The sequence below is a fragment of the Eublepharis macularius genome, chromosome 7 (assembly GCF_028583425.1).
Source record: "Eublepharis macularius isolate TG4126 chromosome 7, MPM_Emac_v1.0, whole genome shotgun sequence".
In the NCBI taxonomy this organism is placed as follows: domain Eukaryota; kingdom Metazoa; phylum Chordata; class Lepidosauria; order Squamata; family Eublepharidae; genus Eublepharis; species Eublepharis macularius.
In genome coordinates, this window is record NC_072796.1 from 15166469 (window position 1) to 15238557 (window position 72089).

The 72089-nt window shown below is 45.0% G+C and overlaps 1 protein-coding gene across 1 annotated transcript; it reads left to right on the forward strand.

The window, feature by feature from the left end:
* The first annotated feature begins 1351 nt into the window (after nt 1-1351).
* Nucleotides 1352-36746, forward strand: CLPTM1L (CLPTM1 like). Its single transcript, XM_054984876.1, has 17 exons — nt 1352-1630; nt 5953-6053; nt 9230-9419; nt 12618-12763; nt 14321-14399; nt 16245-16362; nt 17456-17550; nt 19388-19472; nt 20790-20893; nt 21804-21869; nt 25301-25351; nt 26225-26307; nt 26805-26839; nt 30225-30280; nt 30381-30425; nt 31555-31670; nt 33283-36746. The coding sequence occupies exons 1-17, from the start codon at nt 1448-1450 to the stop codon at nt 33365-33367; spliced, it is 1638 nt and encodes a 545-aa protein (XP_054840851.1). The 5' UTR covers nt 1352-1447; the 3' UTR covers nt 33368-36746.
* The last annotated feature ends 35343 nt before the right edge of the window (nt 36747-72089 follow it).

A 72089-nucleotide genomic window follows, 5' to 3' on the forward strand; every position in this document is an offset into this window, starting at 1 on the left:
AAAAATTTTCTGCTGCAGCTGCCCTCCTTTCTGCTTATTGATTTGTTCTGGGGACACCCTACTTTGACGCAGTTAACTGAAGAACTGGATTTTGTAAGATGACACAGTATAGATCCACTTAGAGGTCTAAGTCTGCTGAATCTGTAGGTGTATGATATGTGCCCCTACAAACTTCATTTTGGGGTGCAGAGCTTTTCAATTTCCCCGCAATATTTGTCTTTGCCTTTGCGAATAAGGAACTAGGAACTGCGAATAAGGAACTGGGAATCAACTTCAGTTTCATATTTTGGAAGGGAAAGGGTTAATAGAAGCACATCAGTTCAGTGTGTTCATTTTGGCATGCTTCGATGCTTCCCATTAATTTTTGTGGTATTGGCATTTCTTTAGTGCCCATTCCAGCCTGTCCCGTGCTTTTCCAGGAACATTTTGGCAGGGAAAGTGTGTTCATTTCTAAAACATTGATCTCTGGTTTCTTCAAAGCTTCTCACTGTATTTTGTGGTACCGGCATTTCTTTAACACTCGTTCCGGCTTGTTCCAGGAACATTTTGGCAAGGAAAGGGTTAATAAAAGCATCATATTTCCATGTTTTCATTTCTGAAATTTTGTTCTCCAACGTCTTTAAACCATCCCACTGTTTTTTCCAGTATGACTATTTGTTTAATGCCTGTTCTGGCTTTTACCTCTTCCAATATTTCACGAGGTATAATACATTCTGTGGCCGTAAGGACTAGAAAGTTGCATTTCAAAAAAAAAAGTTTCTCAAATTCTGCGGCCCAAATTCCACAAGCTCCCTATGGAAGCAGGGACCAGAGAGTTCCACGCCTCCAACGCTTCAGGTTTCCCCAATATAGCCCATTTCTCGCCCAGGAAAGGAAGACATAGGCCTTGTGGACAGGGTTGCCAACCTCCAGTGGGTGGCTAGAGACCTCCCGGAATTACAACTGATCTCCAGGCCATAGAGGGTGGAGAAAACGGTTGCTTTAGAGACGGACTCTGTGGCATTATATCCTGCTGAGGTCTCTCTCCTCCACAAATCCCACCCCCTCCAGTCTCCACCCCCCAATCTCCAGGAATTTTCCAGCCTGGACCTGGCAACCCTACCAGTGGAGGAGCTTTCCCTCCCCTCCCGTTCCCCTCGAGACAAAGGCACTTCTCGCCGCCTACGTTTCCCAGGAAGCTTCGCGGGGGCGCGGCGAAGGCTGGACTGCATTTCCCGGCATGCTTCTTCCGCTCCCCATCCCAGCCGAGAGAAAGGCGCCTCCCTCCGCCTACATTTCCCAGCAAGCCCCGCGGGGGCGGGGCGAAGGCCGGCCCGCGTTTCCCGGCGTGCTGCGCGGCGGCTGTTGCTGCTGGGCCGCTGAGGGGAGAGGCGGCGGCGCCGGGCCGGGCGAGGGGCGGCAGGCTGCGGGCGGCGCTCGGGGCGGCCGATGCCGGTGCGGGGGGGCGATGCTGCCGAGGCGCAGCTCGCTGACGGGGCTGGCGGTGGGGCTGTTCGCCGTCTACGTGGCGCACACCTGCTGGGTGATGTACGGCATCGTCCACACGCGGCCCTGCCTGCCCGCCGCCCGTGACGGAGAGGGCAGCGACGGCTGCATCCGGCCCTACCTGGCGCGGCGGCCCAAGCTGCAGGTGAGGCGGCGGGGCTCCTGTTCCGGCGGGCAGGTGCGCGCAGGCGAGGGCCAGAAGAGCCCCCGCCTCCCGGCGCTGTGGGGGGGGGGCTGGCTGAGGGGTCCTCTGGGGAGGGAAATTGCTGGAGATCGGGGGGCGAGCAGCGTTTGGAAAGGGGAGAGGCCTCAGCGCCGTGTAATGCCGTGGAGTCCACCTTCCGCAGCAGCCATTTTCTCCCGGGGAACTGATCTCTGTCCACTGGAGATCAGTTGTAGTTCCGGGAGATCTCCAGCCACCGCCTGGAGGCTGGCAACCCTAGTGGGGAGGCAGGAGTGAGCCCATCCTTGTTTTGGTAGCTTCAGTCTTTTGTAGCCTCCTTTTTTAAAAATCTAGTTCATTTTCTTTCCTCTTTTCCTCCAAAGAAGCTAGAGGTGGAATAGATTGTTCTCCCTTCCACCCCATTTTATTCTCACCACAACCCTGCAAGGTAGGTGAGGCTAAAAGAGAACAGACCGAGCCCACCCAGAGAGCTTCTTTTTAGAACCGGGGATTCGAACCTGCCTCTCCCTGACCCTCTACTCCTTTATTATTGTTCTCACATCCCCCTGTGGCCCACTAATGCTTTTTCAATTTACAAACCAAGAAGACCTCTAAAAGGCCACGTGTAGGGCTCTCATTTTATCCTCACAACAGCATCTGTTGGGGTTGGTGAAGGTGAAAGTGAGTTGTCACGCCGTGAGCTTCATTTCAGAGTTGGGGATTTGAACGGGGCTCTCCCTAACCCTGTGATAGCTCTGTACCACGCTAGCTCTTTTGTTCTCCTTGTCTGACATTTCAGATTTACAAAGCGACCCTCACTTTAAGAGGCATTCCCTCATTGAGGTTCTTTGATTTCTTGCTTCGTCAGGAGTTCTTTGCTGGAGAGGAGCAAAGGCCACCTCGACTGGCATTCTTTCGAGACATCTGTGCAACCTGCAGAGACTCTTTGGTCTACTGGCAATAGACAGCTGGATCAGCCTCCATTTCTGGCCAGTCTTCAAGTCATCCTTAGGCTAGAGAGAGAGCTGTGAACCAGAACGCCCACAAACTGAGATTGCCACGTCAGCTTACCAGGTGGCTTCAGGCAAGGGCCAGAGGCTGTTCTTTATTTACTTCCTTTATACCCCAAGCTTCTCCATAGTAGAGACCCAGAGTGCCTTATATAGTTCTGCTTCTCTCCATTTTATCCTCACAACAACCCTGGGAGGTAGGTTAGGCTGAGAGTGATGAGACTGGCCCAGGGTCACCCAGCAAGCTTCCATGGCAGTGGGAATTCAGACCTGGGTTTCCCAGATCCCAGTCTTTACACTGTAACCACTGCACTGCACTCTCTGATTATCCACCCCCTGCTGTCTGCAGTATAGGAGTGTTCATACAGACCTTCCAGGGGTTGGCAATTGGAGGTAGCTGGCCCATGTCAATCCTCTTCCAAGGTGCTCTTCCAGGTGATCAGATCCAGAGGCAGATGAACTCTCTGCAATAGTGTGGTTTGGCAGAAGACCGTTGGGGTGACCTGTTACCACCACACCACATGCATCTGTACACTCCCTTGTCAGCTGCTGTCTGGCAAAATGAGTGCTTGCCCATGGTTTTAAGGATTACTGAGACGAGGAATGTGTAGGGCTTTACACACTCTAGAAAGGCTGGGTAAACGCTGTGACATCACTGGTAATAAATGCATCCTTCCGTTGAAGACGGTACTGGACAAAACTTTAATTTTTGTATCTTTTTGTCGGGTTCGAGGTTAGATAAGATGACCTTTGTGCTCCTTTTGGCCTGGGAATCTTTTTTTTTTTTAAAAAAGGTATTGCATAACTTTTTTGGTGAGTGTGATCAGATTATGGACCCTGTGCAGGAAGGGAGTGCAGCATTTCATAGGAAGGTTCATCCACTTGTCCCGAAGAGCACCCTTTGATTCACACTGGCTTGGCAACATTGCTGGAGCAGAGGAGCAGTCATCACCTGTCTCTTGCACAGTAACAGGTTCCTTAAAGAGCAGAGAGAGAGGAACGTAATAACAACATTCGATTTATATACTGCACTTCAGGACAACTTAATGCCCACTCAGAGTGGTTTACAAAGTATGCCATTATTATCCCTGTAACAATCACCCTGTGAGGTAGGTGGGGCTGAGAGAGCTCTGGAAGAGCTGTGACTGATCCAAGGTCACCCAGCTGGTTTCAAGAGGAGGAGTGAGGAATCAAACCCGGTTCTCAGGGTCAACTTAACTAGTTTGACGTGGCTTGGTCCTCCTTGCTTCCCTGGCGTAGCGGAGTGCTGCTCCCTGTGCCCCGTCAAGCTGTGCCCCTGTTGTGTTACCCAGAGGAGGAGGGAATCAACGTCACTATTGCCAAGCAGAGATTAAGAGTAGGAGGGCATGAAGGAGCTGTGTTGGGTTTTGGAGCATAGCTTTGGAAGGGGGCAGAAGTCCATCTGGTCTAGCCCCTACCCTGGACTGGCTCAGTCTACCACAATATGGATGAGAAAGCATCCTTCAAGTGAAAAGCAGGAAGAGCCTCACGAAGGAATGATTCCAAGGGAAAGGAATGACGTGAGAAAGTAAACCAAGATGATACCCTTGCAGGAGAAGGCAATGGCCATCCAAAACATGAGGGAGAGTGATGTAGCTGTTAGTATCTGACCAGGCACTGGGAGACCCGAGTTCAAATCCCCTTGCTGCCATGGAAGCGTGCTGGGTGATGTTGGGTCAGCCGAATGTTAACTTATTTTAATTGTAATCTGCTTAAGCAGGACTCTGATGAAGTGGCATAGAAATAAATAACCTAGTTTACAGGGCTGTTGTGAGGATAACATGAAGAAGGTTGTAAGCCACTTTATGTCCCCATTGGGGTGAAAACTGGAGTCTAAATGAAGTTAAATAAATAAAATACAATGAGACAGTATTAGCTGGGTAGCCGTGTTGGTCTGCAGTAGAATAGCAGTATTTGAGTCCAGTGGCACCTTAAAGACCAACAAGATATTCAGGGTGTAAGCTTTTGAGAGTCAGAGCTCCCTTCTTCAGACACAAGTCTGAGACAGGGGAACATTTTTTTATTCTTCCTCAGCAGCATGTTTCTGATTTCTGCCTGGTCGTGTCCCATGATCCTTTGGTGAAATTTGTAATGTGGGGAAGACGTATGGCTCGATCACTTCCCATGCCTATGCTTTTAGTTGGGTCTTCCCCAGGCAGGGGTGGGCAGGATATATTATGCACGCGCGCCCAGATGCAATGATTTTTGCGTTTCAAATGTCACTAAAGCATTGTGGGAAGAAACTACAGAAGCCTTAACAGTGTTGCTCGGAAACTGAATAAGTGATCCTAAGTGAAGTGAAATCCATCTGCCAGTGATCATGAGGAAAATGAGTTGCATGCCTGATCCTACCGTCTGGCATCTTCTTTTATTGATTGTGGCAGGTCCTTCTCCGAATCCAGGCCAGAGAGAGAAAAGCTGTCCTGATCTGTTAGCCTGCAGTAAGCAACAGGCAAGGGCCTTAGGTGGCGCTCTTCTTTGTGGAATGGTCTGTCCTCCACCTCCCACGTGCCATATGCCCTTTGTCTCTCTCCTGGGTCTGTCAGAGCGGATGGGAAGACACCCTCAACTGGTGATCCGCCAAGCCGAATGTTATGCACTAGCCCCGTGCTGTAGGCTGCCAGGTGCTCTTTACCGCAGCCGGAAAGCAGCCAAACGGGGTGGCTTCTGATCAGCTGCCATGAATAACAACCTGCCTTCCAAGGGTCACGGGTTTTGCTGACCGCTTTCCTGGTGTGGGGTTGAGTGAGAAATAGAGGGGGGTGGTAACCATATTCCGTCCCTTCAAATTGTCAAAGTGTTGCAGAGGGGATGGAGGACATGCCAGCCTCCTCTCAGACCCGGGAAATACCTGAGGCTGCCCCTGAAAGCAGTTTGGAAACTTTAGTTGGTGTAGAGCACTGCCTTAGATTATTGACCAACTTACACCAGTGTGATTATATAACACAATGTTTTGGCAACTTCATTGTTCCGAGATGCAATCCAAGGTGCTGGATATTACCCTGGAAGCCCTTCATGGCCTGGGACCCACGTGTCTAATCGAATGCCTTTCCTCATGCGCCCGTGCACCAGCTGAGGTCATCAAGCGCCTCACTTCTGACAATCCCCCATATTTGGGAGGTTCGTTCAGCTACAGTCCATGTTCAAACAAAGGGATACATGGTAGTGATAACTGAGATGTGACCTATTCTTTTTCAAAGCTCAACAAAGTTCAAGTTGGATAGAAATGTGTCTTTCTGCAGGCACTGACTGCTTTCTTCTCTTCTGTTTCAGCTAAGCGTTTACACAACCACGCGATCCAACATAGGTACCGAGAATAATATTGATCTGGTTTTGAATGTGGAGAATTTTGACGTTGAGTCCAAATTTGAACGGTATTATGAATTTATTTATACATTCTGTAAAATTGCTCTCTTTATAAGCACAGATATAGCATCAGTAGAGCATGGCGCTGCTTTTGCGCAACCTAGTATGTAGTGTGCACCACCAGCCATGCCCTTTCCACCAGCAGCTAGTGATCTTGTATTTCTCTGTCTCTGTGCTTGTTCCCACATTCTGCATCTAAGCCCTGCCCCAAACTTCAGTGCCATCTCTCGGTGGTAGCTGAGTCAGTAGACGTGGGCATCCTCCTTGAAGGAACCAACATCCCTTTTTGTTTTGTTTCTTTGTAAGTCACAACCCAGCAGAACGCTTTCTGGTACACCATCAACCTAGCAAGTCACCTTATTCCCATGTTTGAAGGTACAGGTGTAATCTAGCCGACAATAGGCACTTTTAAGTCCCATTGAAGGCATCTGATTGGTGGGAAGGGCTTTACTTCCCAGACTAGATGGAGTCCAACTTCCTTTGACAACCCCTGTGAACAGCTTGGGAGTCCAGTTGGACCCACAGTCACCTGCTATGGCCAAAAATGCATTTTTTCCTTTTAAATAATAATAGTAATAGTAGTAGTCGTATCAGCTTAGCAAGGCCTGTCAATGATAACATGCGATCTTTATTTATTATTGATTGTGTTGTGTGTAATTTGAATAATAATAATAGCTACACTTATATACATCCCATCTTCTTCAAACTCCATGAGAGAGACAGTAGTAGTAAGAAATTTTAAGTTTCTCTCACCTCTATATTGAAATAAACACAATAACTATGTAGAGAAACCACTGTAGGGGTAAGAAAACACGCAACTGACTCTGTAAATGCAAGTTTCAAGTGTTGGATAATTACCTTTAGCACGGAGAAAGTCATTCAAGATGATACAAATGCAAACGTGGAAACATTACAGTTCATTGTTGGTGGCTACAGTCACTGGCCGTACCTGAACAGCAATACAGAGCAAACATTCCTTAGAAGGTACATCGAGAAATCCTAAATTCACATGGTGGAGTAATGTTTGCTGAACCAAGGCTGGGTATTAGAACTGGCAGAAAACGAGCCGCACGCAAATACATTTTTATACCAAATCCTTTGGGGGTGCTGCTTTTATATAAAGACAGTCCACTTTTTGAGTGCCAGACCAATAGAAGAGAACTGTGATTCTCGAAAGCTTATGCCACGGTAAAGTTGGTTAGTCTTAAAGGTGCTACTGGACTCTCTTCTATTTTTGCTACTACAGACTAACACGGCTAACTCCTCTGGATCTATAAGACCAATAGTTATTCCTAAGCAGAGTTGTTAACTACATTGGGCCTGTAAGATTCCTTCCTGTTTGGAGACTGTCCTTAAGTCATGTTGATCCATGTGACAGTAACCTGGAGGCTTGACTGTTGTAGCATGCTCTGCATGGGAATGCCCTTGAAGATGGTTCAGGAACTGCAGCTGGTGCAAAATGCTGCAGCCCATCTGCTGTTGGGGTAAACTCCAGGGAGTCAGATGCCGCCTATTTTGTGGTCTTTTCCTTTCCTTTAATCTGATTAAAGCGCCTTGACAAGAAGTCTTGAGCAGTCCAAACCCATCTGTTAAGTAGCATTATTGGGACATGGCGCTGTACCAGAGAAAAAAATCTCACACCTGCAAGGGTAAAATAGGAGATCTATCAGGTAAAAGGAGTAAACATATGGTAAGACAAAGATGAAAAATTACCTAAATACTGCGTTAAAAACCTATTTCTAAAGCTGATAAAAAGAGGACATTCCAACAGAATATGTGTTAACGTGCCTATTTTCCCTTGAGGGCGGTCTGGATAAGGAATTTTCTTAACCTTCCTTTCATGAAAGAGTGGGCTATGCATTCCGTCGGGTAATAAGGAGGCTCTAAAATAATTTGGGGTAGTTAAATAAAAGGCATAAGAAGGCAGTGATTTTGGTGGAGGAATACCTCATTGGTTGCAGATCCAAAGGAGTTAGCCATGCTAATCTGTAGTTGCAAAATAGTAAAGAGTCCAATAGCACCTTTAAGACTAACCAACTTATTTGCAGCATCAGCTTTCGAGAACCACAGCTCTGTTCGTCAGATGCATCTGTTGAAGAGAGCTGTGGTTCTCAAAAGCTTATGCTACAAATAAGTGGGTTAGTCTTAAAGGTGCTACTGGACTCTTTTCTCATTGGTTGCCTCTTTGTTACCAAATCCAATTCAAGGTGTTTGTGTTTAGAGCCCATCATGATCTGGGGCCCCTCATACTTGAAGAATCATCTCTACATTGCAAACGCATGTGTCAACTTCGCTTAACATAGCAGTACCTGTTGAGTATCCCAAACCCTACAGTGGTGCCTTACATTGCTGCTGTCCACTCACAGGCTTTATCTGTAGCTGCTCCAACCCTGTGGAACAACCTTGCCAAAGGCAAGGAAAAGAGCAAAAGGGGCCCTTTTAGGAAAAGAGCCTTTGAGGAGTCTCTAGATACCTTTAGCAGTCTGTTTAGTTCTTGGGTCTCTTATTCCTGTTCTAAGGTTTCTGCTTGCGCTTAAACTTTTGTGATTTTTGTAGATTTAATCATTTACTCTCCTTGAATGCAAGTTGTCTGCAGGAAGGGTGCGTGGACAATTTATGACTCTGCCATTGCAATAAATACTTAGCTAAGCAAATTCTTAAATCTGTCACATTGAAACTCCTGTCCTGGTCATTGGCTAGATTGTGCCCCATATTCTTCACAAAAACTCTTTCAAGCCCCAGTAATATGACTCACACTATGACTCACACCTCAGTACTAAACATGTTGATGGAGAAGCCTTAATTAGAATTGATGGGATTTACTTCCAGATATGTACTTAGGGTGCAATTCAAAGCATTTCATCTGGGCACAGTTTATACATGTTGTAGGTGAAGTCCTGATTTGGTTATAAAGAGCACTTTAAAAGTTTGACTGCTTGCTTCAAGCCAGGGACTTACTAGCATTATTAATTCTAAAATGTTTCAGTAAGAGAAATCAAAAGAATTGGAGTCAGTTGGAGTATGTCTTGAGGAGGAACACACATTATTTTGACATTGTCCATCTTCAGAGTCAATGGAAAAGAAGAAATTCTGAACTTTTTATTTTGGTACTTTTGCCAGTAATCCTGGTGGATGTGAAACTGAGACAATGGATACAATTCCAGAATATGTTTTTTTTCCTTAGAACCGTGAATGTGTCTGTACCAAAGAAAACACGGAATAATGGGACCTTATATGCCTACATCTTTCTTCACCATGCTGGGATCCTGCCTTGGCATGATGGCAAACAGGTGCATATAGTGAGCCCGCTGACTACCTACATGGTCCCTAAACCAGAAGAAATTAACCTGCTCACCGGAGAATCTGTCACCCAGGTGCGTTTGTTTTCCTTATCGGTAGATGTGTGGCGTTCTGCATTGTTTCCAGCAACAGTTTTTCACCCACCTTCCCCATGAAAACAGAGCTAGTTCCATGAATATGTGAAGAATTTACATGGGCTTAGACTGGCATCACTCTGCTTAAGATTGCACCTGTCTACCTGTGACTTAACTACAGTGATCCGGGCAACAGTCATCTCTAGGTTAGATTACTGTAACTCGCTCTACGCGGGCCTACCCTTGAGCCTGACCTGGAGTTTGCATCTGGTGTGAAATGCAGCGGTGCTTGTCATTATGAAAGCATCAAATAGGGTGCATATTACACCAATACTGCGTGAGCTGCATTGGTTGCCAGTGGAGTACTGGATCAGATTCATGGTTCTGATACTGACCTATGAAGCCTTGTGCGGACAGGGGCCAGCGTACTTGAGGGACCGTCTCTCCCCGTACACTCCCCAGAGGACCCTCCGATCAGGAGAAAAACAATTGTTCTCGGTCTCTGGCCCCAAGGAGGCCCACCTCGACTAGAGCCAGGGCTTTCTCAGTCCTGGCACCTACCTGGTAGAACTCCCTGTCTACTGAGATCAGGGCCTGGCAGGATTTACTATCTTTCCACTGAGCCTGTAAGACAGAGTTATTCCGCCAGGCTTAGGCTGAGGTTGGGCCTCCGCTGGCCAGAGGATGCAACATCTACCCCCCTCCTTGTGAAAGCTGCCCACCACTGTTTGTTTTTCAGCTGCTGTCACTGTGCTGCTATATCTAGTTGTACTGCTGTATTGTTCATTAATAGTTGTATTGCTGCCGCCAGGCAAAGAGTGCTGCTATTTTTACATGTTTTAATACGGAACGTTTTAAAATGATTTTAAGGTGGTTATCCACCCTGAGCCCGCTTGCAGGGAGGGCAGAATACAAATATGATATAAATAAATAATAAATAAATAGTCTTTAGTGTGTTAGTATGCACACCTTCAGCGCACGGAGACATAACTGTTGTTTACCCTATTAGTATCCTCACAAGTTGGGGACTCCTGATCAGAACGGCTTTCTCCACCATCCCCTTCTGCTGTCCTTCTGATTTTCAGTGGTCCTCGTCTTCTGGTGGACCTTGAGCACCTGACATCCTTTTGCAAGCGTTTCCCCCTTCTTAATTTGCAAACTAATACTGTTCTGTGTGCTTGGGAAGTCCCCCTGAACTTGCAGAAGCTCCTTTGCGTTGGGACCCGGGATCGTCAACTTTGCTGTTAGCAGTAGTAATAATGGATCTTTGAAGCAACTTGGTATTTCTGAGCCTCTGTTTCCGTGTCTCTTTAAATGTGCAGAGAAATCAACGTGTGAGTTACTCTCTCCTGCAAATGTTGAGGTTTCCTCTGAGGTGTTTTGCTTGGAGGCCTGGGAGAGAAGTGTGGGAGTTGTACAGATTAATAATAATATGTTTATTGCTTTTCCGGCCGAAGCCATAAGCCATACAAACACCAACAAAATATGAACTGTACACTTGAACATACCCAATTCACACAGACATAACTCGTCATTATCACTTTAAACTATCTAAGCTCATGAAGATTTTGTTTCTTTATCACCGTGGCTAAAAAGGAAGCCACTATAGCAGAGGTTTGATTGTCAGGAAAGTTATCAGACAATAACACTGAGATTGCCCAAGGAAGGAAGGGAAGCTTTTCTTTTAACATAATAGGAATAATAAATATCTCTCTTTCCTTACTCCACTTAGGGCAAAAAACTATTATATGATCCAAGGTCTCTAACTTTCCTTGTCCACAGTCACAAACTCGTTCAGAATAAGGGAGTCCAGAGAAACGACCAGAAAGCACTTTAGAGGGGAAGGAGTTAAGTCTAGCCAATGTGAAGGCTCTGCGTTGAGCTGGAATCTTTAAAGAATAGCAATAAAATGGAATAGCCTCTGGAGGTGAAAGTCCCAGGGATAAGCCCGAACATGTACGTCTGGCTCTCTGGAGAGTACTGCTGTAATCAAGATCCTTTAGTTTTAATTTTATAACTCTTAGGGCCTCATTTGTCTGTAAAGATGTTATATCAATATCCAGAATTTTTAGTTTCTGGTTAATTAAATTAGTTCAGCTACTCTTATAGGTATCCTGCGAGATCAAATGTGCAAAACCTACTTTCCCTGAATTGTCCTTGTAAATTTCCTTGTTCAAGAACAACTTAAAGGCTGTAATCCATGCTCTCTTCTCAACTGAGGGGTACAGATTAAGGCAGATTAGATCTCCTCATGCTGTATGTGAAAAGCAGCAAAGAAATGAACATAATAAGATGATGATAATAGTTGCACAGTAAAGATGGGAAGGCAGCAGCTGAGAGTCCACAAGCAGCCGTCTCAGGTGTTTGGAAGTGTTTCTTCTGAAACGGGATTTCTTTTTCACATTTTTTTAAATTGAAGCTTTATAAATACTAACATACAATAAGCATTAGTTACAGGTAATGATAAAACAAACAAGTAACAGTTATGTTTTCAGATATATATAAGCAGATAAATATCATAATTGAGTATACTATCAGCCAAGAAAGCAGAAATAAAGATGAGTTAAATTCCTTTTTACAAGTCCTATAGATTAAGAATGTCATGTGGAGGGTGCAGTTCTGTCCTGTCTATGCAATCACAGAAAGGCCGCCATTTTTCATAAAAATGTTTTAGAGATGTAGGTGTAGAATGCTAGTGTAGAGTGTCTGTTATTTTTTCGATAATAAATTGATCCCACACTTTGGAAAGCCAATAATTTATAGTAGGGGAAATTTGTTTATTCCAAAATAAGGCCAGTAGTGATTTTGCTACTGTTAATAGGCTATTGATTAGATCCCGTCTTAATGGTGGTATGTTTTTATCTTGCCATAAGTTTAAAAATATTACATGAGGTTCTAGTGGTATGCCATAGTTTATTTGTTTTATTTGTTCCAGAATATCTTCCCAAAATGTATTGATTTTGGGACACTGCCACCATACGTGTGCATATGTTCCCATATTACCACACTTCTTCCAGCACATGGGTGAATTCATTGAGGTGATGATAGATAGTTTCTTTGGTGTTAGGTACCAACGTGTCATGCTCTTAAAAGACTGAAGTTTTATATTTATTGCTTGTGAATTATGTGTGGATGATGACCAATTTTTTTTCCATTGGTCCTATTGAATCTTATTTTGTCTTTCTTGTTACTGAAAAGCAAATTGAAGCAGAAAAAAAGCAAACTTATGCACTGGATGAGCCCGTCTCACACTGGAGGTCCAGATTAACCTTAAATGTCATGGTGGAAGACTTTGTGTTTGATGGCTCTTCTCTGCCAGCTGATGTGCACCGATACATGAAAATGTAAGTTAATAGTAATGTGGTTTTTGCCGTTTGTCTAACCACATGCACCCAACACACACACACACATGCATAGCCTGAGTCAAGGGCAGCCCTTTGACAACGGCAACATTGCAAATGCTGTCAAAGGGAAGGCGATTGGTTGAGAGCCACTGAAGTTACAGTGCCCCTATTTTAGGAGCACTTTTAGCAAATGACTCCGTCTTCAAAAACATGATTTAATGGGCTTAGGGCTCTGCAATCTATTGTACCACTCGCTGCTTAAGATTTCTTTAGCTCCCGAAAAGCGTCGGCCTTGAACTGATCTGTGCTAGATTTGTGGTGCAGTGGAGGGATTGACAGTGAAATGTCATGGCTAGAGTGCTGGACTGTAATGGGGGGGGGGGTCCCTGGTTCAATTCTCTCCTAACCCCAACACTGCCCCTTTCCTCAGCCTCACCTGACTCATGGGTTGTGAGAATAAAAGGGGGATATGCAGCCTTCTGCATTCTGCAGAGGAAGAGTGGGATAAAAATAATTTATTAGTTATTGAGCATGTACTAGGAACACCTGATTTCAAATTCCTGGTTGGCCCTGAGGCTTGATAGCACTGGGCAAAGACACCATCTCTTGGTAGGGTATGAGCTTTCGTGAGCCACAGCTCACTTCTGAAGAACTACCCCTAATTTTGTTAGTCTTATAGGTGCTCCTGGACTCTTGCTCTTCTCCACTGCTACAGACAGACTAAAACGGCTACTCATCTTGATCTATCTCTTGGTCTAATCTACCTCTGGGTTTGGGGTGGTGTGATACAGGGGATAATCCCGTATTTTCTGTCCTGAACTCCTTGGGATACACGTGCAATAAATAAAAAGCTGCTGGCATTGCTTTATTTAACTTTGGAAGTTGATTTGGGGAGTTATTTTCCTGGGGAGCGGGGATGGGGCAAGCTGCCGCTGGCCCCACAAGATCCGATGTGTTCATTCATGTTGCCTAAGTGTAGTGGAGAAGTGTGGTTGTGCTTATCTGACCTTTAACCTCCTGGGCAGGGACTTTAAAAGTCAAATGATGTCACAGAGAATCAGCATTCTTACCTATTAAGCCATATAATACTAAGCTATATAATCCATTGTCAGTAGTGCAAGTTTTTAAATATGCTGTGTTATCACACCGGGGCAGGTGGTGTTACAAGAGGAGGACCCCCGGACTATGTTTTGCTTTGGGTTTCCTGTCCATGGGGCTGTTAGAGCCAGTTTAACTGTATAGGATCCTAGTCGGCAGTTTTTTACAAGAGGACTTCTTCAACAAGGGAATTGGAGGAGGAAGCCCCTGTGCCAATGCACAGAGGTTGTTGCAGTGTTAAGTGACCTTTTCCCCCTCCATCAGAACACTAAAGCTCTAAACTGTTGTCCCTTCCGCCTTAAAAAAAGGGTGGGGGTTACGGAGAAACACTTGAGTTGATTACAGATTTGGTTTGTATCCTGAAATATGCATACATTAAAAAAAGTTTTGTTTTGGAGTGACAATAGAAATACGTTTCAGGCCTAGTATGCTCACAGTGAAATCCATTTTGAAACCTAGGGTTCAGCTGGGCAAGACAGTACATTATCTTCCGATTCTATTTATCGATCAGCTGAGCAACAGAGTGAAAGATCTGATGGTGAGTAGCGGAATGTCACCTGGATCCATGCTATGGTAACATCAAAACTTGACTGTTGTAATGCACTATATATTGGTCTTCCATCTAAGTTAACTCGGCTGTTAGCAGGTGCAAGCAGGAGCATGAACGTCACTCCCATCCTGCAGTCTCTCCATTGGCTGCCTATCAGCTACTGTGCTCAATTCAAGGTACTGGTTATTACATACAGAGCTCTTCATGGCCTTGACCCGACATACCTACAGGACTGCCTCCCTCCCTATGTCCCTCCACGGCAGCTTCGCTCATCCGAACAGGGTCTCTTGCAGGTGCCAGCCTGCACATGGGCAAAATCAACTGCAGCCCGTACACTGGCCTTCTCTATGGTGGCCCCTGCACTATGGAACAGCCTGCCTGAGGAGGTCAGGAGAGCTCCCACGCTCTTGGCTTTCCTCAAACAATGCAAAACTGAATTATTCAAAAAGGCTTTTTTACTCAGATAGGTCGGTGTTGTAGGGAGGGGGTCTCGGATGTTTGCCAATGAGTTGGGGGCTCCACCATTATGTTGCTTTACATATTATCTGTTGCTTTGAATATGTACTCGTATATACTGCTTGTGCTTCACGTTGTCTAATGTCAATCCTAACATGGATTATGTTCTGTTTCAGCAATCCTTCAACCCTGTATTGGATCTTTGCTAATGCTATGTCTCTGTAAACTTGTATTCATCTACCCTGTGACATTGTTTATGGAAATGTCCTTGACACTGTATGGAAATGCCTGCCCTTGTCCTTGCTACTGATTGTACTAATCTCACACTATGTAGTCCACCTTGAGTCTCATAGTTTCTGCTGTAGCAGCTTACCTTGAAAGAACTTATTTGGAAACAGAACTGGGGAAGCTCCGTCCCTTTTTAGGCATGCAGCTTTACACAAGTCAGAAAGAAAATATAACAGGAGTCTGCAGCCTTGCTAAGCCTGGGGGCATTTTTTTGAATTTCCAGAAATGTTACTAGATACCATCACAAAATGACTGTTGCAGGGGGCTAGGACAATAGGATAATGGCTGCCATGTAGGTCAGGACCAGCCCTACGCTATGGGCAAGAGATACTGTTGGGCTTTGCTTTCAGAAGAAAGGGCTCGTTCCCCATGCAGCCACATCCCCGAGGCATAAGGCGGAATGTGTCTTCAGCCTACCCAAGGAAGCCATGCTGTGATATACCTGCCTGGGATGACTCCCGTTTTTTACTAATCGTTCAGCTGACAGGGAGCAACTCAAATGCACTGTCTCCTTTTCTCCTCTTCCATTCAAGACCCATTTATTTTATCCCAGACTCAGAAAGTCAATAGGTGCTAGGAAACTCACCGGTGGACACCACAAGGGAGATTGCTGCCCTGTATGAATGAAGGCTTTTTGCTTGCTCCCAGTTGTGCTCATGCAGTACCAAGCACAATACAGTTCACCCAGATCTTCCCTGGGATGCTGAGCTCTCGTCCTAGGAAAAGGATGAAGCCCAGTGGGAGGAAAGTATGGGCCTTTCATCTTATGCAAGAGCTGGGCGTGTTCCTGGAACTACTTCAACCTGGCTGGGGATAGGCAGGGGATGGGAAGTTAAAAGTGCTCCATTGAGCCTTATAGGATCCTGTCCCACATGCACAGCTGTAGGCCTGGTAAGGGATCTCTTGTATCACTACTAGTCATTTATAAAACAAGGTTTTCCCACTGTTTAAGGCAACGATCGCATGAATAAACTGTAATGTAGTCCTGTAACACATAATTTGAAGCAGGTAAATCAGTGTAACCTTTTACTGGTTTGGAGATTTCAGCATTAATCTTGTAAACGATTTTTATTTTTAAAACCAATACAGATCATAAACCGTTCAACAACAGAGCTGCCGCTTACAGTGTCATATGATAAAATATCCCTGGGAAAGCTCCGGTTCTGGATCCATATGCAAGATGCTGTGTATTCTCTGCAACAGTTTGGTAAGGCTTTGACCCTGTCGGCATAAAAGGGGGACGGGGCACTTGGGAATGTTGGCAAGATCAAAAAGCATCCGTGCTTCTGATTTTGAATGTTTCATTTTTCTCCCGTTAAAGATGTGCACCTTTTTAAAAAAGTGTCAAGGCTATACATAACTATGTTCACACGCACAGCAAATGTGGGATTGAAACTGTTCAGATGCAAAGGCTGGCATGTCAGGATGTTATTCCGTAGCAAAATAGTTCCTTGTACATAGGAAAGATGGTTGGGAGATGAGTTTTGGTTTTGCTTCTGCCCTTAGATCTTAGTTCTCTTTATGCAGGGAGTTTTTCACCAATAGCATTCAGCCATGTAGTCTCCCCGTCCCGTTCCCCCCCCCCCCCCGCGCATTTTGACGTGTCCACAATGCATGCAGTCCAAAGGCAATGGAGATCTATCCCAGTTTCTTCCACAGGAATTTGACAGAGCCCAGCATATGTCTTAACCAACTTTTAATGCATGTAATAATTCAGAATTTTATATGGCATTTTTCTGATTTCTTTTAAAGTTAAGAATATATTACTAAGAAAAGTTATGGTTTGCTGCTATTAAGCTTTCATATATAAAATGGAGGAGAACAGAACAAAGTAAGCCATTTTGGATCCCTATTGGGGAGAGAGGTGGGATATAAAGGAAGCAAATGAAATAAAGATGTGAAGCGCCAGAGACTTTCTACATGCAGAGCATAGGCTGTGCCACTGATAGTCCCTCCCCTAACTTATTAGCATCATTCTAATGATTAACAAATACTGGCTCTTCATTACTATTCCATTCCTCCATGATGCAATTAACTAGGTGATATGAGATGTCAGTTGTAATATTCCATTAATACTTAATTTGCCTGAAAACAAAAAGGAAGAAGGCATTTATTTTCATAATTTCAGATCTGAGCTGCTTAGAATTCTGACAGTGAAATCCTAAGCAAAGTTACTCCGGTCTAAGCCCATTAATTTCAATGGGCTTAGACTGGAGTAACTCTGCTTAGGATTTCACTGCAAGAAACCCACTTTAGCTTTCTGGTAAGCAAGTCCCATGCTGTCTTCTTCTTTATTTTAGGCTTTTCGGAAAAGGATGCCGACGAAGTAAAGGGGATTTTTGTGGACACAAATCTCTACCTTCTTGCTCTGACGTTCTTTGTGGCGGCGTTCCATGTAAGTGGATTCTATATATTTAGGTATTTGGAATTGCATTGGGCTGCCTCTGAGCTCCTGCTGAAAATACTACCAGTTGTGTTTGCGTGAAAGCAAGAGTAAAGAGGGATGTGGTAAAGAAGTGGCTCTTGGGATGGACTGGATGGAGGGAAACCTAGGCCATGTCCTTGCTTTGCCATGAACTTCAGTCAGACTGCCTTAAGTGCACCATTATCTCTGTTCTCATCCTGCCTCACAGATTAATTGTGAAATCAAAATTTTGCTCTTGAGTTCCTTGAAGAAATCTCCCACAGTTGTGGTGGTGGTACTAGTAATAATTACTGCTTTATTCCTCTAGACAGATTAGTGCCCCACTTAGAGTGGTGAACAAAGGCAGTGTTGTTATTATCCCCGCAATACAGCTGGGGCTGAGAGGAGTGGCTTACGCAAGGCGCCCTACTGAGCTCATGGCGGTAGTGGGATTTAAAGCAGAGAGCTGGTTTGCAGCCCAGCCACTTAACCACTGTGCTGGAGTGGCTGGAAGGGAACTTTCACAAGTGAGAAAAATAAACAGGAATTCTAGAACACCATAAAGTCCCCAGGTTTTGCTGAGAATTAATACAGAGATATAGTCATTATAGTGTCAACTGAGGATCTGGGAGACCCAGGTTTGAATCTGCTCTCTACAATGGAAGCTTGTTGGGTGACTTTGGGCCAGTTGCTCATTCTTAACTTAACCTACCTCACAGGGCTGTTGTGTGGATAAAATGGAGGAGAGGAGAACTGACAGAGTCCCCACGGGAGGGGGGGGGGAGAAGCTGTAAATGAAGCAAATAATATAAAAATCCCAAGTCAGCAGCTTCCCACTGGAGTCTCCCTTTAAGACTCCCTTTGCCATTTTTTTTAATGTCAGATCTGTCTCTATTTCTCTTACCATGTAGGAGAACAAGCTAGACAAGCCCAAAGTGACATAACTGATATTATCAGGGTCTGTAATAGTATTGCCAAATGCATATGGTGCTGAGGTTGGCATCTTGGTTTCCTGGAAAGTCTGGGCCCTTGGGTTTGTGTCTCCGTTAGGTGGCCCATCGTTGGTAAGAGACTGTTTCAGTTTAGGCAGGCTGTCTGTGAGCAAGGCAACCCCCCCCCCCCCCATCCATGGCTTGTAGAAGAGAAGCATCATTATCCAGGATCAGCTGTAGATCGTCAGTGATGCACTGAACTGGTTTGATCTGGGAGGCGTAAATGACAATCAGTTAGTGTTTCGTTGTTGCCTCTTGGGGGCCATAGTCTTATAGCAGGCAGTTTCTGGCTTTGTTGCTCTGTTTCTTCACTTCATGAGTTGGGTCTTGTAATCCCAAGAGTGCCTGTTGTCAAACTTTCAGGTGTAAATCCCTGTGAACTGAAACCAGAGTGAATGCAGTTCTGACACAGCGCTTAGTTGTGACAGTGAGATGTGGGCTTGATGCGGATATCTGCAGTGAGCAGAAATGTTTTGTGGCTGTTTTTAACTGCAGCTGCTTTCAAGGAAGGGGACCTAGATTCTCTTAACCTATTCCTGTGTGTAAGCATGACTGATGCGTATCAATTATAAATCAGGTGTGAAAATAGCAATTTGACTGTGAAAACTAAGAATCACTGAAAGGCGGTGAGATGAGGCACGCTTGTAAAGCGGTAATCTTTGGGACATTTGATAAGCCTTAAATGTAGATCTGGTCAGGTAAGCTAGTAAAAATGTTGTGGGCAAGTAACTTTTGTAGCTCTTATCGCAAGGCTGTTCTCATTGTAATTATTGTGGTACTGCCACCATTTGATACCAACCGTCAGCTAATGCTGTGGCTGTGTTTGATGTTTGTAGCTTCTCTTTGATTTCCTTGCATTCAAAAACGACATCAGCTTCTGGACAAAAAAGAAAAGTATGATTGGCATGTCTACAAAAGCAGGTATGATACATATTTACCTTTTTTGCAATATCTTTTTGTTATTGGCACCCAAGACAGCATGCAATGATAAAATGCAACCATGATGTCTTGTAAATATTGGGTTGGATTCAGAATACCATATTCAGAAAGTCGGGAGACCTTGACAAGCAGTATGAGGGTGAGAATTTGTGGAGCAAGGGAATGGGTGAAAATCCATGCACATGTGCTCCTCTACCAATAGAAACAGTTACGCTAGTGGAAAAGCACCTTTGTATCGTACCTATTGTTTCTAAAATCAAAGCACCCTTAAAACTGACAACAGCAACTTAAAGATACCGAATCCCCAATAAAATGTTTAGATTAAAACTCTTGCAGGTTTAAAAACTGGCATAGAACTGCTGGTTTAATTTGGTCTGCACAATATGTGAAGGTATCACTTAGTGAAACTAACTCTGGAGGAAGGTACAAAGAGGCAGTGCAACACTGAAAAAAGTTCCTGCCCTGGGCCTCTGCCCTTCAAACTTCCCAAGGGCACAGAACCCAAAGCCAGAGTTTCCCTGTGATCTTAATCCCCTCTCTGGGATGCTACCCAAAAGAGCCTGCTTGCAGATGCAGGCACGTCACTTGATTTCCCAATACCAGACGACTTTGCCACCAAACGTGTTCACTGACTTCAGTGAAATGTATGATGAGAAGATTCTAAAGCTGTGGCTTTGGTTTAATTCGTGGTGGCTCATTCCACACAAACAAATACTACTTGGTGGTGCGAGACACTGTCCATAAGGAAGGATTGTTGGCAGGCTCCCATTCATTGAGAGACCTTTTTGGTAGATTGTACCCTCCCTGTTCTGTTACCCTTTCGGGCGGTGAAGAGTTCTGGCATATCCTTACCGCATGGGTGCTTGTATCATTTCCTGATGCAGTGGGAAGTATCCAGGGTGTTACGTCTCTGTATGAATCACTGTTCCAGTCAGGTTATATGGCCAGAATATTTGAAACTCTCTCTGACAAACAGAGAATGGGCTCCCCTCCCTGCAGGAAGAGCAAAGCATGCCAGATTTCTAACTTGGGGGAGGTGGCTGGGGAGTATGCATTTGGCTATAAGAATTTCAGCAAATTCTGCTTTCTGTGAACAAATCCTAAATGCCAGTTACTATTCAGCTTCAAAGGGTGGACAGTATTTTCTCAAATCAAGTGTCTTACTTTTCCTATACTCCGGCTTGGAAGAGAGGGGTTTCCATTGTGAGTACAACACTGTAGAGTTCTCCAAATAGAAGCGCCGTCCTTTAACACCTTCCATGTACTAACTCTGGTGTGTTTTTTTCCCCCTATGTGCAGTGCTTTGGCGGTGTTTCAGCACCGTGGTCATTTTTCTTTTCCTCTTGGACGAGCAAACAAGCTTGTTGGTACTGATTCCAGCAGGGATTGGGGCGGTGATTGAGGTGAGTTGTCACACATCCCTGCGTATGGCTTGCCTCGTGGACATGTAGGCTACCTTGTTCTCAAAGCAGCTTACAACGAGTGATTCCGCACACGTTGGATAATGCACTTCCAATCCTCTTTATAGATCATTTGGAACAGATTTTTTTGTGTGCGGAACAAAAAACCCACCTCAAACGATTGATAATGTGCCTTGAAAGTGCATTATCCAACGTGTGCGGAATCAGCCAAAGAATACTTGGATTTAAGGCGACAATCGCCCAGTTGTTTGTAATGGGTCAAAATGGGCTTGGATGCAATTTTTCTTTTCTTTTGCACCCGTGTGTAAGCTGAACATCTTAGTCTGGTGTCTCAGCTTTGACGGTTCTGCCTAGAGTGACTCTTCCGGAAATTCAGGCTCCGGACCAAGCCTGTGCTCCTGGCGGTGTTGCTCTCAGCTTCACTGACACACTCAAACCCCCTCACCGCGTTAAGGTGTGTACCATCTAGAGGTCAAGATATTTTACTAATTGCAACTTCCAGGCAGTGATTTCATCCCAAAGTCATGGCTCTAAGCTTGCAATAACTATTTTTCAACAGCTTAGGTGACCTAGGGGAAAATAATGATTAAAAGTAGCTTATCCCAGAGAAAATGGAGCAAGAACATAGCTTATTAAGCTGTTAATATTATATTAAGCTATTAAGATTATAAGCTTATTAACGTAGCTTATAAAGTAGCTTATTCCATAGTACATCATTCCTGATGAACATAAATAGTCCAATGTATTGTCGAAGGCTTTCACGGCCGGAGAACGATGGACCCACAACAACCATAAATAGTCCAGTCATGGTTGTGAGTCTCATAATAAGGTTAAAGGTAAAAAGGACTTTACTATTCACCCGGATATGAATGCAGTGATTTTCCTTTTCCAGCTTTGGAAAGTGAAGAAAGCATTGAAAATGACCATTGAATGGAGAGGCCTGAGGCCCGCAGTTAAGGTAGGGTAATGTTCTAAAGACGTGTGTGTGTGTTGCCTTTCCCCTCAAATTAGCCATCATCACAGTAGGCAGGAAGGGTGGGCCAAACTGTACTTTGCATGGGGCTGCAAATGGATTTGGAGCGAAAGGAGTGAGGAAGGGAAGGCAGAAGGAAAGTTCTGTGCTGCTGATGGAAATGCCTTCCGTTTATGGAAAGTGTTGCCTGGACTCAACCCAGTGGCGGTGGAAGATGGAGCCTTTAACACTTTCCCCCACCAAAGCACTTGTATTCTTTCCACTGGGAAACCAGCAGCCGCTTTGGTGGGTGGGGGACGGGGGTGCGGCACTCAGGGGAACGCGCCCCCCCTTCCTCCCAGATTCCCTGCTTCCATCTCGTCCAGAATGCTTCATTCATTGGTGCTTCTAAATGACAGCGGATCTACTCGAGGATTTCCTGTGTCATGTTTAGTTTGGCCCCCTGTGAAGGGGCCAGTTGAGAATGAGGTCAGCATGAAACCTGCAAGCAGGGGGATGATTACTTGTATCAAAGTTCTGGCGAGGGCAGAGATGACAGGTAACGGCTAAAGCAGGTTTGTTGCTTTGATTTTAGTTTGATGGCAGCCGGGAAAAAATGCCTTAATGAGTGGTGGCTAGGTGACTTCAGAGATTCTGAATGAATCGGGTCATTTTTGGATCTGTTCCAGTCTGGTTTCAGGCCTGGTCATGGGACTGAAACAGCCTTTGGCCGCCCTGGTAGATGACCTACGCCAGGAGTCGAGCAGGGAGGTGCGGCCCTGTCAATTCTCCTGGAATTGGCTTTTGATGCCATCGATCATGGTATCAATGTATTGTCGAAGGCTTTCACGGCCGGAGAACGATGGTTGTTGTGGGTTTTCCGGGCTGTATTGCCGTGGTCTTGGCATTGTAGTTCCTGATGTTTTGCCGGCAGCTGTGGCTGGCATCTTCAGAGGTGTAGCACCAAAAGACAGAGATCTCTCAGTGTCACAGTGTCACAGATCTCTCAGTGTCCACACTGTGACACTGAGAGATCTCTGTCTTTTGGTGCTACACCTCTGAAGATGCCAGCCACAGCTGCCGGCGAAACGTCAGGAACTACAATGCCAAGACCACGGCCATACAGCCCGGAAAACCCACAACAACGATCATGGTATCCTTCTGGTGTGGCTTTTGAGGTTGGGACTGAGAGGCACTGTTTTGCAGTGGTTCGGGTCCTACCTTGAAGGTAGGTAGGTTTCAGAGCACAGTGCTGGGGGACTGCTGTTCTGTCCCTTGGCCTCTTACCTGTGCGATTCCACAAAGTTCTCTCTTGTCCCCCATGCTTTTCGATGTCTAAAGCCGTTGAGAGAGGCAGTCTGGAGATTTGGGCTGAGTTGCAACCAATATGTAGATGACACTTGGCTCTATCTCATGCTTCCAGTAGACCCCAGGAAGGCTGTGGAAACTGTGAACAGGTGCCTGGAGGCATTTGGGGGGTGATTGAAGGATAACAAGTTGAAACTCAATCCCAACAAAACAGAGGTTCTACAGGTGGAGAAAAGGTTTGACCCGGAAATAGCAATATCTCCTGTTCTGGATGGGGTTTCGCTTCCCCTAAAGGAACAGGTCCAACATTTGGGGGTGCTCCTGTACCTGGGCCTCCTGTTGGATAACAGGTGGCAGCAGTGGCCAGGAGAAACTTTCAACAGCTCTGGACTTTCCTGGGTAGGAAAGATATTGCCACTGTGGTGCATACTCTGGCAACATCCAGATTAGATTACTGCGATGCGCTGTATTTGGGGCTGCGCTTGAAGGCAGAAGCTGCAGTTCGTGAAGAACGCTGTGGTCAGAGTGCTGACTGGAATGGGCAGAGGGACCTTATCACACAGTCTTGTCCCATTAGCACTGGCTCCCAGTTTGCTTCTGGGCCCAATTCAAAGTGCTGGCACGGACCCTTGAAACCTTTGGTAGCTTGAAGCCAGCATGCTTTAAGGACCGTCTTCTCCCATACGAAGCTACCCGTCAGCTCCAGGCATGTTTGCTGGAGGCGCCAGAAGCAAGACCTCCGTCTAAAGCTAGATGGGTGGCAGCCCGAGAAAGAGTCTTCTTGGTTATGACACCAAAACCTTCGCCTGCCTCTCTGACATTGTCTTCTTCTAGCGGGTGAAGACTTTTCTGTTTTGTTTGGCGTACTCGCAGTTACCTCTCATTGGTCCTCACTGGTTGTGCGTGTGTTTAGGACAATTTTTTTTACTGCATTTGTATATATAAATGTGATTTTAGTGTTAATCTGCTGTTCACTGCCTTGGTAACCCAATTTTGAGTAAAAAGGCAGCTTATACATATTTTAAATAATTAAACAAATAAATAATTAAAATTCTGGCTTTGATCCTTCATATTGTTTCTGCAGGCACAATGTCTTATGCCCATAGAGCTTGAATTTCTCTCCTCCGTTCTCGGTCAGGAACCAAAAAAGTTGAGTTCTATGGACAGGTGTCGTGCCTGTGGAAACTCTGCCATGATCCAGCCCTCTACTCTGGATGTAGTAGGATTCTTTAAAAGAATCTCAAACTGGAAACCTTCTCTTTTTTCCCCAACTCTTCTAAGTATGTTGTTCTTGGCAGCTTGTTCATTTCTGTATTTACTGTCGTTTGCAAGAACTCTTCCTCCGTCTAATCAGAACAGTAGGACACCCAGTCTCCTGTCATTGTGTGTTTGCAGCTTGGCTACAAAGTGCATGTTGGTGTTTTAGGCTTCCTTGTTTTACATATAAATGCTGTACTTTTTAGAATTTCAGCTTTATTTTAAATCTGTTCTCTGGTAATGTATTTGAACGGTAAGCAGATAAGTTTCCAGGCTAGAACCATTTCAAAGGAAGCTTGTATTTCACTTATTATATATAACAAATAATGCTAGTTTCTGATGTATGAAATCATCTTTAGCTCCCTCAAGTCTTCAGCCAGTTGTGATGCACCGAAAAGATGTTTTTCCTTATATTCTTTGCTTGCCAAATATGCCAATGCACAGCAAGCTGCATTGTTATACTTAATGGAGTTTTTTGGGGCGGCTAGATACCCCTCGGAAGTATCTGTTACCTTATGTTCTATAGATGGCAACACAACCACAAAGACTTCTAAGCCTTTGCAGTTTCATTGCCCCAGATCAGCCGCTAGTTCTCCTTGAAGTCCGCTTGGAGAAATCAGTCTAAAGTTCTGTGGGTATTCATGCCAGCTTCCCCATTTCTCTCGTGCCTCTGAATTGGCAACAGGACAGACATCTGCCTGGAGGTGGGGTGTCAAATTTGGGAAAAACCATCCAGTTGCTGATCCCAACTTTAATTAAGCAGTAATTTGAACCTGTTAGTGGCTTTCTTTCTGAAAGGTGAGAATGTCTAACAGTCAAAATGCTCTGTTCTGTCTTCATATTGACTGCTTCTCCTCCTGTATTTTGAATAGTTTGGAGACTTTACCGAATCTGAAAAGAAAATGGAGGAGTATGACAACCAGGTAAGTTACTTCTGAAACATAATGTGGATGTGAACTGAGCTGGACAGATTGACTGATTCTTAGTATTCTCAGCAAAGAACCTGTACGGTGTAATAACAGGTATCACTGGGTAAGGGCACACAGGAAAGAGAGCCAAGTGTTGTTGGCAGACTGCTGGGATAATATTCCGGGAAAATCAGATGGCATTGAGATGGGAGCTAAAGAAAAAGAGCAAACCTCTTTTCTGGAGTAAGCAGAAGATCATCATTTCTCATCACACTGCAGATGCAAAATCAGTAGAATAAGACATCTGATAAGCAAGGTAATAAGACCAGAATCTGAAACGAATGGGTGGATTAACCTTTAATCCACCATTACCCACCAAATGCGATACTGTCGTCAAATGGCCCCGCCTCCACAGTCATAAGTGAAAAATTAGAACATAAAAGGGGCTTACAGTCAAGGCGACTTTATATTTTACAAATCTAGTCAGCCTACTATTTAATGTAAGGTTTGATTTCTGTTTCCAGGGTGCTACTTGTTAAAGGTCATGGGGAGAAATCTGAGTTTTTTATCCTCGGGGCAGGATGAATAGCATGAAATAACTCGATTCCCCTGGCTGTGTGAAGCCATTGTAAGTGTGGAGATGGGGCTCCCTAAAATCTCCAATGCCCACCAAAGTTCTGAATTTGTAGACTGCCAAGATTTGTAGACTGCCCCTACCCTATGAAAAATCTGTGGCCTGACTTACCTCGCAGGGTTGTTATGCAGCATAGATCGGAGCGGGGTGGGGGGATTTGTGTTCCTTTTTTCTTAATGATGGAGGAGGAGGATACAGGTACATCATCAAGCAGGATAAATTGTCTACAAATAACATTCCTTTCCTTTTTGTAGGCCATGAAGTACTTGTCATATTTGCTATACCCATTGTGTATTGGAGGTGCAGTTTATTCTTTGCTGAATATCAAATATAAAAGGTAAAGTGCTGTGAGTTATTTCCAGTATAGGAAACATACAGCTAAAAATTTCTGCTTCATAAGCACGAGTCGTTGATTTGCAGTTTTGCAAGCTATTAAAAGTCATTTGTTCAGAGAAGAATTTTTATTATTATTCTGGTGGCTTAATGTCTGTTTTTTATTGTCTTTGATTAATTTTGAAAAGAGCCTATGCTTGACCACTTCTGTGATAATTGCTGAATTTCTGCCCATAACATGAGCTGTTTGTGCCTTCATTTTATTGTTTTATGTTCTAGAAATCCTTATTACCCAGAGCGTTTTTTGTAAAACTTGTGACTTCCTATCAGCATTTTATATTTTGTTTAGACCTTTTCTTATACAAATATAACCTTTTCTGTTAAGAGAAAAAGTTGTCATATTCACTTTAGCCACATTAAATTCAGAGCAGAGGAATGTTACATGTTCTGTGTTTTAAACTGAGAATGAAAATAGCTTTTTTTCCCTCTCCTTTTTGATAGCTGGTACTCATGGTTGATTAACAGCTTTGTTAATGGTAAGTATCTGGTATTTTCCACATGCACACTTACACCAGATTTCTGGATAGTCAGTCCATGAAGATCAGATCAGTTTTGGGGCCTTTGCAATTCTGTACTTGAGGGATTTGAACCAAAGTGGTTTCAGTTTATTTTTTCTGCACTAGAAAAATGCCCAGTTTCTGCTGCTGGCATTCTGGGGAAAGAGGACACATCGGTTTTATCAGTTGATCTTTTAAGGCACCAGGGTTGCACCAGGGTTTGTGACATAACTCTCCTAGAAACTTGTCTGGTTAGAGCCAAACTGCGTAGTCAGCCAAGCCACAGGACACAAGCTTTTGCTAGACTAAATAATTCGGAATCTGGATGGTAGATTTTACATGCTTGAATAGTTCTCCCAGTTTCTCTATATTTAGAAAACAAGGATGTTCAGGAGAAATAGTTAAATGAAAAGGTTTAGCCTTTTGTGTTGTAGAAATTTTTAATGTTTGTTTGAATGATTATTCATATAAGATTATTTGAAGTAAGATGGTTCTGTTGGTAAGAACCTTGGCTCGTAAATGTCTAGAACATTTTTTTAGAAGCCTTATTGCAAAGTATGGTTTTAACTACTTTCTTGCGGCTTCAGGCATAATTATATGCTGGATATGGCTCTCATTCCTAGTTAGCAATTTATTATTCTAATAGTGCTCACAGCAGCAAGGGGAACTGTTCTTAATGCAGTGCAGGAAATCCAAACAGGCCTGGTTCTCTTCGAAGACGAACATTTTATATTCTAAACCAAAATTACTATAACAGCTTCTTGAAATTAGGGCTGCACATTTCAGTTGGTTGGGGAGCACCTTATTATGACAGTAAAATCCCTCACACGAGCCTTTCACACTCCTGCCACCCAGGCAGGTAAAGGCTGGGAGTCCACCATATGCCACCTGTCTAGCCTCAACTGTAGAAGGTAGAGAGCCTTGATTTGATTTATTAAATTTATTATTCGCTCTTCCTGCAAACAGGCTCAGAATGGATAACATCAATAGTAAATTTACAATAAAATTTGCATTAAAACCATGATTAGATACGCAGTTCAATAATAAACAGCTCTAAAACAGCTCTAGATGGTGGCCCATATTTCCAACCCCCTGACCCAAATCCTCTCAGGTTCCCCTTTCTCCTCTTCCAGGCAGTCCACCAGTAGGGTTGCCACTCCAGCCTGACAAATTCCTGGAGATTTGGGAGTTGGAGTCGACAGGACAGGCTTTGAGAAGGGGAGGGGCTTTGGTGGGGTATAATGCCATAGAGTCCACCCTCCAAAGAAGCTGTTTTCTCTAGGAAAACTGATCTCTATGGCTTTGAGATCAGTTGTAGTTCTGGGACATCTCCAGCCACCACCTGGAGGCTGGCAACCCTGACCACCAGACAGGCAGCCCATTCCCTTTATTTACTTCCCCTCGTCCAGCTACAGCCCAGGGCTATTGGGGAAAAGGAGCGTAGAGGTTCCTTTCCCTGTATATATGCTGCCACCATTTAAAAGGGGCCCATTTAACAGGACCAGAGTGTTTCAGGCCTGTGGGGGGGGTATAAGGTTACCAACCTGCAACTGGGCCCTGGAGTTCTCGTGGAATTTCAAGTACCCTCCAGCATACAGAGATCAGTTTCTCTGGAGAAAATGGCAATTTGGAGGGCAGACTGTATGGCATCACAACCCTGCTGAGCCCCCTCCCCAAACTCTGCTGTCTCCCCGAACTTCCAGGAATTTCCCAAGCCTGAGTTGGCAACCCTAGTGGGATATTTTTCCTCAGCCAATGATTTCAAGCCATCCAGGGTTAAACAAAACAAGAATAAACTTTATTTACAAGAGGGAACATGGGAGCAAATGGATTTTAAACTATTAAACTGGATATATTGTCGAAGGCTTTCACGGCCGGAGAACGATGGTTGTTGTGGAACTACAATGCCAAGACTACGGCAGTACAGCCTGGAAAATCCACAACAACCATTATTAAACTGGAGTTTAACAGATAATGTTTCGTTGTATTAGAACAGATTAACAGCCAGCGATCTCTCTCTCTCTCTCTGCCACCTTCCCTCAGCAGAGTCAAACCCCTTCTCCCTCAGCAGCTCCCAAGAGCCTCCTTTTCCCTCCAACAGGCACTCGCTCCCATTGGCCCAGCATTCCACCTGCTCCCATCGGCTGTCTTTCAGGAGAGGCAGAGCTGAAGCCACTCCTGTCTGTCACACACCTTTTAATTATGCAGCAGATTTTTTAAAAATACCTATTATTTTTAATGTAATTGCTTACAAATTCTTAGGAGGACTTTTGAATTGAATGGGGCTTAATTCCAAGGAAGTGTGCATAGCATTGCTGCTTAAGAGTCCCAAGGACTTTACTTATATAAATGGACCATTTCTTTGTTTGTTTTTATAATAGCTCTGCACATTGGGCTAGTAGCAGGGCTTTTTTTCAGGGGGAATGCGGGGGAACGGAGTTCTGGAACCTCTTGAAAATGGTGACATGGCTGGTGGCCCCGCCCTCTGTCTGGAGATCAGGGGGCAGGGCCACCAGCCATGTCACCATTTTCTCTGAGGGCAACCACTGAGTTCCACCACCTCTTTTCCCAGAAAAAAAGCCCTGGCTAGTAGTGTATTATCCCACTATTACAGATTGGCAGAGGTTCGGGGCTGTCCAGTGACACACTGGCTGACTTAAATCTATCGAGCTTATTGCTGAGGGAACTGGGGACCTTCTGGCTTAAAGCTCAGCTTCTTCATCGCCACATTAGCAACAGTTCTGAGTGTAGAAATGGATCCTGCCCTGCAAATCCGTTTTTGTGTGGGGTCACCTCTCCCGACTCTCGTTCTTAAAAGACTTTGAACTAGCCTGCATAATCGCCAAGAGCTGTTAGCCCTTTGATTTGTTTGTATGAAACTCTATGGCAACTCAAGCTGGTTACTCCAAATCTGTGAATGAAATTCAGTTACGAGTGTTGGTACATTTTTATTTTTCACCAGGTTAAATAAAACAGTAGTAATAAAGAAGAAAAATCTCCTTTTTCTAAGGTAGTGAAGTTTTGGAGAGCTTAATAGCCAGGCTTATTGATAGCTACTTGCCTTTGACATCTAAACACTCTAAGTGAGCAAGTAGCGAAGATTTTGTAAATTGGGTAGAAATAGATTTTTCTTTCAGGTTGTCAATGTGTTATAAATGATTTGCTGTGGTACGTGTGGGCAGACAGGAGAATAAAAATACTCGTGCACTAGTAATTTGTGAACATGGTAGTTTAATGCGATTAGTGTGGTGCAGCCAGAGGCAAATAGTGTCTTTTGTGTCTACGCAGGCTCAGGTACAGATGTGTGAATTCATTTTCTGTAAGAATAAAAATTAAAATACGTTAACACTTTCTCTCCCCACAGGAGTATATGCTTTTGGATTTCTATTTATGTTGCCGCAACTGTTTGTAAATTATAAGGTAAACTTGCTTGCTCAGCCAAATAGTTTAACATTTCTTTTTTACTGAACCACTTTCACGCCTTTCAGCATAAATGAACTTATGTTTTTGTTTCTTCCAGATGAAATCTGTTGCACATTTGCCATGGAAGGTATTCACATATAAAGTAAGTTAACACTTCAGTATTTGTAGTACCAAGCCATCAGTAATTGCCATATGTTTGTAATATCAAGCAATGGAAAAGGGTTTTTTTACTATGTGAAACACTTATGGGAAGTAACTACAGTTACAAGAAGTAGAGAAGTTACTGGTGCATAACTTGGATAGTAGCAATAGAGAAACCTCAATAATTACAGTATGGAGCAGAACTCTTAATCTGGTTGGAACAAGTAACCAAGACAGACTTTGTACTCCCATGAATAACTGCAACTTATCTAATATTCATAAATACTAGGAGATATTTGAAGAGCTGCGTTTGGGCCTAGGTATTTGGGAAAGGCTTGGTTGTTGGCACTGGAATCTCACGATAGGTCGCAAATTGTGCAGGTGTCTTCAGACTGTATCAATCCCTTGGGGATTGATTTGTAGGTCACCTGTCCTGGTTCTAGATCCTGGCCCTGCCCAAAGGACAGCTTAGCTATCCACAGCCACAACTGAAGGTCAATACATTTGTTGTCTGCTCAGTTAAGCTGTCTCCTTATCAGGTCAGACTGTTGCCCCAGTGTTTTCTACTCAGGGGCTCAGGCAGAGAAAGAGCTTTGCATTCTGGACTTGAATTTTTCTCCCCCCACCCCAACTAAATGTAAAGCCTAGTGGAGTGTGGGAGCAGAGTAAAATCATTGGCTAACCCATCTGATTTCATCCTTCCTTTAAATTTTTTTGTTTAATCTTTTAGCATCTAGTGGACACGCTGTGAAAATACAAAAATTAACAGCATTCCAAGAATGTGGTACATTCTGAGTAACACACAGCGGATTTCTTACTAAAGATGAAGATGATTGATTATCCTCAGTATTTGTATCCCCTATTACTTGGCTTGCAATCATATCCAAGCACAATATGCAGTAAGAAGAATAAAAACATACGGCCTCAGTCCAGTATTAAGCATAGTGGCAGAACACTGAAATCCAAGCAGCAGCAGCATAAATTGTAGATTATTTTGAAGCCAGCAAACCAGTTTTTTTAAATCCTCAATGTGGCGGCACAGAATAGTTCAATCTTGCCAAGAGTGACAGCATGAAGGTACAAAACGCAAAACCTCCCAGACATCCCTGTGCATTTCCTTTTTCCTCCAGGCATTCAACACTTTCATCGATGATATTTTTGCCTTTATCATCACGATGCCAACATCTCATCGGCTGGCGTGTTTTAGGGATGATGTGGTGCTGTTGGTGTACCTTTACCAAAGATGGTATGGTTTTCTCCTATACTTCCCGTATTTGTGTTGCACGGTTAATTGTTTTGGCCAAAAATGAAAATCGTAGCAGTTTCTCACTACTTCGAATCCTGGCTTGCACTAACCACAGTTACCTGTCAGCACCAGCATGGGGGAAGGGGTAGTGTCACCCAAGTGTCTCGTCGTCCCAAAAGATGAGGTTCACTGAGTGGGATCTGATGGTGTCGTATTGAACAGCAGTACTACTGGTAGACCAGGCCTACTTCACTAGGTATTGTACCATACGGTTTCTGTGAATGTGTGACTTGGAAATTAACCGTGTGCTAAGTGTGAAATTCAGTTAATGCCCGTTTGTCGCTTCCTGTCTGCAGTGTACATGTCCAGTAATTACCACAAGCAGGCAGCCATAGAAGTCTTAAAAGAAGCCATCAGGTGTTTGGCGGGGGGGGGGGGGGGCTGATAGCCCCAAGATTCTGACCTTCTGCCTATGAAACTCATTTCTATTTGTTGCTCTGAGGCCTTGAGAAGGAGCTTCAAAATCTGAGTCTCGTGGGTTAGCATGTGAAACCTGTCCTCCCAGGGGGTGGCTATCATGTGTCACCTTCGACTAGCAAAAACCTAAGTTCCCTCTCTTGAGGTTCCCCCCCCCCCCCCGTTCTTAAAATGGTTAGCATTTGTACAGGAGCATAAAGTTACAGAGTACAAAGTAAAGTTATGCATCTGTAATAGGGCATGTTGTCAGAGGTCCAAGGAAAAGTGATTTAGTAATAATCAAATGGTTGTGCCCAGTCAAAACTGATAGACCGTGCTGTCCATCGTTGCAGCTTGTTTTCCAAGCAATAATGAAGGGTTCAGAAGCATCCCTGGACTGTGAGCCTGATCCTCTAGGGAAGTATACAACCCAGTATTGAACAGGTTGGATACCTACTCCCAGCTCAGCTTTCCCCCCTGAATAAACTGTACCTCCATCTTGTCTAGATAGTGTTTCCATTTGTTTGCCCATATGCAGCGCCATCTTGTCTCTATGCACCAGGGTTTCTGCTGCCTCCCTGGATCTAGTTGGAAGGAGAAGTGTATCATTGGCATCCTGGGACTCCTAGTCTCCAGGTGCCTTTCCCATCTGCTTTCCATAAAGAGCCAATGGGGCATGGTTAAAGTCTTGGCTAGAACCTGGGAGAGCAAGGTTCGAATCCCAGCTCTGCTGTGAGAAACTCACTGAATGTCCTAGAGCCTATTACAGCCTCTCATTCTAGCCTACCTCACAAAGTGGTTGTTTTGGGAAGGAGTAGGGGGGAGGAAGAACAATGACATAAGCCACTTTGAATCCCTACAAGAGTGGGAACAGGGATGTGAATTTTTAAAAATAGATGCTGAACTGCATTTTGGTGGTGTCAACATTAACTTAGTCCCATCCTGTCAGTTTCATCCCTTCTATCCATCGATGTGAATTTTGCTAGTCGTAGTAACGAGGATGCCCGTAATGGTGAAATTTGCAGAACTGCTCTGTTGATGTGCAGGTGGGTAATGTAAACAAATCATACAGAAGAGAAGTGGCATCGGGTGACGTCTGACCACATGGTGCCATTGTACCTAAAAAGGTAACTGACCTTTCTTTTTCCTCTGCCAGGCTTTATCCTGTGGATAAGAGCAGAGTGAATGAATATGGAGAATCTTATGAAGAGAAGCCGAAAAGAAAGCCCCACAAAGAATAACGTGAGAAAAACTCTTGGACTGGGAAATGGCTGCACATGTTTGACTTTTAAGAAGAGACTGCTTAAGTACAAGAGTATTCTTCAAAGCTTGTAACAGAACTTCATGGACAATATCTCATCTGCATTGCCAAAATAAGTCTTGATTGTCTATGGATCTAGCCATCTTTTTATTGTTGTTTGTATGTGTGTTCAAGAAGCCTGCCGATATTTCTGCCAGGTTTCAGTCAACTGTTTTAAATTTCTGTGGGAAGTTCCGACATACATATTGGTGGCGTCCTCCTTATCGGGTTGGATCCCATGGATCTGTTCCGTTAATGGTGGTGCTGTCCTCCGGCGTAAAGCACTCCCCCCTGTCTTGCTCTGGAGAAAGGTGCCACTGTTAGTGGGCAGTTTGTGGCGCTCCAAACAGGCCACCCATGTGCACGTTGACTCACTGCAGGGAAGGGGGGCGGGTGTGAGCATGGTGGCCCCGCCGTGTCGCTGAGTTGTCTGCACAGTGGAAGCGCATGGAGAAAGCACCTGCTCACACGCTCCCCCCCCCCCCCTGTGATCCCAACATTTGGAAAACAGCATCTCTGATCACGGGGAGGGGGCATATGCAGAGCGTTTCATTCACACATTCATGCCACACAGATGCCTCGCAGTCGCACACTCCTACCCATGCCTATTCCCTGTACAGCGAGTCAGCATGCAGACGGGTCATCTGCACAAGGCTATTGTCTTGAACCTTCCAGCAACTGTCGGTGTGATGTGTTTATTTTAGGGCCACATTTCTGGCCGTGAGAGATGCAAGTATATTGTGAAAAATGATGAAAAGGCAACAAAGCAGACCCTTAAACCTTTCTATAGGGGGAAAAAAACCCTTTTGTACTCTTCATCGGACCAATTCCTGGGGCGTGATCCATCTAAAGTTAAACCATGTGGAGCCCTGTTTATTTCCCTGGGAGAGAGAGACGTGCACGCTTACACCTTCCTCTCTCTTTGAAATCAGGGGGGGCTAAAAAAGTTTACCTTTGGCTAGATTGTGCCCCTTGTGTGTATCACCTCCTCCACTAAGATCATCATCATTCCTGGTCTTAAGTGAAAATATCTGTGCTTTACATAGTGGTACTAGTTAGAACAAGCGAACCAGGCAATCGTTGCTGAAATGCAGTCAGCCTATCGTGATAAGCACCTTAAACCATTCTAGGCTGCCACAGGACACAAACAGCTCGTAACTTTTTTTTTAATCTTGTTTTTAAAACAGCTGAGGCTTATTAGTATAAATCCAACTGAGCACGTGCAGCAAATAGTATTCAGTCGTTAACTTTTTTTGTACTCATGAAAAATGGTTTCCTTCATCCCTAGAGCTGGAACTTCTGATTCCTCCAAACTGGACCATGTTTCTGTGTCAGTGCCGTCAAGTTGTAGTCAGCCTTTTAAAAAGTATATTAACACATACTTGCATGACACACTAATCGTGCCAATTATACTTCGGCAGGGAAAAATGTAGACTTTTCTTTTTTTATTCACATCAAACGGAATGATGGAGGAAGTTGGATGCAACAGATGGGAATCTGAGGGTGTCACAGTAAAAACTATAGCGGGACGTGTGTTCAGAATCTGCACGTAAGGGAAATTTTAACTCCCAGTTGCCATAGTTTTTGTTTTTTTGTGGGGACTACAAGGGTAGAACTTTACATTCCTATCCTTTTATAAACTTGATTGCTGTAACACAGTGCTGTTTGTGAAAATATAATTTATTTTAAGCATGTTCAAAGTGCCAGTGAAACGAACTTGTAAAGAAGATCTTCGCTGCTACACTGGTATGGAACACACGGGCTGCAGCCTTGCGAGCTTTGTTTTGGGGCAAGTGACCCTTGTATCCCATGCTCTTTTTACTCCTGCATTTAAAAAAAGAATAGGATCCAGTTCCCCTGAGAGCAGAGCAATGAAAACATGGAACTCTTATGCATGCAGGTGGAGGAGCTCCGTGTGTCTGTTGCACTGCTCTGCCCCCCTGTCTGTGAGGGGTCACTAGAAAGGGACACGGGGCTGCCATTACATGCCCAGTAATGCATGTACTTGAAAGAGACTTGAGCATGTTGAATTCTCCCCCCCCCACCCCGCTTTTTTGCTAAAAGGAATTGCATTCAAGATCAGTAAATACGCCTACATAGTTCTTTGTCATGGTATCGGGGTGGAGGGGATCCACTGGTATTTCAGTCTTACGGTTTTTCATTTGGTTGTCTTGGGCAGTTGGCAGTGGATTACAGGTAATATCCAGCAATTTTTCCAATTACAACATCCCCCCCCCCCCAAAAAAACCCTTTACTGCTCTCACTAGCTGGGCTTTTAGTTGGTTTGTTTCTCTGAAGCAGGACTTTAATCATTAATGTGGAAAAACTGCTTGGCACCTTCCATCTGAAGTCAAATATTTTAAAGTTTCATTGACTGTCTCCACCCCAGTGGAAAAGTTTGCACATGATGGAAGTCTTTCCCATTTGGAATCAACTGGACTTAAAAATGCCTCAGTGTGGCTGAATTGTGCTTATTTGCAGCTTCCAATTTCTGCTCTGTCTCATGATGATAGCTTCTGAAATAATTTTCAAAACTTGAATGTTAAATGTGGGGAACATCGCTTTGTCTTTCAGCATTCCTTCTTGCTTGCTATGGTTGCTTTTGGCAAGTCTCTATGGTTTGGATCCTGTGGATCTCTTCCAGTAGCAGAGGCACTTTCCTTTAGCAGATGGAGCTTCAAGCTGGAGCAGTGTATCTCCACTAGCAAAGAATATCTGCAGGTTCCAACCCTGTATCTCCAAGTACTATCAAGTGTGTTAATAATATTTTGTTAACTTTTCTGTAATCTTGTGACTGTGGTCATTTAACCAACAGAAATGAGTTGTACTGCATTGTTGAAAATAAAGTTAAAATACGGGCATGATCCAGCCAACATTAAAGTACTTTTCAGCCCCATTGATGTCAACGGGAGAGTCTTAAGTCCTTAAATCCTCTCATGAAAATCAGTAGACTTTAAAGAGAAGCGCTTATTCTGAGCTGAGTTGTGCCTTAAGATTTTAGAGTTCCAGACAAAAAGGATCAGTTTTTGAAAACTTCAAAGTTGACTCAAATCAGACCACCTCTTTATCAAACTCTAATGCAAGTTTCCTATTTTTTCTAAACTAGAAACAACTCATGTCTCGGCAGAGATATTGTTCGGGTTTTTTTTGTTTGGTGTCCTAAACAGTAGACTCAGTGCTTACTTGAGTAAATTGTGATGCAAATATAGTTTGCTTAAAATGGGCATTTTTGTTTTAATTTTAAACTTGAATAAAGAGCGTAACCAGTACCATCTAGGCGACCTCTTAAAGCGGAGATATCTGGGTTTGCCTCTCATCCAGTCAGTGATCTCTTGTTTCCTTCATTCCATGTACAAATAAATGTTTATGGGTATACCTTTTTTGTGTATCACTTCCTGAAGGCCTGCTTATATTGCTGAAAAGCACTCTACAAATCTCATAGAAAAATGTGTCCCCTTCATCTCTCCAGAAAAATGCATGCACAGCTGTATTCGAAAGACAGAAGGAGAATGTGTGTCTTCATAAATGCTGAAAGGACAAATAGAACTCTGAATCTTAGACAAATGTAGCCCTTCCCTTCACAGATTCTCTAATTGCAACCTAGTAGGTCTTTGAGGGAGAAAAGACTCTTGTGCCCATCTTCCTTCGAGAGGTCATGGCAGCAGTATACGGAGCCTCCTTCCAGCTTGCAAAACCCAGCAAGGTTAAGGCCCTCACCAGCTCCTCCACGTTCAAGTTCAGCTTTAAGTGAGCAGCAACAGAAGGCTGGCAAAAAACAGTTGAGTGTCTCCAGAGCTTCATTCTTAGCGGTACTTTGAATAAACTTCTTTCCATGTTACGGGGTGGGGGTAGCTAATGGCAAGGTTATCACAGGGTCCGTCACGTCTTTTGTGCAGTCACCCCATGTGGAAGTCCACTTGAACAACAGAGGTAAGTGCAACTCTATTTTCATCGTTGTGTCTTTTGTGCAGGCCAGCCTGCGCATGCACAGCTCCCATATGTGCCTGTGCAGAAGATCACTTGATGAACAACAGTTACAGGTAAGTGCAACCATGTTGTCTCTCTCCCCCACTTCTTGAGTCAGAATTTGAGAGGGTAAATGGGTATCACTGTAAAACGGCTGCCATGGGAGGCAGAGCCAATCACAAAATGGCCGCCACAGGACGAGATCATGAAGTGTTAGGACAGCAAGATTCAAGTCCTGTATGATACAAATTTTGACTCAAAGCTTCTATCCTGAAAATCGTATTGATCTTCAAGATGTTTCTGGATTTAAATTTTGCTGTTCTACTGCAGACGAACATGGCTATCCACTTGAAAGATTCAGGGGCTCCAAGGCAAGCATTCTCCTTTGAAAGGGAAGTGTTCATTTCTCAATCTCTTCTCCCTGCATCTATAATAGGGTAACGTTGCCAACCTCTAGGTGGGCCTGGAGATCTTCCACAGTTGCTTGTGATCTCCCGATTAGAGATTGGTTCCCCTGGATAAAAAGGGGCTTGGAAGGGGGGGCTGTAGGGCATCATGGCCCTGCAGAAGTTCCTTTTCTCAAACCATGCCCTCCCTAGGCTCCAACCCCAAATCAAAAAACAAGGCCTGACTATTAGGCTGCATTCAGAGTCAGAGCTTTATATAGGCCGTCATATTTCCCAAACAATGAACATCAAATGACCAACACGACACCATATTACCATATTTTGGCCCTGGGGCCTCCCTCGGTGGTTAATAATACACACTTCCAAAAAAACAACCCCACACATCCAGAAACTAACAAATTCAGACCAATTGTTACATATTGTGTGGTATGTAGATTCATAAAACAGGCCATGGATTCTTTCACACGGAAATTGCACTCATACAAACCTCTTCATGTTATAGTCTGGGGTGAAATGTCCAGTATTTCTGGAAGGGTCATCAACTTGTGATAGGGTTACCAGATCCCCTGGCATTTACCTCATGCCGGCAGCATGCTCTGTCTTTGGCTCCAAACGAAATGCAGGAGCGCATTCACAGCTGGCGCCACAATATCACTTCCGGGAGTGACGCTGCGCATGTTCCTGGGGCGCCTGCCAGCAGTGGGCGACCTCTGGGGGCTTGCCACATCCTGCTGGCAGATCTCTGGGTAAGGGGGCAAACCCCCAGGAGTTGGCCCGCCACTCGCGGGCACCTAGGAACCATAAGTGTGGTCTTCATGGGAGCCACACTTGCACACTTGGTTCAGTTTTATTGTGTGACGGACTGACATGGCTAACCTTTTGGAATAACTGCCCTCTGTATGTGAGGAAAAGTGAGGTGGGGGAGAGGGAGCATTCCTTCTCTCCTTCCTCTGTGTTTGTCTGCTTTCATCACTCTGAAAAAATTCAGAACTCCCGGCGGGCCGTGTAATTATTATGACTTGGAAGTCTCTGGATGGTGCAAGGACACCCTCTGTTGCTGTGAGGCACCTGGTGCCGGGGTGTGGGCTGGTTGCAAGAATGTCAGTCTCCTCCTGTGTCATAGGATGGTGATACACAGGGCTTCTTTTCAGCAGGAACGCGGGGGAACGGAGTTCCGGAACCTCTTGAAAATAGTCACGTGGCTGGTGGCCCCGCCCCCTGAGCTCCAGACAGAGGGGAGTTGAGATCGCCCTCCGCGCCAATCCTGTGTCTGGCGATCAGGGGGCGGGGCCACCGGCCATGTGACCATTTTCTCCTACAGCAACCCACTGAGTTCCACTACCTCTTTTCCCAGAAAAAAAGCCCTGCGTGTAATTATTATGACTTGGAAGTCTCTGGATGGTGCAAGGACACCCTCTGTTGCTGTGAGGCACCTGGTGCGGGGGTGTGGGCTGGTTGCAAGAATGTCAGTCTCCTCCTGTGTCATAGGATGGTGATACACAGGGCTTTTTTTCAGCAGGAACGCGGTGGAATGGAGTTCCGGAACCTCTTGAAAATAGTCACGTGGCTGGTGGCCCCGCCCCCTGAGCTCCAGACAGAGGGGAGTTGAGATCGCCCTCCGCGCCAATCCTGTGTCTGGCGATCAGGGGGCGGGGCCACCGGCCATGTGACCATTTTCTCCTACAGCAACCCACTGAGTTCCACTACCTCTTTTCCCAGAAAAAAAGCCCTGCGTGTAATTATTATGACTTGGAAGTCTCTGGATGGTGCAAGGACACCCTCTGTTGCTGTGAGGCACCTGGTGCCGGGGTGTGGGCTGGTTGCAAGAATGTCAGTCTCCTCCTGTGTCATAGGATGGTGATACACAGGGCTTTTTTTCAGCAGGAACGCGGGGGAACGGAGTCCGGAACCTCTTGAAAATAGTCACGTGGCTGGTGGCCCCGCCCCCTGAGCTCCAGACAGAGGGGAGTTGAGATTGCCCTCCGCGCCAATCCTGTGTCTGGCGATCAGGGGGCGGGGCCACCAGCCACGTGACCATTTTCTCTGAGGGCAACCCACTTAGTTCCACCACCTCTTTTCCCAGGAAAAACGCCCTGGCCATACACATCTTCTGACGAGAAAAAACACTTCTGTCTGATTCAGGCTCAGCAGCTCACACAAGGTACATAAAATGCAGCTGCAAATATATATATATATATTTTAAAAAATTAACTGAAGAACAGCTTCTGACAAGGCAGGCCTTTTTCCTTACAGAAGGCCTGCACTCTCAGAAGCTGTTCTACAGTTTAATTTTTTGAAAAAATTATTTGCAGCTTATGCCTGCTTAAATACCCCTGTTAAGCTTGGTGAACTTTACTTCTGAGTAACCATCAGCCTGGTGTGTGTATCCGCTTGGAAGATTCTTGGGACAGGGACCTGTGCTAAACACCCATCATATTTAAATAGTTCTTTGGCTGTCCCAGCTGCTTGATGCTATTATGTCAGCAGTCCTTGCAACAGTCCTGTGAGGTGGGTCAGCATTAACGGTGGCTTTGGTGTAGATTATTTATTTATTCGATTTATACCCCGCCGTCCCCACAAATGGACTCAGGGCGGCTAACAGCATTAAAAAATACATTTAAATCACAAAAACATAAAATCAACAATAATTTTTTTAAAAATCATTAAAATAGTCCAGGAGCAGGCTACTTAGACAAATATTGGGAGTCCGTATACGGGCATAGCAGATGGCTGAGGGCAGCCCCAGAAGAAGTGGTGGTCTTAGATGGAAGGAGGAGGACATCCGCTGGCACTCAGCCGAAGGCCTGGCGGAACATCTCCGTTTTACAGGCCCTGCGAAACTCTTAACAGGACCCGCAGGGCCCAGATCTCCAGTGGGAGAGAGTTCCACCAGGCCGGGGCCAGGGCAGAAAAAGCCCTGGCCCTGGTTGAGGCCAGACGGATGTCCTTCGGGCCGGGGACCACCAGGAGTTGCTTGTCTGCAGAGCGCAACACCCTGCAGGGGACGTAATGGAAGAGGCGGTCCCACAGGTATGCAGGTCCCAGTCCGTGAAGGGCTTTAAACACCAAGGTTAACACCTTGAACCAGATCCGGAACTCCACTGGGAGCCCGTGCAGCTGGCACAGCACAGGATGAATCTGCGCTCGGATTGGCGTTCCAGTAAGGACGCATGCCGCTGCATTCTGGACCAGCTGTAACTTCCGGGTCAGGCCCAAGGGCAGCCCAGCACAGACGGAGTTGCAGTAGTCTAGCCTGGAGGTGACCGTTGCATGGATTACTGTGGACAGGTCCCGGGGAGAAAGATAGAGCGCCAGTTGCCTGGCCTTTCAAAGATGAAAAAAGGCAGACCTGGCAACGGTCGTGACCTGGGCCTCCATTGAAAGTGTGGCATCCAAGGTCACACCCAGGCTCCTCACTGTCGGTGAAGGTTTCAATTGTGTACCCCGTCGAGGGCTGAGATCCGGGTCCCCAGCTCGATTGCCCCACAACCCAGACACAGAACCTCTGTCTTCAGGGGATTCCATTTCAGGCGACTCTGATGTAATCATCCCGTCACAGCCTCAAGACCCTTGGCCAAGGAATCCAGAGCGTGATCAGACTGGCCGTCCATCAGCAGATAGAGCTGAGTGCCGTCCGCATACTGGTGACAACCCAGCCCAAAGCTACGGGCTAACCGGGCGAGGGGGCGCATATAGATGTTAAATAGCATTGGGGAAAGAATCGCCCCCTGAGGGACGCCACATACCAAAGAATGGCGAGTGATGAAGGAAAGCAAGAGAGGCCTGCCAAGGACTGCAAAGAACAAAGCTAAAAAAAACCCCCACTTGCTATGAAACTAATTGGCTACTAATTGGCTGGGAGTACGCTCCACCCCAGCCTACCTATGGTTGCTAACTCCAGGCTGGGAGGTTCCTGGAGATTTGGGGTAGAGCATGGAGTTTGAGGGACCTCAAACTCCCCAGTAGGTGGAGTCAGGGCCCTCAGCAGGATATAAATCCATACAGCACACCCGCCAAAGCAGCCATATTCTCCAGCGGAACTGATAACCATCTTGTGGAGATCAATTGTAATTACACGAGATCTCCACATGAGATCTCAGACACCAGCGAGAGATGAACTTTTACAGTGATAGATTATTAACTACACGGCTATTATGCTTGAAAAAGACTTCGGAGGAACCAGCTGCTTTTTAGTTCAGAGAAAATAAGCAAACAAGCTGTGAAATCTAACTAATGAATGTTTCTATTGAAATTCAATCAAATTTGAAGCAATATTATAGTCAATTTGAACAAAAGAAACAATGTATATACAGGGTAGATGATTACAGACAAAATGGAAGGCAGATGCTAAAGGCAAGAATATTGAGTGACTAGTGGAAGTGTATATGCTTGGACTGTGATATAACAACTGCCAGGATGAAGAGATGAAACGGGCAGATTGCTGGCTTCCCGTCGCAGTTGTGTATCGTTTCTTCTCTGCCGCCTCTCACCGTTATCATATGAGACCATATACACCGTTTCTCCAAAAGAAATTTATTGCACTGAAGACCTTCTTGCATCGTTATACTGTAAACCTACTGGGACTTTGGTGATTACTGTATAGACCTCTGGTCAATTCTAGGCACATAGCACTTTAATATTGCACAGGAATTCTTGTTGAATTATATTTGAATTAATTTTATATGATGCTTTGCCCTCTGTAATCATCTACCCTGTATATACATTGTTTCTTTTGTTCAAATTGATTATAATATTGCTTCAAATTGGATTGAATTTCACGGCTTGTTTGCTTATTTTCTCTGTATATTTTTAGTTCAGGCCATGACCATTCGGGCATCTTATAAGAAATCAGCCTTTTTGTAGTTTACGGACCAACTTTCTCTGGCCTGGGTTAAGATGGGTAGCCATGTTAGTCTGTCTGTAACAGCAGAAAAGAGCAAGAGTGCAGTAGCACCTATAAGACTAACACAATTTATGGTCGGATAAAAGCTTTCATGAGTCACACCTCACTTCTTCAGATATGAACACAATTTGTGGCATTTTCTCTAGGGAAACTGAGCTCTGTGGCCTAGAGAGCACCTGTAATTCTGGGAGATCTCCAGCCACCACCTGGAGGTTGGCAACACTAGGCTTGCCAGCTCCAGGTTGGGAAATTCCTAGAGATTTGGGGGATGAAGCCTGGGGAGGGCAGAGTTTGAAGAAGGACCTCAGTGCGGTATAATAACATTCGATAATAATAACAACATTCGATTTATACACCACCCTTCAGGACAACCTAATGCCCGCTCAGAGCGGTTTACAAAACATGTCATTATTATCCCCACAACAATAATCACTCTGTGACGTGGGTGGGGCTGAGAGAGCTCCGGAGAGCTGTGACTAGCCCAAGGTCACCCAGCTGGCTTCAAGTGGAGGAGTGGGCCATCAAACCCAGCTCTCCATGTTAGAGTCCCACACTCTTAACCACGACACCAAACTGTATGCTATAGAGTCCACCTTCCAAAACAACTATTTTGTCCAGGGAAACTGATCTCTGTGGTCTGGATATCAGCTCTAATTCAGGAAGTTCTACAGCCACCACCTGGAGGAAACTGATTTGGCGAGGCCCTGACGCAGGGGGTTGGGAGAGCGATGCCATGCCTCTCTGCCACCTCCATGGCCCACACTGGGCAGCTCTGGAAGCTGGGTGCGCTGCTTGGGGCAGAAAGGGCCCTGGAGCACTCCTGCGCACTGCAGCTGCCCAATTTGGCCCCAATTCAGATGAAATCGAGCCACTACAGAGGCCAGGAGAGCTGCAAAGGGGGGCAAGACCTCTGGCGCACTCCTGTGCCCGCGGCAGCCTGGTTCAGCCGTGATATGGGAGGCTACAGAGCCAAAAGCACTGCTGAGAGGGCATCACTACCTCTCCAGTTAATGAACCCCTGGTCCACGATTGGTTTGTCCTCCTCTTCCACATCCTCAATGTCTTCTACAAGGAGGTCTTGTAAAGTCAGGCTGTCTGTAGCTGAAAAGAAGAATCCAAATCCTGTTCTGGTCAAAGCTTGGGTCTCAAGGCCTGCAAAAAGTTTCTCCGCTTGATGACAGTGAATGTGCCAATCCACAGCCATCCCAAACACTTAAACAGATGAACAATCTCAATTGCTCAAGATTTTCACGTTTGGAACAATCCGTTTGAAAAAAGAGAACTTTATTTTTTTCACTCAAGGAACAGTAACCTACCTGCCTGAAAGGGGAGAAGCCCTTATTTTTAATATTGAGAAATGAAGCACTCTGTTACATCTGTGTTTAAACAAATTTACAGTGCAATCCTAAACAGAGTATCTCCAGCCTAAGCCCATTGACTTCAAACAGCTTATATTAGAGAACTCTTCTTAGGACTGCACTGTTAATCTTCCAACAAATATCACAATCTATGCCTTTATGCAGTTTTATACCTGTATGTAATGTTTGCAAAACTGCTCCATATTATCCTTTTTAACCGCTGCCTCGAGGGCCCTAATTGGATTTTAAAAATGGGTATACCTCTTGTCATCACAGGGAGAGCATGGGCTAGCAGAATGATAGACATCCCCTGAGAACAGCCAGATTACCAGTACGGTTAGTGGACCCCTGGTCCTCTCTTGGTTTCTCCTCCTCCCCATCCAAACCCTCCGTGTCTCCCAGAAGGAAGTCATGTGAAGTCAGGCTGGCTATGCGTGAAAAGAATACAAATCGTGTTCTGGACGAGCTTTGGTCTCAACTCCTGCAAACAGTTTCTCCACTTGATGATGACAGTGAATGTGTCCGTCCCCAGCCATCCCAAACGCTTAAACAGTTGAACAATCTCAGTTGGTAAAGACTTCCATGTTTGGAGGGGTAGTGTACTGGGAGCTTCAAGCAAAAGGCTTTAGTAGCAAGGTTCCGTACAGCTGCATTCCGATTGGCCGTGTTGTTGAGCTGGCCAATCAGGATTCCCCTACAGACTAACGAACTAGAGAATGGGGTTTCTGGATACCGGGTGTTTGCTATTGGTTGAGTTTCAGTGTGGGCGTGTTCTGGAGGGGCAGTTGAGTGTTCTTTAACTGCTGTTTTGATGCCTGTGCTTTGAGTGGGGACGTCCCTGTTAATAAGAGAGCGGCTGGAAATCACTTGAACTGTCGTACCCGCTATATAATAAGAACCATCCGAATGAAGAAAGTGAAAGGAACGAAGGGCCCATCAAGAATCCATGGGAGCTGCAGGCTTATGCCCAGGACATGTACTGAAAGAGAGTTAATATTACAAAATGGAAACAATTGGCATTCCTGTTTCGTTCATAAATGTCTCGAGAAAACTTGCAGAGTACGTGGAGGATATTGTACTGTGAAAACTAGTCCTAGTAATATTCTGTGCGGGGTATTTAGGAGGAATGTTTTTCTAAGCAAGTTCTGACAGAAACAGAAAGAAGTTCATCTGGTACCACCACTTATTTTCACTGCTGCAAACTGTTGACAACTGTTTTCACCATTATGAAAGCTCTTGTGGGTTTTTTATTGATGGAAAACAGATATTGTGAAAAGTTTCAATTCACCAGATAAAAGGGAATAGCAAAGACTCTCGACATTAAATGGAAAGCAACAGCCATCCCTGGACTGAGGATCTGGATTCAGCAGCAGTATATGGACTTAGTTGCTGAAATCAGCCTCCGCGAAGTGTGGTCAGGAGGTAACGCCAGATTGTTCCAACCCTCATACCTGGAGAGACTTTATTGCTCCTTCCTCCCAAAAGCCTGAGGAGCTTCCTCCACAGGGAAGGCATTTTCTTGACCTGCAGGATTTCCAAGAATGACACTCAGAATTACACAGCACAACCATCAGACACTGGGGGAAATATGGGACAACGCGCAACAAAGGCCATTGTAGGAAACTGACCTGGTGAGGCCCTGATGCGGCGGGTTGGGAGAGCGATGCCATGCCTCTCTGCCACCTCCATGGCCCACACTGGGCAGCTCTGGAAGCTGGGTGCGCTGCTTGGGGCAGAAAGGGCCCTGGAGCATGTGATACACACATTACCTGTTTTATTGAAATGGTCTTAGATATTGACTGTATTGACCCACACTGTGTAATCTGCCTTGAGCCCCAGTGAGAAAGGTGGACTACAAATATCCTACTGTATAAAAAGTAAGCTGTATCAGACCGGTGCAAGGAGCAGGAATGCAGTGGGGCCCTGGAGCGCTCCTGTGCTCTGTACCAGTCTGATTTCTACCTGCTTGAGGCCAAGTCAGGCTGGTGCAGGACTGCATGCCCTCACAAGGCCCAGCTAGAGCCCATTGTATTGTTAAACACAACAGGCTTTGTTGCTAGTAAGAACATACTTTGTAAACTGCTCTGAGTGGGCATTAAGTTGTCCTGAAGGGTGGTATATAAACCAAAGGTTGTTGTTGTCGTTGTTGTTCTTTTAGAGTTCAAACTCACCTCTAATCCTCCTGGGAGGTAGATGGAGAACTGGGAGGAGGTGTTCCTGGTCGCTCCACAGGGTAAAAAACGGTATGTGGGAAGAGGTTCCATGAACCAGAAGATGTTACTGTCTGGAGAAGGCTGGTTTTGTGGCTTCCCTGGCAAAATCATTGGATAAATATGCCTCAAACAGGCGGCAGTGGCTTTCATTCTGACACACATTTTATTTATTTATTTATTTAAATTTTATTTATTAAAAACTAAACCCAGAAAAAAACAGTTAATAATACATAGAACCTTACGAGATTATTGAATAGTTCTGAGAGATTATACGAAATACAGTAAATTAGATAATAATAAAGTATATACTAGGTATATAATGAATGCTATTACCCCTCTCCCTCTATTCCAAACTAACAAGCTAAAGGATTGTTAATTATATTTTTTCATCTGTTATTAATACACATATTATACAACAGTAAAAATATAGTCAACAAAAATATTATTCCAACAAGAAAAAAATGATAAGGAACTTAATAGTTGCTATTAGTAACCAAATACTAAATGAGATTCCCCCCCTCCATCCACAATAATTTGCCTGCAATTAACATAATATGAATCCTCAGAATCTTCTTTAACTTCAACAGCTATTGGAATCTCAAAACCTACAGTGGGCTATAAATTGTAATAGAGACATTACTATGGATGCATGGGAACACCTATGGAAAAATACAATTAAAATATCAGCATGCACGAATGTTAGAGAGAATGTATATAAAATGATGTATAGGTATTTAACCCCTAAAAAACTAGCCCATGGGAATAGCCAGATGTCAGATAAATGTTGGAAATGTGGAAAACAAGAAGGTTCATTCTATCATATGTGGTGGACTTGTGACTTAGCGAAACAATTCTGGGGGAATATTATAGATGTTATGTCTGAAATAATGCAATTTAGTGTAAATAAGCACCCGGAGTTGATATTACTGTTTAAATTTGGAGAAATATGCGACACAGGATAGAACTTTAATGTTTTATATGACAACGACGGCAAGGATGTTATATGCACAGTCGTGGAAGAAACAGGAGATCCCAACAATTGAAAATTGGATTCAAAAAATGCTGCACATGATAGAAATGGACAAGCTGACGAAAAAAGTGAAAGAACAAGACTCTGAAGAATGTCTTGGAAATTGGGGAAAATTAAAAACTTACTTGGAAAAGAAATGGGATGTGAAAGGGGAATTATGGTCATTAGAAAAATTTTAGGGAGGGAGGAGGGATCATTATTGCAATTAGATATGTGTGATAAATAAGGTGGGGATATCAGGGGAATTATTATATTTTAAATAAGTTTGACATTTAGGATAGATGAAATGGACGCTGGGTTGGAAAACTGTTGGAAGTCTACTAAGAAAGGGGGGAGGGAGTGGGTGGGGGATGCTGTAATTGGGAAGATATTGAGTATTAAATTGATGTTTGTTTTATATATGTATTACTCACCCAATAAATTTAAAAAAAGAAATCTCAAAACCTACTGGGTCACAGTCATAAATCTTACACATCAGTTGTCCATATTAAATGAGTAAACTAAGATTACTCTAATCCTAAATAGATAAATTAAACTCTAGATGTATAATATCTTAATCCTTATATATGTAATATTCCAAAAGAGAAGGAAGAAAAGAAAAGGAGGGAAGATCAAACATTACTTTGAAGAACTATATAAATATAGATTTTCTCCTTCAAATTTTAACAGAACATTACAATTTATTCAAAACAAACTGCCCAATGTTTTAATTTTAACATTAGTATTACTAATTTCTGTTGTAGCCTATTAGTCTAATTTTTACATTTATTATAAACTAGAAACAGAGCCCGTTGTGCAAATAAATACAACGGGCTCTAGAAAGCTGGGGAGGGCTGGGTGGGGGGAGGTGGTTAAGAAGGGCTAGCAGCTGGGGGGCAGGGGGAGTCTGGGGAGAGATGAAAAGCAGGAGAGGTCTGGGGAGGGATGGCAGGTAGGGAGGCAATGGGGTTTGGGGAAGGTGGAGGGGTCTGGGGAGGGATGGCAGACAGGGAGGCAATAGGGGTTTGGGGAGGGCTGAGAGGCAGGTGGGGTGCAGAGAGGAATGGCAGGTAAGGAGGCAATGGGGGTTTGGGGAGGGTGGAAAGGCAGGATGGGTGTGGGGTGGGATGGCAGGTAGGGAGGCAATGGGGTTTGGGGAAGGTGGAGGGGTCCGGGGAGGGATGGCAGGCAGGGAGGCAATAGGGGTTTGGGGAGGGCTGAGAGGCAGGTGGGGCGCGGAGAGGAATGGCAGGAACGGAGGCAATGGGGGTTTGGGGAGGATGGAAAGGCAGGAGGGGTGTGGGGCGGGATGGCAGGTAGGAAGGGCTTTGGGGAGGGTGGAGACGCAGAAGGGGTCTGGAGAGGGATGGCCGGTAATGAGACAATGGGGGTTTGGAGTGGGTGGAGATGCAGGAGTGGTCTGGGGAGGGATAGCAGGTAGGGAGACAATAGGGGTTTGGGGAGGGTGGAAAGGCAGGAGGGGTCTGGAGAGGGATGGCCGGTAAGGAGGCAATGGGGGTTTGGGGAGGGTGGAAAAGCAGGAGGGGTCTGGAGAGGGATGGCAGGTAGCAAGGGCAGGGGTGGTTTGGGGAGGGTGGGAAGGCAGGAGGGGTGTAGGGTGGGATGGGCGTTTCACTCGCCCGGCCCCGCCGAGAGCGCCGCCCACATCGTGCCTTTGCCAAGCGCTGCTCCTGGAGGGACTTGCAGTGTTCAAGTTTGTGTAGCCAAACACTTCACTGCGCCACCCCTCCTTTTCGGCCATCCCCCTTGTTATTCTCTTCCAGGATGGCTGGGTGAGTGATGTCGTTGGGCTGTTGGGCACTCCCACCTCTTACTCCCCAGGTCCCAGCCAATGTTCCCTCTAAGATGTGCAGTGCTGTGAGCCAAAATGTATTTTGTGAGCTGAAACTTGCATAAAAATTTATTTTGTGAGCTGACTTGCATAAAATTTTAGAGAGCGCCTTTTTAAAAAAAAAATTGCAATCTACAAACATACAAACATTTGGCTACCACATAAATCAGTTTGTAGAAGCTTATAACCACAACCTTATAAATATCTGAGAATTAATTTTTAAACTGTATTTTAAGCATATTTTTAAAGAATGTGTTATACATTATACCTGTAAACATAAGTCACATTTCATTACAGAGACTTTCAATTTAACTTCTCTCTTCTTCCTTTCTCCGTTTTCCAGAACTTGAAAACACTGGTATTTTATTGATATTGAGCCAAAGAAGGCTGGAGCAGAGGGTTCAGAGGAGTTAGCTGTGTTAATCTGTAGTAGCAAAATAGTAGAGTCCAGTAGCACCTTTCAGACTAACTAACTTTATTGTAGCATAAGCTTTTGAGAGCCACAGCTCTCTTCATCAGATGCATCTGATGAAGAGAGCTGTGGCTCTTGAAAGCTTATGCTACAATGAAGTTGGTTAGTCTTAAAGGTGCTACTGGACACTTTACTATGGAGCAGAGGGGAGTCTGGGAGGAAAGCTACTCACGTGAAAAATGTACCAAGCCAAACAGGACTGAAAAAGTAGGGGGTGAAAGGACCAGATTATAAAATACAGGACAAATGTCTTCCCTGGCAGCAGAGTCAAGGAAGAGGGGATATGGGCAAGTCAAAGAGAATAGAGATACTGCCTCTGAATAGGATCCAAACTTTATTGGAGCAAGAAGGAAAGGGGAAGGGAGCCAAGATCCACAGCAAAGGGCCCAAGGATGATGCAACTTCTGGGTTTTGAAGCCAAGCTATCCTTGCTCCCTTGCCTTGCTCACGTGGGATTATTCCCCCCCACCCCAGCCCCCTCCATCCACCATTGCCACTGAAGGAGACACAAGGCAGAGTGGGTCTGTTTAGACTTTCACATGCCTTCCTTCTCTCAGAATGCTAAACTTACAGTTCAACCCTCCTCAAGCCAAATTCAGAGGTGTTTGTTGGTGAGGCAGATCCTAAGATTTCCTGTTATGAAGAAGAAAGGAAAGGAGGGAGAATGAGAAAGAGACGGAGAGCTAGTTTTGTGCTTGCAACAAGCCACTGAAGGTGCATTTTACTTACATTTAAACAAAAAGTGTCAGCTTTATGCAGGCAAAAAAGGGGACAGAGATTGCTCAGAGAAATGCCCTCATGCTCAAACTCAAAGGTGGCAGAGGAAGAATTTCTTCTACATGTGGAGAAGGGGAGTACGCTTGCCATTCTCCTGATGGTGGCTGGAGATCTCCCTGAATTACAACTGATCTACAGGCAACAGAGATCACTTCCCCTGGAGAAAATAGTTGCTCTGGGGGTGATCTCTATTGTACTATACCCTCCAAGGTACCTCCCCTCCCCAGACTCTGCCTTCTCCAGGTTCCATGACCTAAATCTCTAGGAATTTCACATCCTTCACCAAGCAGCCCTCAGTCACAGGACAAGCCTACCCCACTGCCATCCTGTGCCATCCTTCATTCCTGGGCCCTCATTGTCGCAGGCCATGCCTGCCCCAGTGCTATCCTGTGCCATCTTTCATCCCCGGGCCCTCAACGTCATGGATGAGGCCTGTCCCAGTGCCATCCAGTACCATCCTTCATTCCTAGGACCTCATTGTCACAGGCCAAGCCTGCCCCAGCACCATCCTGCTCCATCCTTAATTCACAGGCCCTCATTGTCACAGGCCAGGCATGCCCTGCTGCCATCCTGAGCCATCCTTCATTCCCGGGCCCTCAACATCGTGGGTGAGGCCTGATCCAGAGCCATCCTACACAATCCTTCATCCCCAGGCCCTCATTGTTGCAGGCCAGGCCTGCCCTGGCGCCATCCTTCACTCCGGACCCTCATTGTTGCAGGCCAAGCCTGCCCCGCGCCATCCTTCACTCCGGGCCCTCAGCGTCACAGGCCAAGCCTACCCCAGAACCATCCTTCATCCTTGGGCCCTCAGCATTGCAGGCCAATTCTGCCCCAGCGCCATCCTGCTCCATCCTTCACCCTGGGCCCTCAGCGGTGTAGGCCAAGCCTGCCCTGGCACCATCCTTCACCCTGGGCCCTCAGAGGTGTGGGTCAAGCCTGCTCCAGTGCCATCCTGCCACATCCTTACCGTTCAGAGGACACCAGCTGAGCAGGAAGTCGAGGCCATCAGAGAGGAATCATCTCTGCGCTCCTGAAGCGATCATGTGCGCCAGGAGGTAATATTCTGTGCGCAATTGCGCACAGTGCACACTAGAGGGAACGCTGGTCCCAGCCATATGATGGATGGCTTGCACCCGGGGCAGTGGGTGTCTTGCCCAGACAGGTCAGGGCAGAGGTCCAGGAGTGACCTGTACCGCTAGTTAGGCCCTTGCCATAGTTTCTGTTGGTGGTTGTAATTTTAGAACCCAAATATTGTGTCTGCCTTTTCATTCCGACTGGGGGGCCAAACAATCCTCCCGGGATGTTCGAGGATAACGATGACTTTAAATCTAGATGGGTAGACAGCCTTAATAAATGCTCTCTCCATCTCCTGCTTTTATTAATAGAAACATCTAAGTGGGAGGTGGAGAAATTAACTTAAGAGACCACATGCATTATGGACTTCCGGTTTGGGATCCATGGAGGTCTAATGCAGCTCTAAGAGCTGAGCTGTCCAGGCTGCTGTTTTGGAGGCTGGAGGGTCGAGGATTTGCCCGCAGCCAACTGTTCTCAGGTGGAGAACAGGCTTAGAACGCTCAAGAACCTGAGGGCGCGTTGATCTCGGGTGAGGGGGGGTTCTACGCAACGGACTTTCTCCCGTCCCTTGAGGTCCCACCCGAAGAAAGGTTTTGCCGAGATCTCTACAGCAGCTTTGGAGCCAATTTGGTTGGCATAAGACCCGCATGCCCAAGCTTCAATCAGTGAAAAGGGGACTTGAAGTGAATCAAATACAGAAACAGTGACTACAACCCAAGAAATCGACTAAGAAGGTAAAGATTACTATCTCTTGAAACGGGACAGATTACTATAAGAAACAAAGTACTAAATTGAATTTAAAAACTGCGACAGACTGATTATAAGGAGGGGAAATTCCGGCAAGAAAATTTTTTTAAAAAGGACTATGTAAAACGGAGTTAGTAAAGAAATTTGATTATTGTTTACATACCTGCGGTGAGGAAGAGATAGTGGACTGTGAGAAAGTCTCAATATCGCGAGAATTGCTGTGAGTGGCAGAGGAACAGGAAGTACGTCAGAACGATAGAGAAACTGGAGAGAAGCGACCTTTTCTATGTTACAGGAAGTACAAGAACGCCATTTTGGAAAAGGGAAAGGTCGTGGCTTCAGCGGAAGAGGAAGTAGGCCATCTTGGGTTAGAAGAACAGTTGAAATAACCATAGAGAAAAGACGCCCGACATTTTGGATTGAGTAAATGAGTTTTTTTTTAAGAAATAAAATAAATTTGGGACTTTTAAAAGTTAAAGTATATAAAGTTAAACGCCACGGAGTTAAGAAAAAGAGCGGACTCGTGGGAGCGAGGCAAAGCTAGCCCCACGATGTCGAAAAAGGAGTGGCAAGCAGCAATTGAAAGTTTGGACAAAAAAGTTTCAGAAGGAAACAAAGAAGTTAAAGATATGATACAAGAGATGGCGAAAGAGTTTAAAGAGGCACTTAAGAGAGAATTAGTGGAATTGACGAAAGGCATGGAAAAAATACAAAACGACTTGCAGGCCACACAGCAAAGGGTGAACGTAGTAGAAAACGCAATGGACACTTTAGCAGACACGCAGAAAACTGAGATGAGGGCGATGAGAGGCAGAATGGCCGTCGCAGAAAGTAAACATATGGAGAAACAATTGAGATTTCGCGGTTTGCCGGAAACTGAGGGAAAATCTGCCCAAGAACAGATTACAGAAGTTTTGGCTGGTTACCTGGGGAAAGAGGAAGACGAAATTGCGGCTATCCTAGATGTGGTATACCGAATAAATTCAAGATTTGCGACCCAGAGGAAATTGCCAAAAGACATGATTGTGCAATTTACGACTAGAAATACAAGAGAAATGATTGTGAGTAAACAATTTCAAGATCCATTAGAGGTCAACGGCAAGGTTGTGACTATTATGAATGAAGTGCCCAGATTGGTGTTGCTGGATCGGAAAAAATACAAAGACTTAGTCCAGATTTTGAAGGACATGAAAATAAGATACAGATGGGAGATACCAGAAGGACTGTCCTTTGAATTTGGAGGAGCTAAAAAGCGCATCAGATCTGAATTCGAGATGGAAAAGTTTATTAGGGCCAATGAAAAGGACTTACCAACAGCAAGATCATGATTATGGAGTGCAAAATTATATCTTGGAATGTAAATGGACTTAATTCGCCCAACAAGAGAAAAAACATTTTCCACTGGCTTTTAAAACAAAAATGTGATATTATATGTTTGCAAGAGACCCACATTAAAAAGCAAGACACAAAATATTTAAAGTTTGCAAAATTGGGAAGTGAATTCGTGGCTGCTTCAAAAAAAAAGAAAAAAGGTGTGGTGCTGTATATAAAAGAAGAATTACAGCCAAAATTAGTGGTGAGTGATGTAGAAGCTAGATATATAGCAGTGGAAATAATGTGGAATTTTAAAAAGTTGTTGGTGATTGGAATATATGCACCCAACGGAGCAAAAGAAAATTTTTTCGAGGATTTGGGAAAACAATTGGATGAATTATCTTATGATCAGATAATCTTAGCTGGAGACTTCAATGGAGTTACGAACTTGGAGAAAGACAAAAAATCTGCAACTACACAAAAGAAAAGAGGACTACTACCAAAGTCTTTTTTTGCAATAAAGGAACAAGAAACTTTAGAAGACTTATGGAGGAGACAGAATCCTAAAAATAGACAATATACATTTTATTCTGCAAGACATTTTACTTTATCACGGATTGACATGATCTGGGCCACCAAAGACTTAGCGTTGTGGACTAAGGATGTGGAAATAATGCCTATGGTAGGCTCAGATCATAACCCAATTATGTGGAGATTTGGGAAAAGAAATAAAAGAAGAGGATGGAGAATAAATGAGGATATATTGCAGGAAGAAGAAAACATTGAATTGTTGCGAAGAGAGACCAAATTCTTTATACAACATAACATGAATAAGGATGTTTCAACTAATAAGGTATGGGACACTTATAAAGCAGTGACTAGAGGCATACTAATGGATTTAAATGCAAGAACTAGGAAGAAAAAAGAGGCGAAGAGATCAGATATGGAAAAAATAAGAGCCAAAGAGATACAACTTAAGAAGAGACCAGGAAAAAAGAAGATATATCAGGATATTAAAATCCTACAAGAACAACTGACGGCAATGAATAATAAAGAATTGGAATGGAATCTTAAAAGAATGAACCAGAAGTCATTTGAGGGTGCAAACAAACCTGGAAAATATTTGGCATGGCAATTGAAGAAAAGAAAAGAGAAGAGAATTATAAATAAAATCTGTGAGGAGAATAAGACATACTTGGAGCAGGCAGCCATTAGTACAGCCTTTTTTAAATTTTATGCAAAGCTGTACCAGAAAAAGGAAGTGAATAAAGACTCAATAATGAGGTATTTGGAAAAGATGAAGCTCCCTGCAATTTCTGATGGATGGAGAGAAAAATTGAACAGGGAAGTGACGGAAGAAGAAATAAAAGAGGCAATACAGTCAACAAAATTAGGAAAGGCACCAGGTCTGGATGGATTAACAGCCAAATTTTACAAAGTAATTATTAATGAACTGGCGCCTTTCCTGAAAGAAGTGATTAATAGAGTTATGCGAGATCAGAGGATCCCCGATACTTGGAGTGAAGCTAATATATCATTGATTCCTAAAGAGGGACAAGATTTGACTAATGTTAAAAATTATAGACCAATTTTGTTGCTGAACAATGATTACAAAATCTTTGCGAAGATTTTGGCTGAGAGAGTAAAAGGATGGATGTCTGAATTTATTGCGGAGGAGCAAGCAGGATTTTTACCAAATAGACAAATCAAAGACAATTTAAGGACAGTTATAAACGCTATTGAATACTGTGACAAGCATTGTGACAGAGAAGTTGGTTTCTTCTTCGTGGACACTGAAAAAGCATTTGACAATTTGAACTGGGACTTTATGTTTGCCACTATGGAAAAGCTGCAAATGGGAGAAAAGTTCATACGAACAGTGAAAGAAATTTATAGGGAACAAAGTGCAGCAATTGTGAATGATGATGTGACTAAAAAATTAACAATAGGTAAAGGTACAAGACAGGGTTGCCCTTTGTCACCATTGTTGTTCATATTGATTCTGGAAATACTGATGATTCAGATACGGGAGGATGATGCAATTCGAGGAATAAAAATAAAAGAGTTTTCCTACAAGGTCAGAGCATTTGCGGATGATATAATGTTAATTGTGGATGATCCAATTGAGAACATGCCGAAGGTAATCGAAAAAATAAAGGAATTTGGAGACTTGGCTGGATTTTATGTAAATAAAAGGAAGTCAAAGATATTATATAAGAATATGACCAAACAGAGACAACAAAAACTAATGGAACTAACGGACTGCGAAGTAACAAATAAGGTAAAATACCTTGGTATTGAACTGACTGTGAAAAATATAGACTTATTTAAGAATAATTATGAGAAATTGTGGATACAAATAGAACGGGATTTGATAAAATGGAATAAGTTGAATTTGTCATGGTTGGGAAGAATTGCAGCAGTAAAGATGAATGTATTGCCAAGAGTGATGTTTTTGTTGCAAACAATTCCAATTATCCGAGACTCCAAACAATTTGAAAAATGGCAAAGGAAAATATTGGACTTTGTGTGGGCAGGCAAGAAACCCCGTGTGAAAATGAAAGTATTACAGGATGCTAAAGAGAGAGGTGGAATGCAGCTGCCCAATCTAAGACTATACCATGAAGCAATATGTTTGGTATGGATAAAAGAATGGATGACGCTGAAGAATCGCAAATTACTGACTTTGGAGGGATACAAAAAAACATTTGGATGGCATGCATATTTGTGGTATGATAAAGTGAAAGCAGATTCTATGTTTTTACACCACTATATTCGGAGAAGCCTCTTCACAATTTGGAAGAAGTATAAAAATTACCTACAAGATGGAATTCCTTCCTGGGTGGTTCCGTATGAAGTAATAGATCCGAGAACTGTTGATAATGAGCAGCAGTGCTTATTTTACAAGGAGATAACACGAGTAGAATATTCAAAATTGAGAATAAAAACAGAGGAGGAGTTGTCTCCATATTATGGATGGTTTCAATATAGACAGATCAGAGATCTTTACAATTCAGACTGTTTGAAAGGAGGAATAAGAATGGAGAACTCAGAACTAGAAGATGTAATTTTTCAAGAAGGCAAAAAGGAAATTTCAAAGATTTACAAAGTACTTTTAAAATGGTTTACAGAGGATGAGACAGTAAAAGTCCAGATGGTGAAGTGGGCTATAAATTTTCATAAGGAAATAACAATGGAGGTGTGGGAATACCTGTGGAAAACGACACTGAAGATTACGACATGTACAAACCTTAAAGAGAATGTCTATAAAATGATTTACCGTTGGTATCTGACACCAAAGAAAATTGCGCTAGGGAATAATAATATGTCTAATAAATGCTGGAAGTGTAAAAATCATGAAGGTTCATTGTACCATATGTGGTAGACTTGCGAGGTAGCTAAGCAATACTGGAGAGAAATAATAGAAGCAATTAATGAGATTCTACAAATCCAAGTGAATAAAAACCCAGAATTGCTGCTACTGAAATTGGGAATGGAAGATGTTCCAGTGCAACATACAACATTGTTATTTTACATGACTACAGCAGCGAGACTTTTATATGCGCAGAAATGGAAAGTACAAGAGATACCGACTATAGAAGACTGGATATACAAATTGCTGTACATGGCCGAGATGGACAAAATGACAAGGAAACTTAAGGCTCTGGATCCAGGACAATTCAATGCAGACTGGGAGAAATTGAAACAACATCTAGAAAAAAAATGGGATGTGAAAGGAGAACTGTGGCACTTCGAGAATTACTGAAATCTAATAAAAGAAGAGAGAAGTGACTTTACCGGGAAAGGGGAAGTTTAATTATTAAAATCTAAGCTATTATTAGGGTTAAGATAAGTTTAAAAATCATATAGTATGGATGTTTTATTATGAATATATACAAGATTAAGCTAGTTATATATTATTTACAATATATATTTTAAGTAAGGAATATATAATGAGTATATAATGGATATTTCAGTATAACATTTACTTTATTGATTTGAAACCAGCTTAGATTAAGAAATGATAAAAGATGAGTGTGTAATAGAATATTAGAATCTAAGCTAATATCAGAATTAGGAGTATTTTGAAAAGTAAAGAGTTTAATTAATAGAAAGTAAAATGGACACAATGTTATATTATTAACAACATGATGACTAATATATAATATTATGCTAGCATCATTATATATAGAACATATGGTTTTGTTAATGAAATATGTGATGGATATTTATACTATAAAGATATACTTAGTAGAGATTTAATAAGCTTAGAGAAAAGAGTATTAATTGTGTGTTATAATAGAATATATAGATATTAAGTAATTAAGCAATAAGATAGACAAAGGGTTGGAAAACTGTTGGAAGTCAAGTAAAAGGGGGGGGAGGAAAGGGAGGGGGTTAGAAGCAGATTTATAAGGGGGAATTATATGTATTGAATGATGATATAATCTAATCCAATAAAAAAAAATTTTAAAAAAAGAGAGACCACATGCATTATGGACAGCCTTAAGGAGTCCATTACGGGGGACGAGTTGACTGTAAATATGAGAGACCGAGAGGAAAAGATTAAGGACCAGAGTAGGACCAGATAACTCAAATATCAGGGGGATTGCAAGGAATATGCCTCCAGCAGGGTCTATCAATGATGGGACAACCCCCATAATCAGCACACACAAAAAAGAAGAAACATGGCTAGACCAGTTGAATTTCCTTCTGATTTACAGGCTCCTAAAGCATCTGACAGGGCAGAAGCCTTAGGACCAGAGTAGTGCCATATGACAACAGGAATGCTTTAGGGCCTGCGCAGGGATCCCACTTGCCTTGATACCGAAAGAGGAGGAAGTTTTAGTCTTTAATGTATCATGCAGGCAGATTAGTGCCACAGAAATCAACGTCCTTAAGAAGGGACCGAGTTTTGTCCCAACCCCTGGGTACAACGCTTTTAGGACTCATAATGACTGGTTTAGACTGATCAAACAGTTATAGTTAAGGGAGTTTTTTGGCAGCACCCCTATGGCGGAAATTACACCAGTGCATTTTAGACCCAGGTGTACTTTTGTACCACATATCACTGAGATGAACATAGAAACATTTGAGAGGGTTGTCTTGTGGGACATGGAGGCAGCTGAAACAAGGACTGGGCATGATTCTTTGGACTCTCCTGGATCTTTCACCAGCAGTACAGAAAAAAAACATCATCTACTTTGGACACAAGTTACATTAAACTTGTTAACTTACCTGCAGACCAGGAGCGTCTTGATAGGGGCACTCGTTGGTGACTTGTAACATAAACCACAAAAGATTTCGATCATTGATTTTTGAAGCCCTGCTTTTGGGGGATTGTGTGATTCTTGCATTGTATCTTGGATGTCACTATTTATGATTATTTATTCATGATATTTAGGATATAATATTTATATTAGTTGTTTTGCACATATTTACTGTACTTTGCACTTTAAATTTACTTTTATACCAAGTATCTTGTTGATTGGATCTGGTGTAATCCTGTTTAGGATTGCACTGTTAATCCTCCAACAAATATCACAATCCAAGTCTTTATGGGGGTTTTTACACATCTATACTGATTATTAAATTAATTTATATTGCCATTATTAACCATTTTAACCAGTTGCTGCCTAACTGGATTCAAAAAATGGCTAACTGGGCAAGGGGAATTTTTTCTTTATGTTTACCTCTTGTTTAATCCAAGACATTAGTTACATCTTTGATTAAACAAATTTACAGTGCAGTCCTAAGCAGAGTAGGGAACTCTGTTGACGTGATTGATCTAGATTTCAGTAAAGCTTTTGATAAGGTCCCCCATGACATTCTGATGGGCAAACTGGAAGACTGTGGACTGGATTATAGGACAGTTTGGTGGATAGGGAACTGGTTAGAGGACTGCACTCAACGGTGTTTCATCAGATTGGAGGGAGGTGTCCAGTGGGGTGCCGCAGGGCTTGGTTTTGGGCCTGATACTTTTCATTATTTTTATCAATGATCTGGATGAAGAAGTGGAAGGGCTGCTCATTAAATTTGCTGATGATCTCAAATTGGGAGGAGTAGCAAACACCCAAGAAGAAATTCAACGAGACCTGAATACTCTGGAGAAGCGGGCAGCTATGAATAGGATGCAATTCAACAAAGACAAGTGCACAGTATTACATCTGGGCCACAAAAATGGGAAGCACAAATACTGGATGGGGGATAGACTTCTGGGCAGTAGTATATGTGAAAGGGATCTTGGGGTAAGAGTGGACTGCAAACTAAATATGAGCAGTCAGTGTGATGCGGTGGCAAAAAAGGCCAATTCAGTCTTGGGTTGTATCAAAGGGACCATAGCGTCAAAAACGCAGGAGGTGATAGCCCTTCTCTACACTGCCTTGGTCAGGCCGCACCTGGAGTATTGTGTGCAGTTCTGGAGGCCTCACTTCAAAAAGGATGTGGACAAAATTGAGAGGGTGCAGAGGAGAGCGACGAGGATGATCAGGGGTCTGGAGACGGAGCCCTATGAGGAAAGGTTGAGGGCCTTGAGAATGTTTAGTTTGGAGAAGAGGAGATTGAGGGGGGACAGAATTGCTCTCTTTAAGTATTTGAAAGGCTGTCATGTGCAGAGCAAGGAGCTGTTCCAGTTGGCAGCAGAGGGTAGGACGCGAAGCAATGGACTTAAATTACATGCACAAAGGTACCAGCTGAATATTAGGAAAAACTTTTTCACGGTCAGAATAGTTCAAAGGTGGATTCAGCTGCCTAAGGAGGTGGGGAGCTCCCTTTCACTGACAGTTTTCAAGAAGAGGCTAGATGAATATTTGTCAGAGATGCTTTAGGCTGAGGCGGCACTGGGCAGGGGGTTGGACTAGATGGTCTGTATGGCCCCTTCCAACTCTAAGATTCTATGATTCTATGAGTAGCCCCAGGCTAAGCCCATTGACTTCAATGGGCTTAGACTTGAGTAACTCTTTTTAGGACTGCATTGTTAATCCTGCAATAAATATTACAGTCCAAGTCTCTACGGATTTTTTTTACACATCTATAAAGTTTATTAAATTAATTTATATTATCATTTTTAACTATTTGCTGCCTACAGGGCCTAACTGGATTCAAAAAATGGCTAATTGGGTAAGGGGGATTTTTTCTTTGTTTACCTCTTGTCATCACGGGGAGACCAAGGGCTAGCAGAATGATAAACATCCCCTGAGAACAGCCACGTTACCTCTCCAGTAGTTGCGCCCCTGGTCCTCTACGACTTCCTCCTCCTCCATCTCCTCCAAGTCTTCCACGAAGGGGGTTCTCCTGCCACACTGGCTTTGGCTGAAAAGAAGAATACAAATCCTGTTCTGGATGAGCTTGGGTCTCAAGGCCTGCAAAAAGCTTCTCCACTTGATGACACTGAATGTGCCAATCCACAGCCATCCCAAATGCTTAAACAGATGAATAATCTCAATTGCTCAAGATTTTCATGTTTGGAACCATCCGTTTGGAACAATCCAAGAGCAAGTGCTAGCAGAATGATAGACATCCCCGGAGAACAGCCGCATTGCCTGTATGGCTAGTGGACCCCTGGTCCTCTCTTGGTTTGTCCTCCTCCTCCTCCTCCAAAACCTCCATGTCTTCCAGAAAGAAGTCATGTGAAGTCAGGCTGGCTGTGCGTGAAAAGACTACAAATCGTGTTCTGGACGCGATTTGGTTTCAACTCCTACAAACAGTTTCTCCACTTTATAACAGTGAATGTGTCCGTCCCCAGCCATCCCAAATGCGTAAGAGTTGAACAATCTTAATTGCTAAAGACTTTCCTGTTTCCTGATGGAAAACAGATATTGGGAAAGGTTTCAGTTCACCAGATAAAAGGGAATAGCAAAGACTCTCAACATTAAATGGAAAGCAATGGCCATCCCTAGACTGAGGATCTGGATTCAGCAGCAGTATACGGACTTAGTTGCTGAAATCAGCCTCCGCGAAGTGTGGTCAGGAGGCAACGCCAGATTGTTCCAACCCTCATACCTGGAGAGACTCTGTTGGTTTTTCCTCGGAAACGCCTGAGGAGCTTCCTCCACAGGGATGGTGGCATTTTGTTCACCTGCAGGATTTCCAAGAATGACACTCAGAATTACACAGCACAACCATCAGACACTGGGGGCAATATGGGACAACTAGCAACCAAGGCCATTGTAGGAAACTGACCTGGCAAGGCCCTGATGCGGGGGGTTGGGGGCGCGATGCCATGCCTCTCTGCCACCTCCGTGGCCCACACTGGGCGGCTCTGGAAGCTGGGTGCGCTGCTTGGGGCAGAAAGGGCCGTGGAGCATTCCTGCGCACCGCAGCTGCCCAATTTGGCCCCAATTCTGATGCAATTCTGCCACTGCAAAGGCTAGGAGTGCTGCAAGAGGGGGCAGCAGCAAGAGCTCTGGTGCACTCCTGTGCCCACAGCAGCCCAGTTCAGCTGCAATTTGGGAGGCTGTGGAGCTGAAAGCACTGCTGAGGGGGCAGGAAGGTCCCTAGAACGCTCCTGCACCCCAAAGTTGCCCAATTGGGCCCCAATTCAGGCAGATGCAGAGCTGAGTGCACAGCCAGGGGGCAGCAAGCACTCTGGCACCCTCCTGTGGTTCACCCTCTGGAAATATCCAGACCAACATTCAGGTTATTTATGTAAAAAGGATATGAAATTGTAGATGAATGGGATTGTCGTCGGCCCATTCGTCTTGCCCGGCCATCTTTGACAATGAACGGAAATGGGATTAAGGAAAAGAATTGGAGAGTTGGTATTCCTGGGGTTTGGGGAGGGGGGCAATCAGTGGGAAGGCTTCTAGTGACCCGTCCCCTCTGGCAGACCTCCTGATGACTCCTGGTTTTGGGCCAGACAGAGTTTTTGTGACACACAGTGTTGGACTGGATGGACCAGTGGCCTGATCCAACATGGCTTCTCTTATGTTCTTATCCGGTCCACCCATCAGATGGCCTGCCTTGACCGGGCACTGTCTTCATGCCCTTCACAGCACCTCTAAATTGTACACGGTATTGGACTTCCTACGGACTCAGCACTTCGGTGCATGACTCTTGATACGTGTTTACTGGAAATTTGCCCTGGTGAAATCATAATTATTGTTGTATAAGATTTATGCTTATTGCACTTTTGTCTGGCTATTGCAAAACTGAATACTGTCACTTTTAAGAATTTTAGTTCATAGGATCGATTCAATGCACAAGCACTTTTGTACAACTTTGGTGTTGCCTTTTGCGTGTCTAAGTGTCAGAGGCAGCTGCTGTATATAAATATAAATACATTTCTTTAAAAGAATATACTGTATGCTTTAGGAAATTTTTGAATACATGTATATGTGAATCTATTTATTGATATTTTACTAATTAGTTTTCACGATTATTCTTGTATTTCCCATTAGGACCAAATCAAGCGGCTGCAAAGACAGGGAGCGCTGCTGGGGGCTGGCAAGTGGCCTGGCCTGCTTCTGCACCCACCAGCTGCTGGATTGGGCCCATCTGGGCAAAATCAGAGATCTGCAGAAGTGCGGAGTGCAGTTAGGGAGAGCGACATGTACCCTGGGCATACTCCTCCACCCAGCAGCCACCTGGTTGGGTCCCATCTGACTAACTGGGCAATGCAGAGGCTGGGAGCGCTGCAGGGGATACAGCAAGCCACCTGATGCACTCCAACACCCAGCAGCCGCCCGATTGGGCCTCACTGGAGCTGAATCAGCAGCTACATTAGTAGGGAGCGCTGCCCGGGGGTGGGGAGCAAGCACCTTGGCGCACTTCCACACACACCAGCCGCCCGATTTTGCCCCATTTGAGCTGAATCAAGCAGCTGCAGAGGCAGGGAGTTGCCACCCCCGCTGCAGGGGGGTGGTAAGTGGCCTTGTGTGCTTCTGCACCCATCAGCTGCTGGATTGTGCCCCATTTGGGTTGAATCAGGTATCTGCATAGGCGGAGAACACAGTTGGGGAAGGCAGCAAGCACCCTGGAATACTCCTCCACCCAGCAGCCCCCTGACTGAGCCCCCTTGGGGCCTAATCGGGGAGTTGCAGAGGCGGGGAGATCTGGGGGAGGGCAGCAAGCCACATGATGCACTCCCACACCCAGCAGCTGCCTGATTTGACCCCATTGGGGCTGAATCAGGTGGTGGGAAAGGTGGGGAGTGCTACTGGGGGGCAGCAAGCGTCTCTTCATTCTCCCATGCCCTCCAGCCACCTGGTTGGGCTCCATTGGGGTGGAATGGTCACCAGTAGCGTGTGGAGTGCTATCGGGGAGGGGGGGGCGGCAAGTTCCCTGGTGCGTTCCTGTGCCCACCAGAGCCCTAGTTTGGCCCCATCAGGGTTGAATCAGGCAGCTGCAGAGGTGGGGAGCTCTGTTGGGGGGGGTGGCCTGCTCTTGCACCCACCAGATGCCAATTTGGCCCCATTGGGGTGGAATAGGTCAGCGGGAGAGGTGGGGAGCCAGCAAGTGCCCTGGCGCACTCCCACGCCCACCCGCGCCCCCAATTTGGCCCCTTTGGGGCTGAATTGGGCAGCGGGAGAGGCAAGAAGTGCTACAGGGGAGTGGCAAACGCCCTGGCTCACTCCCACACCCACCAGCCGCCTGATTTGGCCCCATTGGGGCAGAATTGGGCAGCGGTAGAGACAGAGAGTGCTGCAGGGGGGGGCAGCAATCATCCTACTGGGGGAAGGGGGAGTACAGAGGCGCAGCAGCCTCCTTGGCAAGGCCTGTTGCCGAAGACTCACTTTTTATTCCCACGGAGTGGCGTTCCAGTGCTCCTGTGCAGGGATAGGACGTCAGTTGTCGGCAACATGGCTTTCCTTTTACATTTATAGATTGGAGATTATTCTAAATGAGATGAGCTGTAGCAAACATGACCACACACTCTATATATGATGTTCTCTCCATCTGTGTAGGGACACTGGTCTACAGAGCCCCGTAATGTCTGTGTCCCGGGCTGGGCCAGCCCAAGCAGGGTGGTTCAAGTCCAAGCACCAACACAAAGCCCAAGGAGAGTTCAGGGGTCGAAAGCCAAGTCCACACTGTGGTCAGAGCACGAAATAAACACCGGATGTGAGTCCAGGGTCCAAGAGCCAGGTCAGGTACTGTCCTAGGTTAGTTGCCAATACTGTTCGATCCAAATGCAGACACGAGCAAGGTACATGGCACACAGAGTGGTTGCAGGTGGTTTGACAGTTTACATCCACACCTGGCAGTTCCCTCAGCTCAGCTTTTATAGCCTGGCATGGATTACAGCCAGTTGCTGGGGCTCCATCCTACTGCTACTCATCATCGCTCTCCAGCAGCTGGCGTCGGTTCAGGAGACGCCGTCTGTCCTGCAGCTCCAGCCTCAGCCTTTGTCTGCAGTGTTCTTTAGGTGTGGGCAAACCTGGGGTGTGGGGAGGGGTGGAAGCCCCTGGCTGGGCTTCCCCTGGGGTGTTGGCAGGGCCTGGCTGAGCTTCTCTTGCGGGGCTGGTGCTGGAGAGTACTGGAGGCTCTGCCTCAGCTGCTGGCTGTAAGCTCCGATTCGCCAGCAGCTTGGGCTCCTGATTACCAGCCTCTGCTGAGTCAGGGCCGGCTACATGGAGCTCCTCTCCTCCTGAGGAGTCCTGGCTGGCTACACGAAGCCCCTCTCCTCCCAAGGAGTCCTCACTCTCACTGAGCCCAGACTGGACCACGACACCCTGCCTGACTGCAAATCTGAACAAAAACAAGAACCCCCCATAATGATATAATCACCAACAGTGTGGCCACAATAAACAAACCAATTGTGATTCCAAAACACTCTTGATACAAATGGATAATTAAATCCAACCCACAGCTTCCAAAAGTTCTAGTCAAAATTGATCAGGGTGATGTACACTCAAAGAATCCACCCTGCACACAGGTCCAAAATCAGAAATTGGAAATAATCAACAATCCAAAGTCCATTTGAATACAGGTAAGTCATAGTCCATAAAGTGTTGTTAAAACTTTTTACAATTTTTCTTTTTGCAGAAAATTTTTCAGGGACCACCAACAGTTGTTTATTGGTTGAATGAAGCATCCTTTGGGGTACATATGGGAAGAGGCAGTCCTGCAGTATGCTGGGCCCAATCTGCATAGGGCTTTATAGGTCAACACCAAATCCTTGAACAGGACCCAGTACTCAATTGGTAATCAGTGCAGCTGGCATAGTGTAGGTTTTATATGTTCCCTAACCGGAACCCTTGCAATTACTCGCACAGCTGCATTTTGGACCAGCTGTAGCCTCTGGATCAGGCCCAGGGGAAGACCTGCATAGACCGAGTTTCAGTAGTCTAATCTAGAGGTGACCGTTGCTTGGATCGCTGCAGTTAAGTCATGGGTTGATAGGGAGGGGACAAGCTGCCGGGCCTGTCTTAGAAAAATGAAGACCAGGCAACCGCTGTGACCTGTGCCTCCATAGTCAGGGAGGCATCCAGGATCACCCCCAGGCTCCTAACTCTCGAAACCGGTGCAAGTAGTGCTCCACCAAGAGTGGGGAGCCAGAGTCCCGTGCCCATGGCCCCCAGACCCACATGCAGGACCTCCGTCTTCTTTATTTTTAACTGACTCTGCTTCAACCATCCAGCCACATCTTCAAAGGCATGCTCCAAGACATCTGGGGCAGAGTTGGGCCAGCCGTCCATCATCAGACATCGTTGGGTGTCATCAGCATATTGATGACACCCAAGTCCTAAACTCCACACCAGCTGGGGGTGGGGGTGCACATATAAACATGAAACAGTAATGGGGAGAGTCTTGCCCCCTGAGGGATACCGCACACCAATGGGTGGCGGGATGACAATTTCTCCCCAAGTGCCACCCTCTGTCCCCGACCGTGGAGAAAAGAGACAAGCCACTGTAAGGCAGTCCCTCGTATCCCCACAAGGCAGTGGGTAGTTTTTATAAGTTAGAGCCCATTGCTTGGGAGCAACACATCTGATGAAGTCGACTTCAGTTCAACTTAAACAGTTGAACAATCTCAATTGGTAAAGACTTCCATGTTGGGAGGGGTAGTGTACTGGGAGCTTCAAGCAAAAGGCTTTAGTAGCAAGGTTCCGTACAGCTGCATTCCGATTGGCCGTGTTGTTGAGCTGGCCAATCAGGATTCCCCTACAGACTAACGAACTAGCGAATGGGGTTTCTGGATACCGGGTGTTTGCTATTGGTTGAGTTTCAGTGTGGGCGTGTTCTGGAGGGGCAGTTGAGTGTTCTATAACTGCTGTTCTGATGCCTGTGCTTTGAGTGGGGACGTCCCTGTTATTAAGAGAGCGGCTGGAAATCACTTGAACTGTCGTACCCGCTATATAATAAGAACCATCCGAATGAAGAAAGTGAAAGGAAGGAAGGGCCCATCAAGAATCCATGGGAGCTGCAGGCTTATGCCCAGGACATGTATTGAAAGAGAGTTAATATTACAAAATGGAAACAATTGGCATTCCTGCTTCGTTCATAAATGTCTCGGGGAAACTTGCAGAGTACATGGAGGATATTTTCCTAATAATATTCTGTGCGGGGTATTTAGGAGGAATGTTTTTCTAAGCAAGTTCTGACAGAAACAGAAAGAAGTTCATCTGGTACCACCACTTATTTTCACTGCTGCAAACTGCTGACCACTGTTTTCACTATTATGAAAGCTCTTGTGGGTTTTTTATTGATGGAAAACAGATATTGTGAAAAGTTTCAATTCACCAGATAAAAGAGAATAGCAAAGACTCTCGACATTAAATGGAAAGCAACGGCCATCCCTGGACTGAGGATCTGGATTCAGCAGAAGAATATGGACTTAGTTGCTGAAATCAGCCTCCACGAAGTGTGGTCAGGAGGCAACGCCAGATTGTTCCAGCCCTCATACCTGGAGAGACTTTATTGGTTTTTCATCCAGGTTTTTATTGGTTTCTCTCAGGCCCTTGCTCCTGTCCGAGTCCCTTCTCCTCCTCCTCCTCCTCCTCCACCACCACCTCCAGGTCTTCAATGAGGAGGGGTTCTCCTGCCACACTGGCTTTGGCTGAAAAGAAGAATACAAATCCTGTTCTGGACGAGCTTGGGTCTCAAGGCCTGCAAAAAGCTTCTCCACTTGATGACACTGAATGTGCCAATCCACAGCCATCCCAAATGCTTAAACAGATGAATAATCTCAATTGCTCAAGATTTTCACGTTTGGAACCATCCGTTTGAAAAAAAGAGAACTTTATTTTTCACTCAAGGAACAGTAACCTACTTGACTGAAAGGGGGGAGGCCCTTATTTTTAATATCGCGAAATGCATCACTCTGTTTTTAAACCAAGAGTTACATCTGTGTATATGGACTTAGTTGCTGAAATCAGCCTCCGCGAAGTGTGGTCAGGAGGCAACGCCAGATTGTTCCAACCCTCATACCTGGAGAGACTTTATTGTTGTTTCCTCGGAAACGCCTGAGGAGCTTCCTCCACAGGGATGGTGGCATTTTGTTCACCTGCAGGATTTCCAAGAATGACACTCAGAATTACACAGCACAACCATCAGACACTGGGGGCAATATGGGACAACTAGCAACAAAGGCCATTGTAGGAAATTGATTTGGCAAGGCCCTGATGTGGGGGGTTGGGAGAGCGATGCTGTGCCTCTCTGCCACCTCCATGGCCCACACTGGGCGGTTCTGGAAGCTGGGTGCACTGCTTGGGGCAGAAAGGGCCCTGGAGCACTCCTGTGCACTGCAGCTGCCCAATTTGGCCCCAATTCTGATGGAATTGTGCCACTGCAAAGGCTAGGAGCACTCGGGGGGTGGCGGCAAGAGCTCTGGCGCACTCCTGTGCCCACAGCAGCCCAGTTCAGCTGCGATTGGGGAGGATGTGGAGCTAAAAGCACTGCTGAAAGGGCAGAAAGGTCCCTAGAGCGCTCCTGCACCCCAAAGTTGTCCAATTGGGCCCCAATTCAGGCAGCTGCAGAGCTGAGTGCACAGCCAGGGGGCAACAAGCACTCTGGCACCCTCCTGTGGTTCACCCTCTGGAAATATCTAGACCGACATTAAGTTTATTTATGTAAAAAGTATATGAATTTGTAAATGAATGGAATTGTCGTCGGTCCATTAGTCTTGCTGGGCCATCTTTGACAATGAACGGAAACGGGATTAAGGAAAAGAATTAGAGAGTTGGTATTCCTGGGGTTTGGGGAGGGGGGCAATCAGAGGGAAGGCTTCTAGTGTCCCGTCCCCTCTGGCAGACCTCCTGATTGATATTTTATTGATAATGATAACAGATTGATATTTACCCTCTCTGAGCTGGATCCTTCTGGGCCACTAGCTGGTGATCCTGGCCGTGATGGAGTTTTTAGTGGCAACACAGACTCCTCTGAGTCTGAACATATGTTTGCTCTGCTTGAAAATGCAGGCCTCTGCATTCTTTGGCGAAACCATTGCAGGAACCGCTGTCTCAGAGAAGAAATTTTTGAGTCCTTTGATGGTATTGGTCCCGTCCTATTCTTTCTCAGGCGCCTCACCCAGGAGATAAATTTTATCTGGGGGCAGCAAGTGGATGGAGCCTCAGCCTCCTCCGTGGTGAATCAGAGGCAAAAAAAAGAGGTCATTCAATGAACCTGTCCACCAGACTGGACTTCAGAGACCTACCATCAAAGGTCTCCATGGTCAGGGGACTGGTTTGGGCTGACTGGGCACCCATTGTTTCTAGGTGAAGTGGAGCTCTCTAAAGTTGCTCAAGACCCCAGAATCAATCATGGCCATGGTGCACAGGACACGGTAGGGCAGGTTGAACTGAACCGGGAAGTTCAGCTGGGTTGGCATGTGCAGAACCTCTGAATTCATCCCAAAGCTTGAGGGTCCTATGGGGGTCCTAAGTTTGGCATTTGCCTGTTCCGCTGGAGGTGTCCATTTGGTGGGGCAGGTCTGCAATTGATCCTGCCTCGTTCTAGGTGAGGGCCTGAAACCATTTTAAGAACCACTGTCTCAGAGAAGGAATTTTCGAGTCCTTCTCTGGTATTGGTCCCGTCTTATTCCTCCTCAGGCGCCTCACCGAGGAGATTAATTTGATCTTGCGGTAGAAAGTGCAGGACCCCTCGGCCTACTCCGTGGTGGTTTCTTCCTCCACCGGTTGGATCTGAGGAAAAAAGGGAGGCCACCCAATGAACCTGTTCTAACTTTCATGGCTTCCCACCAAAGAACTCTGGGAGTTCTATCAAGGAAGTGTGGACTCCTTCGCAAAGCTGCTTTTGATACTTGAGCCAGCCAGATGGGGGAGCACGAGGGGGAGTGGCTTGTGGATTCTTCATCAGGCCAGCCAATCAGCACTCTACACAGCCTGGGGGGCAGGGGGATGTCCTTATGGGCCAGCTAATGTGCGCCTTGCACAGGCAGCTTCTTCTGGAGATGGGAGAAGTTCCTGGGCTCACATCTATTTGGTTCTTGTATCCGTTTCCAAAGCAGGGTCTGTGTATAGACCCACAGTGGAATGATGGCTCAAAAGCCATGTGTAATGATTTCAAGAAATGGGTGCATGTGTCTTTAAATGTTTGGTGAGATAGGTGAAGAGTGGGGGTGAAAGAGAGAGATGAGTGAGTGATATGATTGGTTGATGACGGAGAGGGGGCGGAGTGAAGGCAGTTTTCAGTTATTGAGGGAGAGAAAAAGATTCAGTTAGGGCCAGAGAGGCGAGCTGCGTGCAGCCTGAGTGTGTTCATGTATTTGTGAGGGAAAGGCAACCTGAGTGGAAGCCTGAACTGAATGTGTCTGTGAGACTATATATTCACTCTATTTGAAGCAGGCGAACTGAGTGTGCGCCTGAGAGAGAAAGAATTGAGAGTGAAAAGAAAACAGGCTAGCTGTGTGCTGTCTGAGGAGTTCTCTGTGAGAGAAATATAGAGCCTAGAGAAAGAGGCTAACTGTGTGTGAAGCCTTACAAGAGATCTGTGTGAATGAGTTTGGATGAAGCAACTAGAAGAACTAAGAACGACTTTTATGTAACCAATACGCTTCTTAAAAAAATAAACTGTGTTTTGTTATATCCCAGAGTTATCTCCCATTCCTATCCTCAGGGCCACATAGAACCACGAAGGAGCCTGACGCTCAAACACGTTATAAAAGGGAAAATTTAAATAAAACATTTTGGAATAATATATTCCTGGTGGCAGCAAACTACCCAGAGGGTGTAAGGGGGAGATTTAAAGCAAAATCCACCCTAAAGAAAGTGAAGATCATAACACCATGCATCTAGGCTATTTGTTGAAGAGCCAGTGAGCCGGATTCTGTCACCCTAATATGACTGCGAGGCTATGCAAAATGTCACAGTTTATCATCTTGAGAGGAGATCTACAGGGTTGGGATTAGGAAACGGGAGACGGGGATGGGTTTTGGGAGGCTTGGCCTTGCCCGTGGCCCTGCCTGAGGGCGAAGGTCTTTCTTTCCTCATGCCCACGAGAGGGGCATCGAGGCCAAACCTTTCCCCTGTCATACCCCTCAGCGGCATTTGGAGGTATGCTGCCTGGGAACATGGAGGCTCCATTTAGCTACCCTGGTTATTCGCCCTTGATGGACCTTCCTGCAGCATTTTATCTAGTCCCCTGACCTTTCCAAGCCACGTAAGCCGCTGATCATCACAACTTGTGGCAATGAGATCTATGAGTACTTACATATGAGATTTAACTGATGTGCTGGGGCAGATGTATAAACTCTATCAACTTTTAGTCCAATATGCTACAGAAACAGAACAAGTGAAAATGTGTATGTTGAAATGGATTCAGAATTTCAGAGAAGAGAGAACATTCCAGAATTTATGGATGAAAGGTATAAAATTCACTGCAAGTCAAACATTAAGAGAAAATCAGTATCAGATGTTTACTGATCATATGTCACCCTAAAAATATTTTTAAAATGGATATAAATATATTGGGACATGTTGAGTAAAGAAGCAGAAGGCACTTTTTACCACATGTGGATTTGCAAAACAAAACAACCCACAATTGGCTGGGGAAGGGGTGGGGTGGGGTGGCTGGAGAATCTAACATGCTGCTGTGAAGGCCCGGCAGAACATCTCCGTTTTACAGGCCCTGCGAAACTCTAACAGGACCCGCAGGGCCTGGATCTCCAGCGGGAGAGCGTTCCACCAATCCGGGGCCAGGGCAGAAAAAGCCCTGGCCCTGGTTGAGGCCAGACAGATGTCCTTAGGGCTGGGGACCACCAGGAGTTGCTTGTCTGCAGAGCGCAACACCCTGCAGGGGACGTAATGGAAGAGGCGGTCCCGCAGGTATGCCGGTCCCAGTCCGTGAAGGGCTTTAAACACCAAGGTTAACACCTTGAACCAGATCCGGAACTCCACTGGGAGCCAGTGTAGCTGGCACAGCACAGGATGAATCTGCGCTCGGATTGGCGTTCCAGTAAGGACACGTGCTGCTGCATTCTGGACCAGCTGCAACTTCTGGGTCAGGCCCGAGGGCAGCCCAGCATAGACGGAGTTGCAGTAGTCTAGCCTGGAGGTGACCGTTGCATGGATTACTGTGGCCAGGTCCCGGGGAGAAAGATAGGGCGCCAGTTGCCTGGCCTTTCAAAGATGAAAAAAGGCAGACCTGGCACCGGTCGTGACCTGGGCCTCCA

Bases quoted from the DNA above. Each gene is read 5' to 3' on its own strand.
- CLPTM1L (XM_054984876.1), top strand. From the start codon at position 1,448: ATGCTGCCGAGGCGCAGCTCGCTGACGGGGCTGGCGGTGGGGCTGTTC. The intron at 26,308-26,804 runs GTAAAGTGCTGT...CCTTTTTGATAG, and splicing joins CTGAATATCAAATATAAAAG to CTGGTACTCATGGTTGATTA. The intron at 30,281-30,380 runs GTAAACTTGCTT...TGTTTCTTCCAG, and splicing joins AACTGTTTGTAAATTATAAG to ATGAAATCTGTTGCACATTT.